The 72,089-nt window shown below is 46.5% G+C and overlaps 3 protein-coding genes across 3 annotated transcripts in view; 1 reads left to right on the top strand and 2 right to left on the bottom strand.

Annotated features, from left to right (window-relative positions):
- The window catches only part of LOC308150646 (uncharacterized protein), a gene marked incomplete at both ends in the record, with an annotated part of 13,249 nt that extends 10,798 nt beyond the window's left edge, over nucleotides 1-2,451 (bottom strand). The window contains one exon of the mRNA XM_080523455.1: nucleotides 2,380-2,451. Coding sequence (XP_080379581.1) covers nucleotides 2,380-2,451 — 72 coding nt within the window. The remainder of the gene's footprint in view (nucleotides 1-2,379) is intronic.
- A 12,130-nt stretch (nucleotides 2,452-14,581) lies between these two features.
- On the top strand, nucleotides 14,582-43,314 carry LOC308151570 (ubiquitin carboxyl-terminal hydrolase 7-like; the record flags this gene model as incomplete). Its single annotated transcript, XM_080524464.1, has 27 exons — nucleotides 14,582-14,635; nucleotides 14,755-14,863; nucleotides 15,144-15,274; nucleotides 15,994-16,048; nucleotides 16,303-16,383; nucleotides 17,985-18,075; nucleotides 19,553-19,635; nucleotides 19,791-19,900; nucleotides 20,349-20,505; nucleotides 21,442-21,586; nucleotides 26,122-26,252; nucleotides 26,897-27,031; nucleotides 27,858-27,959; nucleotides 28,090-28,195; nucleotides 29,079-29,171; nucleotides 29,297-29,364; nucleotides 29,495-29,595; nucleotides 33,521-33,674; nucleotides 33,836-33,903; nucleotides 34,088-34,190; nucleotides 34,350-34,418; nucleotides 36,138-36,238; nucleotides 37,607-37,706; nucleotides 40,388-40,507; nucleotides 40,670-40,741; nucleotides 42,530-42,620; nucleotides 43,208-43,314. The coding sequence occupies exons 2-27, from the start codon at nucleotides 14,816-14,818 to the stop codon at nucleotides 43,312-43,314; spliced, it is 2,622 nt and encodes an 873-aa protein (XP_080380590.1). The 5' UTR covers nucleotides 14,582-14,635; nucleotides 14,755-14,815.
- Nucleotides 43,315-62,084: 18,770 nt separating this feature from the next.
- On the bottom strand, nucleotides 62,085-67,654 carry LOC308150644 (uncharacterized protein; the record flags this gene model as incomplete). The annotated part of the gene is made up of 7 exons (XM_080523453.1): nucleotides 62,085-62,165; nucleotides 64,901-65,094; nucleotides 65,288-65,368; nucleotides 65,830-66,040; nucleotides 66,160-66,646; nucleotides 67,099-67,212; nucleotides 67,527-67,654. The coding sequence occupies 7 exons, from the start codon at nucleotides 67,652-67,654 to the stop codon at nucleotides 62,085-62,087; spliced, it is 1,296 nt and encodes a 431-aa protein (XP_080379579.1).
- Between the last annotated feature and the right edge of the window lie 4,435 nt (nucleotides 67,655-72,089).

The raw sequence follows: 72,089 nt of genomic DNA, 5'->3' as shown, positions 1-72,089 counted from the left end.
TTCACTAAATGGGTGATGTTGTTATCCCATTTTAGTTTGTTGGAGATGGTAGTGCCCAGAAACTTGAATTCATCCACTATCGTGACATGGGAGTTATTGATGACCAGTGGAGAGTGAGTTGGAGCCTTTTTCCGGAAGTCCATAATCACCTCCACTGTCTTGGTGTTGTCGAGTTCCGGGTTATTGGCTGCAGACAAGGACACCAGGCGGCCGACCTCCCTCCCTCCGGTACGCAGTCTCATCATTATTAGTGATGAGCCCAACCATGGTGGTGTCATCTGCATATTTGATGGTCTTGACAGATGTGTCACCAGAGGTACAGTCGTTGGTGTACAGGGAGTAGAGCAAGGGGGAGAGCACACAGCCCTGAGGAGCACCGGTGTTAACTGTGCGGGGCTGAGACAGATGAGGGCCCATCCTGACATACTGCCTCCTGTTGGTGAGGAGGTCAGTAATCCACTGACTGATGGAGGGGTGGATATTCAGCTGGGCCAGTTTATTGTGGAGGAGGTCAGGAATGATGGTATTGAAGGCTGAACTATAATCCACAAACAGGATTCTGGCATAGGTGTTCCGATTTTCCAGGTGTGGCAGAATATAGTGGAGCGCCAACTTGACTGCGTCGTCTGCTGAGCGGTTGGGTCTGTATGCAAATTGCAGGGAGACGCCTGCAACACCTGGTATCCGTTCCCAAACGTTGTTTGAGAAAGCTGATAAAGTAGTATGTTATCTATTTAAAATGTGACAAACAAAGTCAAAGGAAATGCAACATTGTGGAATCTAAATGGTAGACGAACTGCACGTCGCTGCCACTGAATAATAATGCGCCCATTGATACTTTGCGCTCCGTGCCAGATAGTGCTACTAATGTGTTTCTTTGTCTGGGACAAAATATCGATACAGCGATTATTGTGTCACGGCCTCTTGTGATACAATTAGCAGTTCACGTCGCCAAATATCGATATTTGAATTTTTTTTATTTTGAGGGGAGAAACAAGCTGCGCACGAGCGTTGTATAACGGAGATGAACCAACTACGTTGAAGATGATGAATGGCTGTAAGCGGGGAAAAACTAATACGAAAAGCACCTCTGACATACAAATCTAAAGTCTGGAACCATTATATTTTAAAGCAAGGCTTCCTTTTAACTCCCCGAGGGCTACGACTGTTCTATCGCTGGGTTTATCTGCAAAGACCTTCGTCCGTGCAGTGTAGTTGAAAATAAAGGTTTCCGCAGAATGATGCAAAGTAAAATGCATAGTTTAATATTATCAGTATGTATTTGTGTGATGTGACTTAGTTTGCTTTTGAATTATATCTTTTATGCAGCAGTGGTGTGCAGCTTGCTACCTTTTGCCTATTTTTGCTGTGTTTATTTGAGTTACAGAGATGCATCTCTTTATTGTGTGTTTTGTTGTGATTACGTTAGTGTGTTTTCTTGTTATGATTTGATTATCGTTGACAGCTGTGCTCCTTCAACCCCACGGAGTCAGAGGCTCGTCGAGCACAGACCAGAAAGGTGTTGGTGTTGGTAGTGAAAACTCAGCCATCCTCTTCGCCAATGTTATATTTCAGAGGCATGAAAGAATTGAGGTCCACACCGTTCCGTGGTGTGTTTGTAGTTTTACACCAAAACACAGTGTCCTACATAACAGTCGCATGCTCATTAACCTAAATGAGCCACTCTCCATGGAAAATGAGCTTTGATTGAATTCATATTATTTATTTAGTTTGCAATAATGCAAAGCGGTTCCAAGACATAATAAGGTCATTTTTGTTTCTTTTTTCCCAGCCTAGTAATAAATAAATAATGTGTTTATTTAATTCACTATTTGTATTCTTGAATTCATATTTCTTTAGACTACACCAGATGAATGTTAATGATGTGTTCATTAAAAACACAAATCTTCATTATTATTTTTTATTTTATTTTTGAATATCGGCAGATATTTCTCATAGATGATCGGTGGGGAAAAAAACGGTATCGGGGCATCCCTAGTATCAATAACATCTTATCAATTCCCCTCCCTATTCATCACCTCCACATTCAAGTCATGCATGGGCTAAACCAGTGGTTCTCAAACCTCTCCTCGGGCCCCCTAGCCGCTCCACATATTTGATCCGTTCCACCACCAGCACACCTGATTCAACTAATCAAGTACAAATCATAATTGCATTGTACTTGATTAGTTGAATCAGGTGTGCTGGTGGTGGAACAGATCAAATATGTGGAGTGGCTGGGGGGTCCCCGAGGAGAGGTTTGAGAACCACTGAAATGCAGGCATACTTTTACTAGAAACTACAAAATGTGTTTCTTATACCATGAAAATGTCTCCAGAACAGGTAGATGGAGAATGTGTGCAACAGTTCAGTCATTACCTGCCCTTCATGTATAGATGAAGGCTTTATCTTCTGCACATCCTGGTTGACCTCATGATAGAAGAGGTTCATCTTCACCTGCAGGTCTTCATACGCTTTTGGACTCTCTGGTTCGATCCCTGGTCCCTTCACGATCCGGCCCCAGAGACAGAACGGATTCTCAGCCTTCGATAGAGAGCATGTCAAGTCAACTATACAGGTTAGGTCTCAAAGATGCAAGGTAACAAATATGGTATGGGGGAGGCGGTAGTCTAGTGGTTAGAGAGGCCGGCTAGCAATCGGAAGGTCACTGGTTCGATCCCCGCCTCATGAGGGAGCTGCATGTGCTCTTGAGCAAGGCACTGAACCTACGGTGACCAGACGTCCCCGATTTCCGGGGACAATCCCCGGTTTGGGTGACCTGTCCCCGGCAACAAACTGTCCCCGGAAAAGTCCCAGTTTCAAGCATTTTTTTTTTTTAATCTTGGCTTGTATTGTCACCGAACCTGCTGCCAAGGGTCCTACCCATGGGGTCCTCCACCCCTTTATAACGTCAATGTATGCATATTACCCGTTAATGGACGATCGTTACATTCAATAGAAAGCATTTCAGCCCCGATTGTTCCCCATTAACGAGCTCATTATGATTGAATGGAGCAATAACAAGGTCATTCTTCACCACTCAGTGAATTACATCCAAGCGTGGGGAAAGCACGCAGACAGTCTCAATGATAATACAATGAAATATATGCAGTGGGTGTATAAAGTTGTTTTAAATTATTAATAAAAATACAATACAATATACAGAATGTTGACAACATCATTAGTCTTATGTTAGGCTTAAAGTATGAGTAGGGTAGTGGAGATAAAAATGGGCATAAAAAGCACAATAGTGTGTACAAATTCACCAGAATGCAGGAAATTAAGTGTTAAATCCTCCTTTTTTCTGGGGGAGGACCCCCAGACCCCCCGCTTGGTTGATGGTTGGCTCGTCAACCTGAACAGTTCTAAGAATTACTTTTAATACCACTTACAGTACACTGACACTAATGTTGAGAGGCACATTCCAGTATTTACACTTGAGTATTCTTGCTTGAATGTGTATACATTGGTCAAAATAAGGTCAAAATAAATGAAACAGCAATTGTCCCCGTTTCTGTATTTCATCATGATAAAATGTATACATTTTTCCTAAAAAGTTGGAAATGTCCCCAGATTGCATCTGAGAAATCTGGTCACCTTAACTTAACCCCTATTTGCTCCAGGGGAGCCGACTATTGCTGACCCTGTGCCTAGAGCAAAAAATACCAAATTCCAACAATTGATTGACAAGTTGATTGCATGGCAAATAAAACATTCATTCTTCTTTTAACAAGGTCAGAACTTGAACCGACATCAGCCACTATTAATACTACACATTTATGCAATGATGAAATAATTACCTTCAAAATGGATATGTAGTACATCGTTAAACCTCCAACAGCTTGGCCAACTGCAAGTTAAAACAAAGAATATCGCACGTGGCTGTATTCCATATCATTGAAACTTCAAACTCAGATTGGTGTGTTCTTCAAATCTATAAGCTATATAATAATTAAAATAGTTAGTTACAGTCGTGCATTTTATGATTTTTGCTCAATCAAATAAGCACCTGCGGTTAGCCTGCTTAGCTAATGACTTCACGAGAAACGCAGTCTGGTAATGAAATAATATGGTAAACGGAGATTTTCTTGGCTAATTATAATTTCAGCTAGCAGATATTCGCTTGCACATGCCTTTGAATCGTGATAGCTTAGCAATTTCACTAGTTTTGTACCTTCTTAAAGTTCGCTGAGGTAAAACAAGTTGAACGTTGGCGCTTTTATTTTGAATCGAGGAGGGAGGTGGACAGGCAGAGGTCTGTTGTCGTTCACGGAACACAGATGTACGGTGGCCGACAAGAGCAAACGCGCTGCAAAGACCACCGTACAGATGCAATTCTGGAGGCAAACTAATCCCAGGAAACTCGTCCTGTTCGTAATTCCAAATGGAGACAAAAAGGGCAGTGCTTGTAAATGCTGTCCCCCCTTATGGACACATCATTCTCCATATAACGACGTCGGGTGGGAGTTAGAATCGGTGCTCTATTATTCTACCTAGCCCAGAGTCCCCGGATGAGTGCCTCTAAAACTGAACTCGTATTTTGAGAAAAACTGAATTGTATTTTGAGAACTGAATTGTATTTTGAGTAAAACTGAATTGTATTTAGAGAACTGAATTGTATTTTGAGAAAAAACGAATTGTATTTAGAGAAACTGAATTTGAAAACTGAATGAAAATAATGAAAACTGAATTGAATACAATTCAATCTGTCGAATACAATTCAGTTTGTGCTCAGATTAAATTCAATCTGTCAAATACAATTCAGATCTGTGAAATACAATTCAATTTGTGGTCATATTCAATTCAATCTGTCAAATACAATTCAATTTCTGCAGGCACTAAAATAGCTCCATACAGGAGGTGCAAAGCATGTGGAGAGGCCGGGTGTCCAAAAACGGCTATTTTTTAATGTATGTATTTGTTTATTTGCAATAATGAGTGAGTCAACCAGCTAGTAATGTATTGCTGTGGATTTATCTCTTTCAGTCGTTAATGTGGAGAATGGAAGGACATTTCCTGGGGTGATGCTGTTTTTTGGACATGAGATTCTGAACGGTAAGTCAAGGTGATGCGGTTATACCCTGTCATACCCTGTCCCTGTCCATCATACCCTGGTTATACCCTGTCCATCATACCCTGTCATAACCCTGTCATACTGTGTGCATCATACCCTGTCATACACTGTCCATAATACCCTGTCATACCCTGTCCATCATACCCTGTCATACCTTATCCATCATACCCTGGTCATACCCTGCCCATCATACCCTGGTCATACCCTGTCCATCTTCTCAAATAATATTAAATAATATAACTAAACATCTGCTTTGCTGATATAACTTTGTCCAACTGTCTTTCAGTGGAATCTCCCAAAGAAAAAGCAAAGAGCGGGTAATTACCTCTTGATATTTGTATGGCATAGGCCTATTTCTTACTATAATCTTCCCATGGAATCAATGCATTATGTAGTAATTCCTTCAATTGCCTACAAAGCCTCCTCTGCAGTGCTGGGGGGTATTCCATCAATGTCACTAAAGGAAAATCTAGGCTTATTTTGATTTCTCGTTAAGTCTCGTCACACATATAAAAAAAATCGGGGTCTCTTGAAAACGTATCAAAAATAAGCCTGGATTTTCCTTTAGTGACATTGATGGAATACAATGGTTTGTATTTATTTCCCCTTGTAAACCTTTGTCTAATGTGTCACACAGAGACAACACTGAGGTAGACTACAGGGCAGAAGGACACCTGTCCGTGGCAGAGTTTCAGCCGCATCACACAGGGTGAGAGGTCACCTCAGGTTATGTTCACTATCATCGTCATGTTTTAAAAATAAATATCATGTTCTTATATCACTATTTGCACTTCTGGTTAGATGCTAAACTGCATTTCGTTGTCTGGTACTTGTACTCCGCAATGACAATAAAGTTGAATCTCTAATCTATTAGTTATAAATGAAAGCCATATTTTACCTCTTTGTTAATGGAGTTAACTCTCCTCCCTCCCCCTTTCCCCTTTTGTAGAAACAGAAAGATTTGTATGTTGCTGAACATATCCATGATGTACGCACGGCTAAATGGAATGTTGTCACATCTTTTCATATTACTCTGCATTTGTATATATTACCGTTATCAGTTACATTATTACCGTTGCTTGGCAACCGGTAAACAACTGTTCAGCGGATGAATATACTTACAATAAAACATAGTTCCATTAAAATACATTAATGAAAAGTTTGTCTTGTCTTTCTTCTGTAAAATATTGATAGATAAATGTGGTAACCGTTGTATATAAGCGTTGTAAAAAACGTTGTATAATGGCACTCCGCTTCGCATCGTGCCTAACCACCCTGCTAGCTGTGCCGATATCCACGACATACCACGGCTTCTCGTTCGATAACGCTTAAATATCCTATATCAGTTAGTAATAATGCACGCCGACGCTGACGCTTTGGTCCAAAGTGACTTACATACACTGCAGTGAGTGCATGCATCTTTTCAGCATACATGGTCCCAGCATAGCCCATGCTCTAGAAACGGAGACACTGTGCTTGACAATGCACAAATATACAACAAAGTTTTCGGAGGAGAAACAAAGGTGTTATCTGAGTCATCAAAGGTGTGTGTGTGTGTGTGTGTGTGTCCTTCAGCCTAAAACTGTACTAGTCACAGGGATGATCGAGAGAGAGAGAGAGAGAGAGAGAGAGAGAGAGAGAGAGAGAGAGAGAGAGAGAGAGAGAGAGAGAGAGAGGGGACAGGGACAGGGACAGGGACAGGGACAGGGACAGGGACAGGGACAGGGACAGAGAGAGAGAGAGGGGCAGAGAGAGAGAGACACAGAGAGGCAGAGAGAGAGAGATGGACAGAGAGAGGGACCGAGAGGGACACAGAGAGAGAGAGATGCAGAGAGAGAGGTGTCAAACCACCAATTCTCCTCAGTGGGTTCATAACCTCTCATTTCACACACAGTGGGTATTGAATCACACCATATTGGACCCAATCTTCCCTACACAGATCGCCACCAAGAACAAAGTGTATCTCTTTGGTGTGCTGCTGCTTGGGGCTAGAGCCTTTAAGAACGGCCTGTCTATGATCCTGGAAAACGACCACATATTAAAGGTGAGTTATGTACTCTATGGTATACAGACAATTGAAATGTTATGCATATTTATGTATGCATTATGCATTGCATGTTTCGCCTTTTCTTTTTTTTGTACAGCATAGTACTTGTGTCAAACATCAAAAAAGAATGAATAAATTGATTAAATAAATAAATAAATAAAATAAATAAATCTTAGACATTGGCTTCATCCACGTTTTAACAATTCTTTGTTTCACCTTTTCTGTTTCACCACTGTTGGTTCATCTCCTGTGCAGGTGACCCATGACTGCCGTGGCATCGCAGGGTGTCTGATGGCTCAGTTCGGAGTCAATCTCACCAACGTGTTTGATACACAGGTATTGTTACTGTGAAACAAAACGATTTCTATCTTCACTGCAGCTTCGGCCGCTTGTCTCTCTCTCCATGAGTGGTCTATAATCAGGGATGCAAACTAGTCACCTTTCGGTGACATTTTCCGTTTTTTAATCCAAAATTGGTCATCTGTTTTATTTATTTATTTATTTTTAAGGCATGGCAAGTTTATTTGTATAGCACATTTCATACAACAGGAGCAAGTCTGTTTCCCCACCTCACGTGTCCTTCTCACCTTCTCCACCCCTGAGCAGTTTGCCCCCCCTGATAATTGATGTGTAAGGCTCATACCCAGCGGTCTCTCCCCTGATGTGTGACCCTGACGATGTCCCCCCAGGTGGCAGACGTCATGTGCTTCTACAGAGAGACGGGCGGCTTCCTCCCAGACCGGGTCAGTACCCTCCATGAGGTGGTCAGCCTCCACCTGAAGATGGCCCTGTTGAGACTGTCCTCCCTGAAGATCAAGTCCCAGCTCACCAAGGTAGCCTACATCAATCCTGTTTGTCACAGTGTGAGGGGGGGGGGAGAGGTGGGAGAGAGAGAGGAGGGAGGGAGGGAGGGTGGGAGAGAGAGAGGGAAAGAGAGAGAGGAAGGAGGTGGGAGAGAGAGAGAGGAGGGAGGGCTCTGATGCTCGGTGAGACACATGTTTGATACTGTCTGTGTGTCTGTCTGTGTGTGTCTGTGTGTGTGGCAGGAGGACAGAGAGGTGTGGTACGTGCGGCCGTGCCCCGGCTCCCTACTGAAGGTGATGGCCCTGTCAGTGATCCACCTGCCCTCCCTCAGACTGGTGCTGCTGGACAACCTCATGGCCGACTACACAGGTGACGGATGACGGATGAACCTTTATGTATCTATAATAATAATAATAATAGCTTGGATTTAATATAGAGCATAAAACCCAAGGACGCTTTACATTTCTACAGGAAATGGTCAGACAGACAAAACAGAAAACAAACAAAACAAAACAGAAACAGTGACTAGGGGCCAAAGGCCTTGGTGAACAGATTAGTTTTGAGGGCTGATTTGAAGGAGTCCAGGGTGGGGGCATTGTGGATCACTATGGAGTTTTGAGATACGTTATTTCATTAAACACTGAATCGTATATGTTGTATAATGAGTAGTTATGATGTAAGTTAGCGTGTAAGAATCCTATAGCCTGGAACAGCAGTTCTTTGTCTGAAAACTATGTCAACTCACGTATGTGTCCTGTATACTTTGAAGACTGTACCGCGACCGGTCGACCATCACTTTTTATCCAATCCCTACGCAGGTCTGGTGGACTCGTACCTCAGCAGCAGCCGAGAGGAACCCGTCTACATACAGAACATCGGCACGGTGAGTTACTGAACAACAACAAAAAACCCGACAATATGTCGAGATTACATGAGACAATGGGGGTGACGCTCATTAGACTGTGACGCTCATTAGACTCATGAGTGAAAAAAAAAAACGAATAATGGAATATCCCCTTGGCAAAAACTGTCCCCGTGACATGATCTAGCTCAGAACATTCGATTCTGATGTGTTGTATCGTGTTGAGAGGTGGTGTGTGTGTGTGTGTGTGTGTGTGTGTGTGTGTGTGTGTCGGTGTGCGTGTGTGCGTGCGTGTGTGTGTGTGTGTGTGTGTGTGTGCGCGTGTCTGAGCAGCGCAGTGTGTTGGAGCTGCCCAAAGACCTCCGGGAGCTGGAGTACACACGCAGCAAGCGCCAGGAGTGGGCCGTGGAACGCTACCCCGTCACTGAGCAGGGCCTGCTGACGCGCTCCCATCCCCGCCCCGGCCCCCAGCCTACCCTTTCACCCGCAGACCCCCCCCCCGCCCGCCCTGGAGCTCCAGGCCCCAGCAAAGACCCCCCATCCCACCACCGCCCAGAGGTCTTCTAACCTCCCCACGGCCCTTACCCCAGCAGCCCTTACCCTAGCTGCCCTTACCCTAGCTGCCCTCACCCCACCTTCTCTTACCCCTCCTTCCCTTACCCCTCCTTCTCTTACCCCTCCTGCCCTTACCCCTCCTTCTCTTACCCCTCCTTCTCTTACCCCTCCTTCCCTTACCCCTCCTTCTCTTACCCCTCCTTCTCTTACCCCTCCTTCTCTTACCCCTCCTGCCCTTACCCCTCCTTCTCTTACCCCTCCTTCTCTTACCCCTCCTGCCCTAACCCCTCCTTCTCTTACCCCTCCTGCCCTAACCCCTCCTTCTCTTACCCCTCCTGCCCTAACCCCTCCTTCTCTTACCCCTCCTGCCCTTACCCCTCCTGCCCTTACCCCTCCTTCTCTTACCCCTCCTTCTCTTACCCCTCCTTCCCTTATCCCTCCTTCTCTTACCCCTCCTGCCCTAACCCCTCCTTCTCTTACCCCCCCTTCTCTTACCCCTCCTTCTCTTACCCCTCCTTCTCTTACCCCTCCTTCTCTTACCCCTCCTTCCCTTACCCTCCTTCTCTTACCCCTCCTTCTCTTACCCCTCCTTCTCTTACCCTTCCTTCTCTTACCCCTCCTTCTCTTACCCTTCCTTCTCTTACCCTCCTTCCCTTACCCCTCCTTCTCTTACCCCTCCTTCCCTTACCCCTCCTTCCCTTACCCTCCTTCCCTTACCCCTCCTTCCCTTACCCCTCCTTCTCTTACCCTTCCTTCTCTTACCCTCCTTCCCTTACCCCTCCTTCTCTTACCCCTCCTTCCCTTACCCTTCCTTCTCTTACCCTCCTTCCCTTACCCCTCCTTCCCTTACCCTCCTTCCCTTACCCCTCCTTCCCTTACCCCTCCTTCTCTTACCCCTCCTTCTCTTACCCCTCCTTCTCTTACCCCTCCTTCCCTTACCCCTCCTTCTCTTACCCCTCCTTCTCTTACCCCTCCTTCCCTTATCCCTCCTTCCCTTACCCCTCCTTCCCTTACCCCTCCTTCCCTTACCCTCCTTCCCTTACCCCTCCTTCCCTTACCCCTCCTTCCCTTACCCTCCTTCCCTTACCCCTCCTTCTCTTACCCCTCCTTCTCTTACCCCTCCTTCTCTTACCCTTCCTTCTCTTACCCCTCCTTCTCTTACCCTTCCTTCTCTTACCCTCCTTCCCTTACCCCTCCTTCCCTTACCCTCCTTCTCTTACCCCTCCTGCCCTTACCCCTCCTTCTCTTACCCCTCCTTCTCTTACCCCTCCTTCTCTTACCCCTCCTGCCCTTACCCCTCCTTCTCTTACCCCTCCTTCTCTTACCCCTCCTTCTCTTACCCCTCCTTCTCTTACCCCACCTTCTCTTACCCCTCCTTCTCTTACCCCACCTTCTCTTACCCCTCCTTCTCTTACCCCTCCTTCTCTTACCCCATCTTCTCTTACCCCTCCTTCTCTTACCCCTCCTTCCCTTATCCCTCCTGTCCTTACCCCCTGTCCTTACCCCTTCTGGAAGCTTCCCTCTGGGTGCAGCCCCGCGTCCCCTTCAGGAGGACCAGGACTGGTGGGGATGGTGAAGGACACCATGGGCAGAGGGAGGCCCCCGGCTAAAGACGCTTCGCCCTCCCCTCCCGCCTTCCCCTCCTTGGGGAGAGGGCTGTCTCTCCAGATAGCAGCCCAGCAGGGCCCCATGGAGAGTCCCCCCGGAGCCCCGAAGAGGGCTCGAAGAGGGAGGAAGGAGGTGGCCCCCCCAGGCCCCAGACCCAGCCCTGCTACCCCCTCCATACCCCCCCCCCAGGCCCCAGACCCAGCCCTGCTACCCCCTCCATACCCCCCCCAGGCCCCAGAGGGCCCAGACCCAGCCCTGCTACCCCCTCCATACCCCCCCCAGGCCCCAGAGGGCCCAGCCCCAGCCCTGCTACCCCCTCCATACCCCCCCCAGGCCCCAGACCCAGCCGTGCTACCCCCTCCATACCCCCCCCCCAGGCCCCAGACCCAGCCCTGCTACCCCCTCAATACCCCCCCCTGGCCCCAGCCCCAGCCGTGCTACCCCCTCCATACCCCCCCCAGGCCCCAGACCCAGCCCTGTAGGGGGAGCTCTGGTCCAGCCCCCTCCCTCTCCAGCCACGCCTGAGAACCTCCCTGCCATGGGGAGACACCTCGCCTCTCCTCTCAGTCTCTCCTTCAGTTCTTTCAGAAAGCCTTAAAAGAGCCATGTGTGATGTTTATGGTACAGACCAGCAGGTGGCAGTCAAGGGTCAATTTTGTTACTTCAACATACGGTGCCCTCCACAATTATTGGCACCAATCTTTTCTTGGTAAAGATGAGAAAAATGGGTTCCTTTTTCTCCTTGTTCCTTGTTCCTTTTGGTGAATCAGCTTAATGTCACGCTGGAAAATAATTTGAATCATCCAACCTATAAATGAAGTACATTTATTCTGAGAAGAAGAAAAAACATCTGTCATCAAGACATTATTATTTCTAACACAACCACGTGTGCCACAATTATTGGCACCCCTAGACATTCTTCTGAACAAAATGTACGTTTTGTATGTCTTTTTAAGTTGATCAGAGTGTTTAGGAGCTTTCAAGCATGTTTATTTTTACCTTGCTGTTCGGTACTTGTATCTTAACATTTAATTTAAAAAATATATAATTCTACCTCATTTTTTTGTACTGATTTGTCTGAGTAGTGGTGGTGAGCACTCTTGAATCTGTACTAAGTGCAGCCATTTCGCTTGGTAATGAGATTCCTAGCGTAGCGTGGATGTACTCTGCCAGATTACAGCCTGATGATCAAATCCATCCCTTTTATTAAGAGAGAACATACAGTACATCCATCAATGCATAGCCTACCACCCATTTATAATGGATTAGGTTATAATGTGTCCTGCTCTGGAGAGATTTCAGTTATATATGGATGCAAAAAATATATATATTTCCACATCATTTCCCCCTCCATAGTTACTGGCTGTGTTCGGAATAGCGTACTAGCATACTACTCATACTAGATATGACGTAGATTTTGAGTATGTAGTACGTTCGAACTGTACAGTATGCGAGATTTGAGTATGCGAGAAATTTAGTAGGCGAGCAGTTATTTCCAGCCATCTGGGACGCCATCTTGGAAATGGCGGCTTTCGGGGGGGTCGATTTTGGTCGACTTTTAGTATGTTATTTAGCACGCCCAATACTATCGGAATCCATCGAAAAACCTTTTGTATCAATTTTTTTTGGGTTAAGTGCTTTTTTTTCATAGATTGATTCACCTACCTACCGTGATCTAAGATATCTACAGAAGTAGAACAGTACAGTACATCGGATCACCACATGGTGGCAGTAGGATGCAACAAAGACAAAGCGTGTCTGTCCGTGCTTTAGTTCTGTAACAGAATGTGCGGCGCTCACACAAAATCCACTCCACTGCCTGTCCACGTAACAGACTTATCGACAAGTACGATTTGTCAATGGAAGTAGGATATGGCCGTAACCGCGATAGTGATGATACTGTCCAACTCCAAGAGGTAAATACAATACTCTCTGAAGTGAGCAGGTTTTGGATGTATGTAAAACCTAGTCCTCAGGTTATTGATAGAGGAGTTAATCAGGTGATTTTCCTCGAGTAAAGGAATTCTCTTGAGAATGATCGCCAGGTGTTTCTTGTTCAGGATAGCTGAGCCCTGTCGCTACACAGGTGACAGGGCTCATGATAGCCCTCCCCTCCCCTCCCTTCCCGTCTCTCTCTCTCTCTCTCCATCCCTCCATCCATCCCTCTCTTATCTGTTTGTCCACTACTCTCTCTCTTTGCAGGAGTTTGAGATCCTGTCTCAGATCCGGCAGCTCCAGGTGTCCTGCTCCCAGTACAACCTGCCTCATCACCCGAGGATCGCTGCCTGGCTGCAGGGGCAGAAGCTGTTCACTGACCAGGAGAGGTGAGACCCATCTCTTCAGGCTACACCTGTCTCTGCAGAGACATCTACTACCCCCATGCACTCTCCCTCCTGAGACATCTACTACCCCCATGCACTGTGTCTCCTGAGACATCTACTACCCCCATGCACTGTCCCTCCTGAGACATCTACTACCCCCATGCACTGTGTCTCCAGAGACATCTACTACCCCCCTGTACTGTCCCTCCAGAGACATCTACTTCCCCCATGCACTGTCCCTCCTGAGACATCTACTACCCCCATGCACTGTCCCTCCTGAGACATCTACTACCCCCATGCACTCTCCCTCCTGAGACATCTACTACCCCCATGCACTGTCTCTCCTGAGACATCTACTACCCCCATGCACTGTCCCTCCTGAGACATCTACTACCCCCCTGCACTGTCTCTCCTGAGACATCTACTACCCCCATGCACTCTCCCTCCAGAGACATCTACTACCCCCATGCACTGTCTCTCCTGAGACATCTACTACCCCCATGCACTCTCCCTCCTGAGACATCTACTACCCCCATGCACTCTCCCTCCTGAGACATCTACTACCCCCATGCACTGTCCCTCCTGAGATATCTACTACCCCCATGCACTGTCTCTCCTGAGACATCTACTACCCCCATGCACTGTGTCTCCAGAGACACCTACTACCCCCATGCACTGTCCCTCCTGAGACATCTACTACCCCCATGCACTGTCCCTCCTGAGACATCTACTACCCCCATGCACTGTGTCTCCTGAGACATCTACTACCCCCATGCACTCTCCGTCCTGAGACATCTACTACCCCCATGCACTGTGTCTCCAGAGACATCTACTACCCCCATGCACTGTGTCTCCAGAGACACCTACTCCCCCCCCCTATACTGTTTCTCCTGAGACATCTACTCCTTCTTCCAGCACGATGACTGCCAATGGCCCCTGGCCTGAGCATAGAGTACTTTTCCTGCTATGACTAGTGGATAGACGATTCACTTACTTAGTCAAGCATTGATTGTAAGTCACTTTGGAATAAGGCGTCTGCTAAAAGCCAAAAATGTAAATGTCAAAATGAGCCTTTCCCCTCAGTGGCTTTATGGGTAAAGCAATGAGGAGAGAGTGTCACTGAGGGGTGCAATCATCATGTCTTAAAATGGTGGCCCTGGTCTGCCAATAAACCCTTGTGTACACACGCAGGGAGCATAACCTGAAGGGCCTCTTTTGCTGTTTGATGTAAAGTGTTCCGTCGTCAATGGTACAAAGAGTTCATTCCAGTAATGAATAAAGGACACTCTGTCTTTATCGTTCGTGGAGGACGATAAAGTTTCCTTTGAAGTCTACGTGCAGGCGGACGCTCCACACGGAGTGGCGTAAGTGTTGTCATCTCTCTCTCTGTCTCGCTCTCTCGCTCTCTCTCTCTGTCTCTCTCTCTCTCGCTCAAGTTTAGCTGTGTGTGTTAACCCTTTGTGTCCTGCTCGTCTCTCTCCAGCTGGGACTCTAAGAAACACACAGGCTATGTGGGTCTGAAGAACCAGGGGGCCACCTGCTACATGAACAGCCTCCTGCAGACTCTGTTCTTCACCAACCAGCTGCGGCGGGTCAGTTAGGAAACCACATCCTCCTTTCTGCCAGAGCCCTATGTTGTTGCTCCAGTCAGAAGGAGTGCACTTCATTAAGACATCCATTCAGGGCGTGTGTGGGATTGTGACTAGAGAAGTGTGTGTGTGTGTGTGTGTGTGTGTGTGTGTGTGTGTGTGTGTGTGTGTGTGTGTTTTAGCACTTTGAGATTTCTTTAATATAAAGTGCTTTACAAATAAAATGTATTATTATTATTGTCCATTGAGTCTCTCCCTCCCTCTTGTCCCCCCCCTGTGCTAGGCGGTGTACATGATGCCCACCGAGGGCGATGACTCATCCAAGAGCGTGCCCCTTGCACTACAGAGGGTCTTCTACGAGCTGCAACACAGTGACAAGCCCGTTGGCACCAAGAAGCTCACCAAGTCCTTTGGGTAGGTGCCAGCTGAGTGGGCCTGGGTCAAATACAAATAGCTACAGCAGCTAGATAGCACCCCTTTCAAGTGTCCTTGAAATCTGTGGATGGGGATATCTCATTTCACCCAGGGACATTGTACAGTGGGCGTTGTACATTTCATCATGGTTCATTATGAATTAGGTAATAGTCAGTGAAAAATACTGTCCATTTTTGTCCCTGAAAAGCCATGGAAAACGGAAATGTTGTCTCAAGATCAGTTCCATGTTCGTTGACATTCAGGGTCTCAATGTTGTATGGTTGGTGTGGTCCCGAGTGTGAGACTGACTAGTTAGTTTGCCCAGGTATTCAAGAGAGGTTCAGGACTTGCTTCGTCACGTCGACATGTATTTTTCCAGGTCATGATTCTTTGACTTGCTGTCTCAGGTTTGCGAGAGGCAGTTGTGCTCCAAGGTTATTGTTGCCAGCTGCGTTATCCTAATCGTTACATAAAAGGAATGATACCTTCGGTAAACAGAACGTGTTGGTGGAGGTAGAAATCAGAGGGCAGGCAGGATCATTGTATTGCACGGAATGGAACGAGGACCAGTATCAAATGATATCAGACGTGGTTGATGGAGTTTCTTATTCCATTCTTGCATTAAAATGAGCCCCGTCCTCTGATTTCTGCCTCCCCTGATACATGTGTTGGGTGTTGTAACCGATGGTGATGTTGACCGTGCGTTCCGTGTTCCGTAGGTGGGAGACACTAGACAGCTTCATGCAGCATGACGTACAGGAGCTGTGCAGAGTGGTGAGTGAAGCATCCTATTGGCTACAGCCCTCTGTGGCGTCCTATTGGCTACAGCCCTCTGTGGCATCCTATTGGTATAGGTGTTGTCTGCCTAAGACCCGAGTCACACCCGTAACTTTAACAATATAAATTATTTGGGAAGGGTAAACTCATTTATTCAATTTATCATTTAACAATATAATACTTAACCTGAATGTTGACCAGACCTGAATGTTGACCAGAGCTTGAACCGTGTGCGTGTGTCTGTGTTCCAGCTCCTGGACAACGTGGAGAACAAAATGAAAGGCACCTGCGTTGAGGGGACCATCCCCAAGCTCTTCAGAGGAAAGATGGTGGTACGTTCCCTCTCTCCCTCTAGCCGGGTGTGGATGTGGATGTGTGTAGGATGTGTGTAGGATGTGTGTAGGATGTGTGTAGGATGTGTGTAGGATGTGGGGGTGGATGTGTGTAGGATGTGGGGGTGGATGTGTGTAGGATGTGTGTAGGATGTGTGTAGGATGTGTGTAGGATGTGTGTAGGATGTGTGTAGGATGTGTGTAGGATGTGGGGGTGGATGTGTGTAGGATGTGGGGGTGGATGTGTGTAGGATGTGTGTAGGATGTGTGGTGGATGTGTGTAGGATGTGTGTAGGATGTGTGTAGGATGTGTGGTGGATGTGTGTAGGATGTGTGTAGGATGTGTGGTGGATGTGTGTAGGATGTGTGTAGGATGTGTGTAGGATGTGTGTAGGATGTGTGTAGGATGTGTGTAGGATGTGTGTAGGATGTGTGGTGGATGTGTGTAGGATGTGTGTAGGATGTGGGGGTGGATGTGTGTAGGATGTGTGTAGGATGTGGGGGGGATGTGTGTAGGATGTGTGTAGGATGTGTGTGTGGATGTGTGTAGGATGTGGGGGTGGATGTGTGTAGGATGTGTGTGGATGTGTGTAGGATGTGTGTAGGATGTGTGTAGGATGTGTGTAGGATGTGTGTAGGATGTGTGTAGGATGTGTGTAGGATGTGTGTAGGATGTGTGTGTAGGATGTGTGTAGGATGTGTGTAGGATGTGGGGGTGGATGTGTGTGTAGGATGTGTGTAGGATGTGTGTAGGATGTGTGTAGGATGTGTGTAGGATGTGTGTAGGATGTGTGTAGGATGTGTGTGTAGGATGTGTGTAGGATGTGGGGGTGGATGTGTGTAGGATGTGGGGGTGGATGTGTGTAGGATGTGTGTAGGATGTGGGGGTGGATGTGTGGTGGATGTGTGTAGGATGTGGGGGTGGATGTGTGTGTAGGATGTGGGGGTGGATGTGTGTAGGATGTGTGTAGGATGTGTGTAGGATGTGTGTAGGATGTGGGGGTGGATGTGTGTAGGATGTGTGTAGGATGTGGGGGTGGATGTGTGTAGGATGTGTGTAGGATGTGTGTAAGATGTGGGGGTGGATGTGTGTAGGATGTGTGTAGGATGTGGGGGTGGATGTGTGTGTAGGATGTGTGTAGGATGTGTGTAGGATGTGTTTGGAATTTGGAAGGAAGGAGAGACTCGAGCACTGTTGTTCTTCCTGCTCTCAGAGTTCATTGGCGACAGTCGGCCCACCCTCGGTCTTTATCAGGCTGAGACCGTGGGGCAAAATATGATGCCTATCGGCTGAAGTGACAGTTGGTGATCCAGTGTTTCCCACAGGGTTTAGTGAGACTAGATGCAGTGCAAATCCCAAAGATGGTGTCGCTCGCGTGTACACATATTTTCGTTTCGTTATGAGACTATGGCGGGACAAATTAGACTATGGCGGGGTGCCACAGCCTAGGTAATTAATGGGAAACACTCCGATCAATTCACACGTGGTCATTAAGGTGTGTGTGTGTGTGTGTGTGTGTGTGTGTGTGTGTGTGAGAGAGAGAGAGAGAGAGTGTGTATGTGCACTAAAACAATGTGTGTGTGTTCCTGTTTCTGTGCAGTCCTATATCCAGTGCAAGCACGTAGACTACCGTTCCGAGCGGATAGAGGATTACTATGACATCCAGCTCAGTATAAAAGGAAAGAAGAACAGTGAGTATAAAGCCCTGTCCGGATGGCATATAAATTACCTGAGGACCTCGGTAATATTTGTTTTACCCTAGGACCCCAGTGATTTTAATGACCGATCCGGATGGAATAAAAAATCTCCATGCATGTTTGCGTTTCGCGTGCAAGCTGCCATTTAACATCACAGTAGAAGAAGCTGTTCCCGCCGGATGTTTTGTCAGACCCACAACACAACGCACATGTAGCAACAACAAGTCATTTGATTGGACAAGAGGCATTCCATGACTGCTGATCAGATTTCCAGAGCGAATTTACGAACGCAGCCGACACCACTCGCAGACTCGTTTTTTTCATAACACGAAACTTTACGTTTTAAAGTACCCACTCGATATAATAAACAGCAGTTTAACGATCACAAAATACTCATAATTTGTAAATACTTTCGTTTTGGGATGTGTTCGCGTTTGGGGCTGTGTGAGCATCTAATTATGTGTAGTTATGTGTTTCTAGCATGTCGATGTTCTATCATATGAAATATCAGTTAACAGATATTGGGATGTATCGTTGATGAATTTTCTCTTACAATGTATAGATTATCGGGGGGTAATATTGTACGGTTATCAATACGTCAGTTACCTTGCGATTCCCACCCCTAACTTCATCCCTGTGTGTTGTCAGACACCGTGATTTATAGAGTGCTAGATCCAGACCATACAAACTGCACAGTTTACAAGCTAATGTTAGGTAAATTCGCTAGAACTGGTTCAGAAGAAGAAATCAGTCCATCGTCACTTACATCGTCGTCGTCGATTAACTTTTTAGGTGGTTTGGTTATCCGATAGTGGAGATTCAAGGGAGTCAATAATGTCATCCACATCCATTGTTTGCACAGAGCTACCCCGGTCAAAACGGTAAATTCTAGTATTAATATCGCGCAAAATCATGCAATGCGTACCAATTACTGACATGTCAATCCGGACGGTAATATAATTATCAGAGGACCTCAGGGTTTGCTGAAAAACAGTAGGTAATTCCAGCCGGAATAATTACTGGGGTCCCCGGAGTAAATCACTGACATGGTCGGTCCGGACGGGATAAAAATTACCGAATTAAAACATAGGTCCTCAGGTAATTTATATGCCGTCCGGACAGGGCTTAAGACTGTTTTCCTCTCCTCCTCATCATCAGTAGCTAGCTAGCTTCCTCCCTTGGCATTACCTCTCACTGAAAAATGTGATTTGTGAAAAGGAAGGTAGTCTTTCGTGTGTGTGTGTGTAGGAAGGTAGTCTGTTGTGTGTGTGTGTGTGTGTGTGTGTGTGTGTGTGTGTGTGTGTGTGTGTGTGTGTGAGTGTGTGTGTGTGTGTGTGTGTGTGTGAAGGATGGTAGTCTTTCTGTGTGTGTAGGTAGGTAGGAAGTCTTTCATAAAGCGTTTGTGTGAAGGAAGGTATTTCATATAGTGTGTGTGTTGGCTCTGCCGAAATCTCCCTCTCCCTCCCTGCAGTCTTCGAGTCCTTCAAGGACTATGTTTCTGTGGAGCAGCTTGACGGAGACAACAAATACGACGCAGGAGAGCACGGCCTGCAGGTGAGGCTACGTACGGGCTCCATAAAGGCTTCATACATGCAGGGCTTAGAAGGCCTTATAGAGGGGGTCAGGACAGAGTGCATTCTGAGTCGTTGCAGTCTTTTTTTGTCCAGTCATGGAGGCTTTGACAGTCACTAACGGTGTGTTTTTTCCAGGAAGCGGAGAAGGGAGTCAAATTCCTGACATTCCCTCCCATCCTTCACCTGCAGCTCATGAGGTTCATGTACGACCCTCAGACTGACCAAAACATCAAGATCAACGACAGGTAACACACACACACACACACACTAATCATATGAAGAAGAATAGAAGCCCTCTGTAGTGATGTCCAGTTTGTTTGTCTAGAGAGCCAGGCAGAGGCAGGTTGACTTCACTGCTTTAAATGTCCCCCAGGCTCTGACTCATCATAGTGGCGTGCCTCCAGGCACTTGGCCTGGCCCCGCAGGGCGCGTGCACACACACACAGACACACACACACACACACACACACTCGCACACACACACACACACACACACACAGTCTGTAGATTTGATATGGTCGGTGAACAGACGTTGTGACTCAATTTTTTGGCTTTGCTGTGTAACAGCCTCTTCCCATCTCTCTCTCTCTCTCTCTCTCTTTCTCTCTCTCTCTCTCATATGCATTAACAAGCCTTTCCCATGTCTCCCCCCATTCCTCCCTCACCTCCCCTTCTCCCCCCTTTTCCCGACAGATTTGAGTTCCCGGAGCAGCTGCCCCTGGACGAGTTTCTCCAGAAGACGGACTCCAAGGACCCGGCCAACTACATCCTGCACGCGGTGCTGGTCCACAGCGGAGACAACCACGGGGGCCACTACGTCGTCTACCTCAACCCCAAAGGAGACGGCAAAGTCAGCGTGAAGGAACCAATAGTGAGGACAACGTTTATTACTATTATTACTGGGGGAATGTGTTGGGGTGTGTGTGGGGGGGGGAGCGGGAATCCAACAATGTCGCTAAAGGAAAATCCAGGCATATTTTGATATGTCTCGTGAGAGTTGTCAAAATAAGGCTGGATTTCTTTGTAAATCTCACGAGATTTATCAAAATAAGGCTGGATTGTCCTTTAGCGACGTTGATGGAATACCCCCCTGGTGGGTTTTGCGATTTTGGGGTTGTTTTGACATGATTAGGTGAGTTATGTGTTTGGGATTTCAGATCGATTTTCAGTCCTAGAGGTCTTTGTTTCCCGGTGTGGTGAAACTCATAACAGCTGATGGTTGCCTCTTATTTAAGCAATAATGCCCTGTGCTGAGAAATATATAGTTCCCAAAACTACAAACGTTGTCAAGGGAACGTGAGGCACATCTACTGTGGCTTACGAATACCATAACACAATGGTTGTTTTCATCAACCTGTTGTATATTGCTGGTCTCAGTCCGAGGTTTCAGGGTCTCCTTGACCATGAGCAGAGAAAGTGTGCGTCAACTCATTTAAAAAGTACAATAACTGCCGGAAAGACATGAAACCCAACTGGAATTGAATTCTGTCTCTTTTGGCTCTCTAACAAAAGCTGTTGACTAAGAAACACCATTTATGCTTCATCCGTTTGTTTATCTATAAAATAACTTCCTTTTTTTTTTTTTTATCCCGTGATGGAGGAGTGAACCAGGATGAATGGAAACAAACTGTTGTCTTAAGAGCTCTCTGTCTCTCTCTCTCTCTCTCTCTCTCTCTCTCTCTCTCTCTCTCTCTCTCTCTGTCTCTCTCTCTCTGTCTGTCTCTCTCCTCTCCTCTCCTCTCTCTCTCTTTTTCTCTTCCCCTCCCTCTCTCTCTCTCTCTCTCAGTGGTGTAAGTTCGACGATGACGTTGTGTCACGGTGCACCAAAGAGGAGGCCATTGAACACAACTATGGTGGCCATGACGACGACCTCTCGGTGCGCCACTGCACCAACGCCTACATGCTGGTGTACATCCGCGAGTCCAAACTCGGTGAGTCAGCGTGTCGGTGACGCATTATGACACCGTCTATCTAACCCGCCGCACCAACGCAACGTACATCTAACATCTTCCAGTCCAGAGACACTGCTACTACTCTGCTTCGCCTCCTTCCATAACGCTTCATTACAACACTTTGTTAGGATTATGAGCCCCCATGTATACCTGTTTACCTGGTGTGTACCTGTAACCCACGGGTGTGTGTGTGTTTCTATGGTCTTTAACCACCCCCCCCATCCTCCTCAGGTGTGTGTGTGTCTGTGGTCTTTAACCACCCCCCCCATCCTCCTCAGGTGTGTGTGTGTCTATGGTCTTTAACCACCCCCCCCATCCTCCTCAGGTGTGTGTGTGTCTGTGGTCTTTAACCACCCCCCCCCATCCTCCTCAGGTGTGTGTGTGTGTCTGTGGTCTTTAACCACCCCCCCCCATCCTCCTCAGGTGTGTGTGTCTATGGTCTTTAACTACCCCCCCCCATCCTCCTCAGGTGTGTGTGTGTCTATGGTCTTTAACCACCCCCCCCGATCTTCCTCAGGTGTGTGTGTGTGTGTGTCTATGGTCTTTAACCACCCCCCCCATCCTCCTCAGGTGTGTGTGTGTCTATGGTCTTTAACCACCCCCCCCGATCTTCCTCAGGTGTGTGTGTGTTTCTATGGTCTTTAACCACCCCCCCATCTTCCTCAGGTGTGTGTGTGTCTATGGTCTTTAACCACCCCCCCCATCCTCCTCAGGTGTGTGTGTGTCTGTGGTCTTTAACCACCCCCCCCCATCCTCCTCAGGTGTGTGTGTGTCTATGGTCTTTAACCACCCCCCCCATCTTCCTCAGGTGTGTGTGTGTGTGTGTCTATGGTCTTTAACCACCCCCCCCCATCCTCCTCAGGTGTGTGTGTGTGTGTGTCTATGGTCTTTAACCACCCCCCCCCATCCTCCTCAGGTGTGTGTGTGTGTCTGTGGTCTTTAACCACCCCCCCCATCCTCCTCAGGTGTGTGTGTGTCTATGGTCTTTAACCACCCCCCCCCCATCCTCCTCAGGTGTGTGTGTGTGTCTGTGGTCTTTAACCACCCCCCCCATCCTCCTCAGGTGTGTGTGTGTCTATGGTCTTTAACCACCCCCCCCCATCCTCCTCAGGTGTGTGTGTGTGTCTATGGTCTTTAACCACCCCCCCCATCCTCCTCAGGTGTGTGTGTGTCTATGGTCTTTAACCACCCCCCCCATCCTCCTCAGGTGTGTCTGTGTCTATGGTCTTTAACCACCCCCCCCATCCTCCTCAGGTGTGTGTGTGTGTCTATGGTCTTTAACCACCCCCCCCATCCTCCTCAGGTGTGTGTGTGTCTATGGTCTTTAACCACCCCCCCCATCCTCCTCAGGTGTGTCTGTGTCTATGGTCTTTAACCACCCCCCCCATCCTCCTCAGGTGTGTGTGTGTGTCTATGGTCTTTAACCACCCCCCCCATCCTCCTCAGGTGTGTGTGTGTCTGTGGTCTTTAACCACCCCCCCCATCCTCCTCAGGTGTGTGTGTGTCTATGGTCTTTAACCACCCCCCCCATCCTCCTCAGGTGTGTGTGTGTGTGTCTGTGGTCTTTAACATCCTCCCTTCTCAGTGAGGTGTGTCTCTTTGAGCTTTAACTCTACTTACCCCTCCTTCCTCCCCAGGTGACGTGTGTGTGTGTGTGTGTGTGTGTGTGTGGTGTGTGTGTGTGTCCTTCTCTCTATAGTCTTTAACCCTACCTCCCTCCCCCAGGTGACGTGTGTGTGTGTGTGTGTGTGTCCTTCTCTCTATAGTCTAACCCTACCTACCTCCCCCAGGTGAGGTGTGTGCCCTTCTCTCTAGTCTTTAACCCTACCTCCCTCCCCCAAGTGAGGTGTGTGTGTGTGTCTGTGGTCTTTAACATCCTCCCTTCTCAGTGAGGTGTGTCTCTTTGAGCTTTAACTCTACTTACCCCTCCTTCCTCCCCAGGTGACGTGTGTGTGTGTGTGTGTGTGTGTGTGTGGTGTGTGTGTGTGTCCTTCTCTCTATAGTCTTTAACCCTACCTCCCTCCCCCAGGTGACGTGTGTGTGTGTGTGTGTGTGTCCTTCTCTCTATAGTCTAACCCTACCTACCTCCCCCAGGTGAGGTGTGTGCCCTTCTCTCTAGTCTTTAACCCTACCTCCCTCCCCCAAGTGAGGTGTGTGTGTGTGCCCTTCTCTCTAGTCTTTAACCCTACCTCCCTCCCCCAAGTGAGGTGTGTGTGTGTCCGCCCTTCTCTCTAGTCTTTAACCCTACCTCCCTCCCCCAAGTGAGGTGTGTGTGTGTGTGTGTGTGTCCGTCCTTCTCTCTAGTCTTTAACCCTACCTCAGGGATTAAAGTTCTCCGTCGCTACGACGGATTTCCGTCGATTTTTTCCAAGTCGCGACGGATTTCCGTCAATTGGCTACATATGTCCAGTGTACTAGAACCACTCTACTACGGAGTGTTTGTCCGTGAATAACACCGGCTATGCCCCGGGGTAGAAACACAAGACTATGGCTGGATAAGGTCTACAGGTCTCCACGGTCATTTTAAGCCGTCAACCAGCCCGCTACGACCACGGGAAGTCATGTTAAAAGTGAAGTTACTTCTGTTAAACTGGCGCTAAGCTAACATCGCTAGTCGCTAACTCCCTCCTGGCCTTAAAGAGACAAGCGCCCTTTTCTCATCTCAATCTCAAAGAGCTTCATTAGCTCACCACATCTACACATTTGGTCCCACACACTCCAGATTTGAACCCAAGGTTCTACCCAGGGTTAGTTACCCCTGGTAGAAAGCCCTTTGCTCTCAGACCTTCAGAACCCATTGAAAGTAGTGGAGGTACTCCAGAAGTCCAAATGCATCTCTAACCCTAGGAAACCCTAGGAAGCCCTAACCCTAATGGCATGAAAATGCAACATGTTGTACTCCCTGTACCCCTGTACGTGTGAGAACATGTCTTTTTACACTAGGCACTTCACATCAAGCATTAGAGCTCCCTACAGGTTCCCGCTAGCTCGCGTGCAAGGCCTCCCAGGAATGGCCTAGGACTCTGAAAGTTGATTTGGTACAATGTAGGGATACAATCAAGGAGTGTGTAGAGTTTGGTGACTGTGACTCTTTCCATGCCCGTTCCCTGGGCCCAAACGTACGCCAGCAGCAGCCACCCACTTTAATGAAGGCTTTTCCGGCCTAGTGGTTAAAGGAAGGTTAAAGGACTTTAGCTCAGCAACCACAAGTGCCACAGACACGGTTCAGATATTTTACGAATCGGCTCGGCCCCACCGACAGGCCACACCCACTTTCATACAAGCCACTCCCCCTAATTGTCTAAGCCACACCCATTATCTGATTATTTGTATGTCAGAGTCAACCCTTGCAATAAGTATCAATTTTATTTCATGAATTGAAAACAGCATTGATATCACATAAATCAGAATCAGAATCAGAAGACTTTTATTGCCATGACATGTAAACATGTTAGGAATTTGGTTTGGAACAATGGAGCACGGTTTACAGCAGGACAGGTGCAAGACAGGACAAGACAGTGCAAACCAACATCGAAGTGCAAGAGTCATAATTAATATAAATATAAAGTGCAGAGATCAAGTGTTCAAGTGTTCATATCCAGACAGTCCAGTGGGGGTGGAGGGAGGGTAGATAGATAGATAGGGGGTCAGGTCAGGGGGGGGGGGGGCAGCGGCATTTAGGAGCCGGATGGCTGTGGGGAAAAAGCTGTTTGTATGTCGGGCCTTCACAGTTTTTAGGGACCGCACCCTCCTGCCTGAGGGGAGCGGGGCGAAGAGACCGTGTCCTGGGTGTGCGGGGTCAGCCATGATCTTCCTGGCCCTCCCCAAAGCCCTACTTTTAAACAGGGCCTCAAGGGGGGGCAAAGGGCAGCCAATCACCCTCTCCGCCAAGCGTATCACATAAAAGCAAACTGGCAATAGAAAAGCTGTTCAAAAGACTCTTCTTCCCTTAAAACGCTAACGTTATAAAATACAAACATATAGTGGAGGTTAAAATGAGAATATGACTTGGCTTGAACAAATTTTCAGTCAGGAGATTTTTTTTTGCTTTAATCCCTGCCCTACCTACCTCCCCCAGGTGAGGTGTGTGTCCTTCTCTCTATAGTCTAACCCTACCTCCCTCCCCCAGGTGAGGTGTGTGTCCTTCTCTCTATAGTCTAACCCTACCTCCCTCTCCCAGGTGAGGTGTGTGTGTGTGTGTGTGTCCTTCTCTCTATAGTCTAACCCTACCTCCCTCCCCCAGGTGAGGTGTGTGTCCTTCTCTCTATAGTCTAACCCTACCTCCCTCCCCCAGGTGAGGTGTGTGTGTGTGTGTCCTTCTCTCTATAGTCTAACCCTACCTACCTCCCCCAGGTGAGGTGTGTGTCCTTCTCTCTAGTCTTTAACCCTACCTCCCTCCCCCAGGTGAGGTGTGTGTGTGTGTGTCCTTCTCTCTATAGTCTAACCCTACCTCCCTCCCCCAGGTGAGGTGTGTGTCCTTCTCTCTATAGTCTAACCCTACCTCCCTCCCCCAGGTGAGGTGTTGCTGCCAGTGACAGATGCGGACATCCCCCTGCAGCTGGTGGAGAGGCTGCAGGAGGAGAAGAGGGTCGAGGCCCAGAAGAGGAAGGAGCGCCAGGAGGCCCACCTCTACATGCAGGTCCAGGTAGGAGACTGGAAACAGCCGCCATTATGGGTTATAGCTTTATTTACACCCTCGAGCAGATGAAGCCCTACCAGATGTCGTTTTCATTCATTTTGTTTGTTCTTTATCGTGTCATATCTCTGTCCCCCTCTATCTCTGTCATATCTCTGCCCCCCTCTATCTCTGTCATATCTCTGTCCCCCTCTATCTCTGTCATATCTCTGCCCCCCTCTATCTCTGTCATATCTCTGTCCCCCCTCTATCTCTGTCATATCTCTGTCCCTTCTATCTCTGTCATATCTCTGCCCCCCTCTATCTCTGTCATATCTCTGCCCCCTCTATCTCTGTCATATCTCTGTCCTCTCTATCTCTGTCATATCTCTGTCCCCCTCTATCTCTGTCATATCTCTGTCCCCTCTATCTCTGTCATATCTCTGTCCCCTCTATCTCTGTCATATCTCTGCCCCCCTCTATCTCTGTCATATCTCTGTCCCCTCTATCTCTGTCATATCTCTGCCCCCCTCTATCTCTGTCATATCTCTGTCCCCTCTATCTCTGTCATATCTCTGTCCCCCTCTATCTCTGTCATATCTCTGTCCCCCTCTATCTCTGTCATATCTCTGCCCCTCTATCTCTGTCATATCTCTGCCCCCTCTCCCCTCCAGATTGTGACAGAGGACCAGTTCTGTGGTCACCAGGGTAACGACATGTATGACGAGGAGAAGGTGAAGTACACAGTCTTCAAGGTTCTCAATAGCTCCACGCTCCAAGATTTCGTCCAGAACCTCTCCCAGACCATGGTGAGACGTGTGTGAGTGTGAGTGTGTGTGTGTGTGACCATGATGAGACCTATCTTCGGCTTCTCCTCTCCTCCTTCTTCCCCCCCCTACTTCCTCCTTCCCAGCACGACCGAAGCAGCCGCTCTCCATCCCATTGACTTGTGTCATGCCTTCCCCAAGTGTGTGTGTGTGTGTGTGTGTGTGTGTGTGTGGGTGGTGTGTACAGCAGTCCTGAGTGTGTGTGTGTGTGTGTGTGGTGTGTACAGCAGTCCTGAGTGAGTGTGTGTGTGGGTGGTGTGTACAGCAGTCCTGAGTGTGTGTGTGTGTGTGTGGGTGGTGTGTACAGCAGTCCTGAGTGTGTGTGTGTGTGTGTGGTGTGTACAGCAGTCCTGAGTGTGTGTGTGTGTGTGTGTGTGGTGTGTACAGCAGTCCTGAGTGTGTGTGTGTGCGTGTGGTGTGTACAGCAGTCCTGAGTGTGTGTGTGTGTGTGTGTGTGTGTGTGTGTGTGTGTGGTGTGTACAGCAGTCCTGAGTGTGTGTGTGTGTGTGTGGTGTGTACAGCAGTCCTGAGTGTGTGTGTGTGTGTGTGTGTGTGTGGTGTGTACAGCAGTCCTGAGTGTGTGTGTGTGTGTGGTGTGTACAGCAGTCCTGAGTGTGTGTGTGTGTGTGTGTGTGTGTGTGGTGTGTACAGCAGTCCTGAGTGTGTGTGTGTGTGTGTGTGTGGTGTGTACAGCAGTCCTGAGTGTGTGTGTGTGTGTGTGTGTGGTGTGTACAGCAGTCCTGAGTGTGTGTGTGTGTGTGTGTGGTGTGTACAGCAGTCCTGAGTGTGTGTTGTTGATGTGCTGCAGGGTTTCCCACAGGACCAGATGAGGCTGTGGCCCATGCAGGCTCGCAGCAATGGGACCAAGAGGCCCGCTATGCTGGACTATGAGGCCGACTGCAACAAGTCTGTAAGTACCTGTGTGTGTGTGTGTGTGTGTTTGTTTCATTAAAACCTTTATTTACCCAGGTTAGTCTTAAGATAACATCTCTTTTATAAGAGAGACCTGGTAAAAAGGTGTGTGTGTGTGTTCTGTGCAGATGATAGACTTGAGCGACAACGAGAACCCCTGGACAATATTCCTGGAGACGGTGGACCCAGAGATGGCCGCCAGCGGGGCCACGTTACCCAAGTTCGACAAAGACCGTGAGTCTCCGCCTGAACAGGATGTTATGATGAGGAACGGGACACGGACTTGGTCCTGTTCCAGTTGTCAATTAGCTCCTCTAGACAAAGAGGGAGGTTATTCACCGGGTTCATATGGAGGTCTGGAAATGTATGGATTAAAATATTGACAATTTCCAGACCACGGAAAAGTATGGAAAAAGCTCAAACGAAAAAACAATTGACACAGTCTGGAATTCCAAACCTATGCCATATGTGACAGTCTGGTCGTTTGAGCCTTTAGTCGGCAACTAAATCTAACTGTTCTGACTTTTATTATGAAACACGGAAATACATTTCAACGTTGTCGTAAATCACAACACACACTCGCTAGTCAAGCCAAGATACTGCAATGGAGTCGGTGAGTAATCCCCATTGCTACCTAGTTAACTAGAACAGTACTTTACATTGTTAGCAGGTTCACAAAACAAGCTGTGTTCGTTGACTAGCGAGTGCGTCATTGATTTTCAACAACCCTGAAATGTATTCACAATTTTCTAAAGAAAAGTCTGAACATTAAATCGGATGCCAACTTGCGGACCAATTGACCAGACAGGGTCACATAATACGTCCCAGAGGAGTTCAGAATTGTATTCAGCGTTTTCTTTTTGAGACTGATTATTTACACAGGTCCGTGTTGCTGCGTTGTGTACTGCAGTGTGAGCCTATTTTCTGTTTGACAACGGTCTTGAAGCACATATAATTCCACAACATACACGCACAGATTTCCAGAGCAGTTTGAGAAAATGTGTAGGAACCTTGTGTTAAATGCTTGCTTTAGATCTTCTTCATTGGGTTGTTAATCCTTGGTTGGTAAATTCATGTCTGACCTCTGTCTGACATCCATCTGTCTCCTGGCTTTCAGACGACGTCATGTTGTTCTTGAAGATGTACGATCCAAAAACCAGAAGCTTAAATTATTGTGGACATATCTACACACCTATATCCTGTAAAATACGTAAGTGTGTGTGTGTGCGTGCGTGCGTGTGTGTCTGCGCGTGTGTCGAGTAACATTAGCCCTGTTTTTAATGTGTTTAAAGTCTCGAGTGTAATGTTTTTTTTCTTTCATTTCTCTCAAAACAGGAGACCTGTTGCCCGTCATGTGCGAGAGAGCAGGGTTTCAACAGGAGACTAGCCTTATCCTCTATGAGGTGAGAATACACACACACACACACACACTCTCTCTCTTTAACTGCCCTAACTAAGATGAGGACACACTCCTCCTTTACTCATACCCTTCATGACAGCTGAGTCTACATTTCCCATGTCTCCCTGTTCCAGGAAGTGAAACCGAATTTAACGGAGCGGATACAGGACTACGACGTGTCTCTGGACAAAGCTCTGGACGAGCTCATGGACGGTGACATCATCGTGTTCCAGAAGTAAGGAATTCCCTGTCCTCCCCAACCCCCCCTCGAATTAATGGTTCTTATTCTTCCTTGTCTAATTTCGCTGTGAGAACTCAGTATGATGAGAGCCGTGCTAAGTTTAAAAAATAAAAATAAAATAATGCAGCTGCGACGACCAATGTAGCAACAGAGAGACAGACAACAAGGAGAGGAGAGCAACAGAGAGACAGACAACAGGAGAGGAGAGCAACAGAGAGACAGACAACAGGAGAGGAGAGCAACAGAGAGACAGACAACAGAAGAGGAGAGCAACAGAGAGACAGACAACAAGGAGAGGAGAGTGACAGAGAGACAGACAACAAGGAGAGGAGAGCAACGGAGAGACAGACAACAGGAGAGGAGGGCAATAGAGACAGAACTGAGGTGAGGTGAGCAACAGAGATAGTTCAGGATGATAACAAACAGTTCAGTATGACAGAGACAACTAATAGAAAGACAACTGTATGATTATAGAGTTTACATGTTCAAGGAAATATTGTATGATAATAGAAAGGTACACTTTAATTTAATTAAAGAAGTAACAAAGAACACATTTATTATCACAATTGCATTGTGTTCCATGTAGGGCTGCAACTAACGATTATTTGGATAATCGATTAATCTGCCGATTATTTTTTCGATTAATCAGATAAAAATGAAAAACAGATTTATTTTGCAAATTTTATTTTATGTTTTCGAAATCAGCCAGGCCTATACATATACATGTGCAAAATGAATAAGTATTAATAAAAAATAATCTTTAAAAAAAATGCTTTTAAAAAAGGCTTTGCTACATCAAATAGGTTTAACAACAGACCATGGACTATGGCGGTAGATTGTTTCAATAAAGTAGTTGAACTCTAGCTCAATACATGCATTGTTTTAGGTAATAACTTTGCTTAATGTAAAGGTCAGTAACCCAAAGTGCAATATAGGCTACAGACAAGACACTAATGTTTTTATATAACAGATATGCTCCAAAACAATGTAATGCGTCCTCTCACTCCATACAATAGGCTAGGCTACAGTCAGTGCCTCACTCTAAAGGCCCTTGCACACCAATGCGTTTTTTACGTCCATAAAAAAAAAAAAATAGAACTCATGTTGTGTCAACCACGCTTGCACACCAATCCGTAATATTGGTCCGTCCAAAAAAATAAAACGCAACAGGTTCGATTTTCTGTGTTTTTCGCATCCGTCAAAAGCGTTTTGAGAGTAGTTTTTTTTTAACTCTGGCCAACTCTGGCCACCGTACGAATGTACACTGAGGTAAACAGTGAGAGACACCACTGAGGTAAAGTAAAGTGAGACTAGATAAGAGAAAGAGATGGCCTCCGAGAAGCTAATCCTACTTGTGTCAGAGCACAAAGCTCTTTATGAAAAACAGAGTCGTGATTACAAAGATTCAGAGTATAAAGACAGAATATGGCAGAGTATTGGAGAGCAGACTGGAATCGGGAATGGTATGTATTGATTACGAAAGATTAGACGGTCATTATTATAGTGGTCATTATTAGTTTTTCGTTTTTATTTTGTTATTTTTAAATCATGTTCGAAATAAAAGATTCATTCATTCATATATTCATTCATTCATTCGAATCAAAATGGACCACCGACATCCTGAGGTAAACCTGGAAACGATCTGGATAATTCCTCAGATCTTTTATTAGCAGGTGAAACTCCCCTTGCTGCCGACGAGTTCTGAGGGTGGGGTGGATCCAATATTTCCTTTTCCTTTTCCTATTTTCAAGAAGTGAGAGGAGCACAAAATCATCCTCACTGCTTGAAGACTCCATGTTGCGTATTGCGAAAGGGTTAGGAGAGGAGAGGAGAGTAGGAGTGTCAACAGACCCTGAAAGTTCGCAACGTAAAAAAACGCAACGGACTCCGCAACGGACCGGTGTGCAAGGTCTCTGTGCGTAACGTTTTTTTCGGATGACGGATTCAAAAATACGCATGGGTAAACGCACGCATTGGTGTGCAAGGGCCTTTACTCACGGGTAGCTTGGTAGGCTACCACTAGCTAGCCTTTAGCTTATCACCTCTGCTCTACCACTGACGTTAGCCAGCTAGCTAAATACACTTGTCATGCAATATTGAATTCATGAATGCGAGCAAACACTCACTGGCTATCGCATTACATTACAGCCATTTAGCTGACGCTTCGCCAGAACTCACAAGTGCATCTCCTTACTAATACAAGTGACTATGAGCATACTCCGGTGCTGAAGGCATAGAATGCGAATAGCAAGCTAAAAATACAATAGGTCATTAAGAGGGAGAATCTATTAGATAAACGAGAAGAACTAACTTAGGCCTACAGCTGTGCCAGTGAAACGAATGATCCTCACTTCAAAACGCAACCTATGGCATGGGTACAGCCAACGTTAAACTCGTATAACTTACCCTGCTGAGGCTGAGCCATCTTCATCCATCACTGTCACATGCTTTCTTTTAAGTTGTTCTCCCATCACCGTTGTGCTCCCGTGCCATGCAAGATCGGTTTTGCATAGGTTGCAGCAAACATAGCTTTTAATGTGAAGTGCTCCCATACCTTGGACGATTTCGGTCGAGTCGTTTTCTCCGCCTCCGCCATGATTTAAATGTAGTGTTGGGTTTTTATCCTTTTAGTTGACCTTGTATGTAATATGTACTTTCATGTACCTACTTCTGCAAATCTTCTAATAAAGTTTTCAATCAATCAATCAAGCCGCCGCGCCGGCTCCGCAAGACAGCGTGGCGTGCGTCAACAGGAAGTAGGTTTGTTATGGAACAAGACCCGACGAATCGGTAATGGAATTTGTCGCCAACGAATTTCATTATCGATTTTTATCGATTTCATCGATTCGTTGTTGCAGCCCTAGTTCCATGTCTTTCTCCATTGAATAAATAATGCCTAGTTGAATGGCTAAACAAGACAACTGTCTGGACAGTACTGCTAGAATTATTCACCTTACCGCTGCACAGATAGACAAAGGGTATAAGTCCATTCTGTTAACATTAGGTCTACTCTGCTAACAAAGACTATTCCAGTTGATTTGTCAGTTGTTGTGCATTATATTTTTGTTGTGTTTGCAGTTTGCCCTTTAATAAGTTATATATATATATTCTTATGCTAAAATCGACTGTAAATCCAGATTTTAAAGTTGATATTCTTCCCCGTGGAGCATGCCCCCATAACCTGTGCCCCACCCAACATTTTTATCACCAGCCGCCACTTTGTCTAACCCTAAACCCCCTGTATTCCTCCCTCCCTCCTCCCTCCCTCCTCTCCCCTCCCCTCCCCTCCTCTCCCCTCCCCTCCTCTCCTCTCCTCCCCCTCTTCTCCTCTCCTCCTCCTCTCCTCCCCCTCTCCTCTCCTCCCCCTCTTCTCTTCTCTTCTCCTCTCCTCCCCCTCCTCTTCTCTTCTCCTCTCCTCCCCCTCTTCTCTTCTCCTCCTCTCCTCCCCCTCTTCTCCTCCTCTCCTCCCCCTCTTCTCCTCCTCTCCTCCCCCTCTTCTCTTCTCCTCCTCTCCTCCCCCTCTCCTCTCCTCCCCCTCTTCTCTTCTCTTCTCCTCTCCTCCCCCTCCTCTTCTCTTCTCCTCCTCTCCTCCCCCTCTTCTCCTCCTCTCCTCCCCCTCTTCTCCTCCTCTCCTCCCCCTCTTCTCTTCTCCTCCTCTCCTCCCCCTCTTCTCTTCTCTTCTCCTCTCCTCCCCCTCCTCTTCTCTTCTCCTCCTCTCCTCCCCCTCTTCTCCTCCTCTCCTCCCCCTCTTCTCTTCTCCTCCTCTCCTCCCCCTCTTCTCTTCTCCTCCTCTCCTCCCCCTCTTCTCTTCTCCTCCTCTCCTTCTCCTCCTCTTCTCTTCTCCTCCTCTCCTTCTCCTCCTCTCCTCCCCCTCTTCTCTTCTCCTCCTCTCCTCCCCCTCTTCTCCTCTCCTCTCCAGGGACGACCCAGAGAACGACAGCAGTGAGCTGCCCACAGCCAAGGACTACTTCAGAGACCTGTACCACAGAGTGGACGTCATCTTCTGTGACAAGACCATCCACAACGACCCCGGCTTCGTGGTCACACTTTCCAACCGCATGAACTACTTCCAGGTCAGGAGGAGGAGGAGGAGGAGGTCAAACCGGCCTGATTGCGTACTAAACTAAAAAGGCCGGAGAGCATGTTGTTGTTATTCCGATGTACATTGTTAATTGTGAACGTACCTGTAGTGTAGGTGAGTGTACCTGTAATGTTGTTGTGGTTTCTCTGTCAGGTGGCGAAGACAGTGGCCCAGAGGTTGAACACAGACCCCATGCTCCTCCAGTTCTTCAAGTCCCAGGGGTAGGAAACACTCGCCCTTGTTGACATCTTGAGTAACCTGTCCCCCTCTCTCCTATCTCCCCCTTCCTCTCTCGCCTCTACTTTACCCTCCTCCCCTGCCTCTCCTCTGTCCAACCCACCCTCTCTCCTTTCTCCTCCCTCTCTTCTCTCCTCCCCCTCTCCTGTCCTCTCTGGGCAGGTACAGAGACGGGCCAGGGAACCCTCTCAGACACAACTATGAAGGCACTCTCAGAGACCTGCTGCAGTTCTTCAAACCACGCCAGCCCAAGAAACTCTACTACCAACAGGTGTGTGTGTGTGTGTGTGTGTGTGTGTGTGTGTGTGTGTGTGTCTGTCTGGATAATTGTTGGGACCCTGCGTGGGGATGGTTGTTGGGGAAACTGAATGTGTGCTCAGGCTTTTTAGTGTTTTCTGATCATTGCTTCTTTCTCTCCACCCACCTGCAGCTGAAGATGAAGATCACAGACTTTGAGAACAGGAGGAGTTTCAAGTCCATATGGCTCAACAGCAGTGGTGTGCCGTCAGGGCCAGCAAGGCCTTCTCTGCTGGCCTAAACATCATCAGAATATACATTTTATTTAATATATTTTTTCCACAAATATGTATTAATGATTCCCCATAGTCTATTCTCTTCATTTCATAGCTTTCCTCTTGGTTGCGCTGCTTCCAGTCTCCAATTGAGATTTGGAGGGCTGGCCTTTATGTTAGAGCTTTTATCCAATCAAAATGTGTTGCTAGGGGGCTCCCAAATCTGCCCGCCTTCACAACAGACGGTGCCGCGAATTCGACCTGTAACTTAACGTTGGAACGAGAAAACCAGTGGCGTTCCTAGTAAACCTACGTAGATGCGCGCAAAATCAACAACGGCGCCTGCTGGAAGGCTCAATCTGATGTCAGCACCCAGCACGTCTTTTGATTGGATACGCACTATTGAGATGCGTAGCAAGGTAATTTGCGTATCTTTATACCGTCTGCAATCAGCTACAATGGCGGAAGGGGGAGAAGAGGCAGATGTGATGGCAGATCTTAAAACAACGCCATTTTCTAGAAGAACTTTCCAGGAAAAGATAGACATTATCAGAGAACGGCCAACCCCGACTCTTGCGAGCCTTTCTCAGCGGGGAAAAGGGTTTGTCCGGCACTTTCAGATCGCTAACTATGAGCGGTACCCCAGCATTAGCTTCCATGTCAATTGAAAAGCACTTATTGATGGAGCTGAAGCGTACAGATAAACTCTACACCAGAGTAATTGAAGTATTCCTGAGGAAAGAAAGGAGGATGGATTTTGTTTTCAAATGAAGTTGTTTTGGTGAGTACAAAGCATTTAATTTTTTATTTTATTTGTATATATTTTTGTCATTTTATTTCGTTATTTCATTTTATTTTCGTTTCAATATTAACGAATTAATATATAGGTTTCAATATTAACGAATTAATATATAGGTAATTAAAACGACAAATATAGGCTGATAAAATAAATGTTTGATGCGTCTGTTGCAGGTTGCAAGAGATGTGGAGATTACGTGGGTGGCGCACGTGAATCAGCTGTGCAGTAAAAGTACTCAAGACTTGTTGAATTGTTTTGTCACGTTTCTTGACGATAAAAGTGCCTTTTATTTAAAAGTTTTGACAGTATCCAAGCGAAGCGATCTTAAAGATCACACTCTTCATTGTAAATGCGGATTTATTGATTAAAAATGCTTCGGAAATATTAATATAACTCTGTTGTACTTGTCTGATTATGTTAAGGTGATGCAACGCCCGGTTATACTGTGTTTCTGTCTAGTTTCTAGAGCCATGGCGTCATAATGATGGTATTAAGAGGTAGAATAATTCAGGTAGGACTGTGTCGGACATCACTGAAGGCCTAGGTGTGAAATGCACCGCCCGCCACTGCTCAACAGCCAGTTTAGAGAGGAGGTAATATACACGCACAATAAACTAATGCTAAGTGTTCATTGCTAGCTATGTCTCAAATGTCGGATAGGCTGGTGGAGGTAGTAATCGGAGGACACGGTCATTGTATCATCGCACTTTGGTTTGATACCGTCCTTCATTCCGTTCCATGCATTACAATGAGCCCGTCCTCCGACCTCTACCCCCACCAGCCTTCCCTTGCTCAAACGGTCCCCTAGCCCCTAGTCCTGGTCAGAGCCATGTATAGAGACTGGCTACGTGCGGCGACGGTGTTTGGTTTGGGACAGAGCCACCAACCATGTTTCCTCCCCTCCTAGGAGATCACACTCTACCCAGACAAGCATGGCTGTGTGCGCGACCTGCTGGACGAATGTAAAAAAGCTGTGGAGCTCTCCGACAAAGGCTCAGAGAAGCTCCGGTAAGGCGTGTGTGTGTGTGTGTGTGTGTGTGTGTGTGTGTGTCTCTGTGTATGTATCCACGCATGCGTCTGTCTGTCTCTCTTACCTGATAAGATATCATTTTCCTGTGTATGTGTCTAGTGGTAAACACAGAGACGGGAGGAGCCAGAGAGCATTTCTGTGGGAAAATAAGGCCTGGTGGCCTGCTCCTCTGGGCTGTGGACATGTTGTGCTTTACTCATTGCGAACCTTATTGGTTGTAGCTTCAGCTGTGTAATGGCTGGGGTCTCAATCGCTGCACAGGAAAAGTGTGTGTGTGTGTGTGTGTGTGTGTGTGTGTGTGTGTGTGTGTGAATAATAATGAGGATGTCTGCAGTGGGTACGTTGCTAGTTTCCACGGTGGACAGCTGGCTACCGCTGGACTTGGAGCCACTCGATCATCTTCTAATTCTAACGATCTTTGTCATAAACCCCTGAGAGACGTGAAATCCCCCGCCCCTTGTGGGCTTATTAGACACATGCAGTAGCATAGCAAATATATAATAATTATTATTATTATTATAACTTTTATTCGTATAGTGCTTTTCCTGCAAACATTGCATATACAACATACGACAACGCTGCCTTCCAGTACTACTTCTAGGGCGACATTTTCCGTAACAATAAAAAGGGAATGAATACTTTGAAAGCCACTAGGGGCAAGTAATTGCATTTCTGTCTACATACAGATTTACATTTCAAACATATTTAATGTGGAAGAGAAAAAAAGATTATGCCACACACTAATTAGATTCACTCCTCTCTCTCTCTCCCCCCCCTCTCTTTCTCTCTCCTCTCTCTCTCTTCCCTCTCTCTCCATCCCCCTCTCTCTCTCTCTCTCTTCCCTCTCCCTCTCTCTCCCCCCCCTCTCTTTCTCTCTCCTCTCTCTCTCTTCCCTCTCTCTCCATCCCCCTCTCTCTCTCTCTCTTCCCTCTCCCTCTCTCTCCCCCCCCCCCTCTTTCCCTCTCCCTCTCTCTCCCCCCCCTCTCTTTCTCTCTCCTCTCTCTCTTCCCTCTCCCTCTCTCTCTCTTCCCTCTCCCTCTCTCTCCCCCCCCCTCTTTCTCTCTCCTCTCTCTCTTCCCTCTCCCTCTCTCTCTCCTCTCTCTCTCTTCCCTCTCCCTCTCTCTCCCCCCCCTCTCTCTCTCTCTCCCCCCCTCTCTTTCTCTCTCCTCTCCCTCTCTCTCCATCCCCCTCCCTCTCTCCCCCCCTCTCTTTCCCTCTCCTCTCTCTCTTCCCTCTCTCTCCCCCCCCTCTCTCCCCCCCCCCTCTCTTTCTCTCTCCTCTCTCCCCCCCCCTCTCTTTCTCTCTCCTCTCTCTTCCCTCTCTCTCCATCCCCCTCTCTCTCTCAGGCTGTTAGAAATAGTAAGCTATAAAATCATCGGAGTGCACCAGGAAGATGAGCTGCTAGAATGTTTATCTCCTGCCGCCAGCCGGACGTTCAGAATAGAGGTAACACACACACACACCTCTCACACCACACACACACACCTCTCACACCACACACACACACCTCTCACACCACACACACACCTCTCACACCACACACACACACCTCTCACACCACACACACACCTCTCACACCACACACACACACCTCTCACACCACACACACACACCTCTCACACCACACACACACACCTCTCACACCACACACACACACCTCTCACACCACACACACACACCTCTCACACCACACACACACACCTCTCACACCACACACACACACCTCTCACACCACACACACACACCTCTCACACCACACACACACACCTCTCACACCACACACACACACCTCTCACACCACACACACACACCTCTCACACCACACACACACACCTCTCACACCACACACACACCTCTCACACCACACACACACCTCTCACACCACACACACACACCTCTCACACCACACACACACACCTCTCACACCACACACACACCTCTCACACCACACACACACACCACACACACACCTCTCACACCACACACACACACCTCTCACACCACACACACACACCTCTCACACCACACACACACACCTCTCACACCACACACACACCTCTCACACCACACACACACACCACACACACACCTCTCACACCACACACACACACCTCTCACACCACACACACACACCTCTCACACCACACACACACACCTCTCACACCACACACACACACCTCTCACACCACACACACACACCTCTCACACCACACACACACCTCTCACACCACACACACACCTCTCACACCACACACACACCTCTCACACCACACACACACCTCTCACACCACACACACACACACCTCTCACACCACACACACACACCTCTCACACCACACACACACCTCTCACACCACACACACACCTCTCACACCACACACACACCTCTCACACCACACACACACACCTCTCACACCACACACACACACCTCTCACACCACACACACACACCTCTCACACCACACACACACCTCTCACACCACACACACACACCTCTCACACCACACACACACACCTCTCACACCACACACACACCTCTCACACCACACACACACACCTCTCACACCACACACACACACCTCTCACACCACACACACACACCTCTCACACCACACACACACACCTCTCACACCACACACACACACCTCTCACACCACACACACACACCTCTCACACCACACACACACACCTCTCACACCACACACACACCTCTCACACCACACACACACACCTCTCACACCACACACACACACCTCTCACACCACACACACACCTCTCACACCACACACACACCTCTCACACCACACACACACACCTCTCACACCACACACACACCTCTCACACCACACACACACACCTCTCACACCACACACACAACTCTCACACCACACACACACCTCTCACACCACACACACACCTCTCTCACACCACACACACACACCTCTCACACACACACCTCTCACACCACACACACACACCTCTCACACCACACACACACCTCTCACACCACACACACCTCTCTCACACCACACACACACCTCTCTCACACCACACACACACCTCTCACACCACACACACACACCTCTCACACCACACACACACACCTCTCACACCACACACACACACCTCTCACACCACACACACACACCTCTCACACCACACACACACCTCTCACACCACACACACACCTCTCACACCACACACACACCTCTCACACCACACACACACCTCTCACACCACACACACACCTCTCACACCACACACACACCTCTCACACCACACACACACCTCTCACACCACACACACACCTCTCACACCACACACACACCTCTCACACCACACACACACCTCTCACACCACTCACACCACACACACCTCTCACACCACACACACACCTCTCACACCACACACACACCTCTCACACACACACACACCTCTCACACCACTCACACCACACACACCTCTCACACCACACACACCTCTCACACCACACACACACCTCTCACACACACACACACCTCTCTCACACACCACACACCTCTCTCACACACCTCTCTCACACCACACTCACCTCTCTCACACCACACACACCTCTCTCACACCACACACACACCTCTCTCACACCACACACACACCTCTCTCACACCACACACACCTCTCTCACACCACACACACACACACCTCTCACACCACACACACCTCTCTCACACTCAACTCTCACACCACACACACCTCTCTCACACCACACACACCTCTCACACCACATACACCACACACACCTCTCACACCACACACACCTCTCACACCACACACACACCTCTCACACCACACACACCTCTCACACCACACACACCTCTCTCACACCACACACACACCTCTCACACCACACACACCTCTCACACCACACACACACACACCTCATACTCTTGTCTCACCCTTCCTCTTTCCCTCCTTTCACTTTCCCTTCCTCTTTCCTCCTTGCCCCCCCCCCCCCCCGCTTTTCTATCCATGTCTAAAAGCCAGCGCTACTATCTGTCTCTCTAAGTATAGACTAACCCTCCCTCTCCCTCCCTGTAGGAGGTGCCCCTGGACCAGTATAGACTAACCCTCCCTCTCCCTCCCTGTAGGAGGTGCCCCTGGACCAGGTGGATCTGGACAAAGACAACGAGATGCTGATTCCTGTCGCACATTTCCACATAGAGGTCTTCGGGACCTTCGGAATCCCCTTCCTGCTGAAGATCAGACAGGTGTGTGTGTGTCTGTGTCTCTGTGTCTCTGTGTCTGTGTGTGTGTGTGTGTGTGTGTGTGTGTGTGAGAGAAGGGAGAATGTGTTTGACGCATGTTCTTTAAATGACAGTGTTCGATGTCTGCATCACTCATTTCTCGTTCGTTTCTCGTCTGTGTCTCAGGGCGAGCCCTTCCGAGACGTGATGAGGAGGATCCAGAGCATGTTAGACATCCAGGAGAAGGAGTTTGAGAAGGTCAGCGTCTCATAATAATCTATTTTTAAAAGTTTTTCCTTCTATCACAGAGACTGCCAATGGCCCTGGGCCTGAGCTAGATGACTCTTCCTGTAACGACTGGTGGATTGATGATTCACTTGCTTAGTCAAATGTATTGATTGTAAGCCGCTTTGGAATAAGGCGTCTGCTAAACGCCTCAAATGAAAATGTCTCTCACACCTCATAAAAACACCCGTACAGACTCTCGCTTTTATTGGTGCACGTATTAGATATTTGTGAATATGTGATGTTATTTTTTATTTTTTATTATTTGACCTCCTCCTCCTTGTATGCGAGTCTCTATATTGCTGTGGCGCTGTCCTAATGGGAGTTGGTGTGTGTGCTGTTGATGGTGTGTACGTGTGTGCTGTTGATGGTGGTTGAAGTATGCGGTTGTTGTTGTTGTGTGTTGGTGATTGTTGTGGGTCTGTGATTGTTCTAGGTGTGTGTTGCTGATGTGTGTGTGGCTGATGTGTGTGTGTGTGTGTGTGTGTGTGTGTGTGTGTGCTATTGGTGTTTGTTGGTGATGAGTTTTGGTGTGTGTTGGTGATTAGGGGTGGGAATCGCAAGGTAACTCACGTATCGATAACCGTACCATATTTTGCCCTCCATACCGATAGTACATTAATTCTGTGATAATTGATACATTGTTAGACAATTCCTCAAGGACATGATGATATCTGTGTTAACTGGTATTTCATAACGTGGTTCAAGTGTTAGAAGCATTCGACAGAAACCTTTGTTTTCCACAACACTGTACAGGCGAAGGTCCTTGCAAATAAACCCAGCGATAGAATTGGTAATAGTCGTAGCCCTCGGGGAGTTAAAGGGAGGCCTTGTTTTGAAATATAATCGTTCCAGATGACTGCATGGGAATACGACACGTGTGGATGAGAGTTGAGATGAGTTGGGATGAGATGAGAAGAAAAAAACCTTGCACACTTATTGCTCGCGTGCCATTGGTTAAGCTGCCGGCCCAAAAAATATATTTTGCCATGTGAAACGATAATCGTATCGCAAGAGTCCACGATACGATAATCACTGTATCGCTATTTTGTCTATTGGTGATGGGTGTTGGTGTTTGTTGCTGGTGGGTTTTGGTGTTGCTGTGAGTTGCTGATGGTGGTGGGTGTGTTGGTGATGGATGGTGGTGGGTGTTGGTGATGGATGGTGGTGGGTGTGTTGGTGATGGATGGTGGTGGGTGTTGGTGATGGATGGTGGTGGGTGTGTTGGTGATGGATGGTGGTGGGTGTGTTGGTGGTGGGTGTTGGTGATGGATGTTGATGTGTGTTGGTGATGGATGGTGGTGGGTGTTGGTGATGGATGGTGGTGGGTGTTGGTGATGGATGTTGATGTGTGTTGGTGATGGATGGTGGTGGTGGGTGTTGGTGGTGTGTGTTGCTGTGTGTTGGTGATGGATGGTGGTGGGTGTGTTGGTGATGGATGGTGGTGTGTCTTGGTGATGGATGTTGATGTGTGTTGGTGATGGATGTTGATGTGTGTTGGTGATGGATGGTGGTGGTGGTGGTGGGTGTTGGTGGTGTGTGTTGCTGTGTGTTGGTGATGGATGTTGCTGTGTGTTGGTGATGGATGGTGGTGGGTGTTGCTGTGTGTTGCTCATGGGTGTTGGTGGTGTGTGTTGGTGGGTGTTGGTGTTGGTGGTTGGGTGTTGGTGGTGGGTGTTGGTGTGTATTGCTGGTGGGTGTTGCTGATGGCTGTTGGTGTGTGTCGCTGATGGCTGTTGGTGTGTGTTGGTTCTCCTCCAGTTCAAGTTTGCGATCGTGATGATGGGCCGGCATCAGTACATCACTGAGGACGAGTATGAGGTCAACCTGAAAGACTTCGAGCCACAGCCAGGTACGTCTCTCTCTCTTTCCATCCTTCCCTTTCCCATTAGTCTTTCCTCCTGTTCCCTCTCTTTCTCGTGCTCGGAATGTTCGATGGTCGTTGGTAAAAAAACAACTAAAATACAGGGTTAAAGTTAATTTATGCTTTGTCGATCGACACTGCCCTCATCTGACAACTGACAGAAATGACGTCTTGTCAGCCTTTGTGTCGCGTGCCTCCTGATCGGAAGATGTGCGATCCTTCTTTTTGTTGAGTGACGATATGTCCAAAAACACCCTTTTACACACTCCCTTACCAAACCAGGGCTCCCCTTAAAGCACTTTAGATGGCTTTAAGATGGTACCATGGCTACCTTTGCACATTTGGCAACTCGGTTCTCCCTCTCTCCAAATCAAACAGGCCCAAACACTTATTATTTTTTAATATATAATATAATATATATATTCTAATCTTTTTCTAATTATTTAAATGTTTTAATCTGTGTACTATTCTCCTCTTGATGTATTTTTTTTTATGCTGTATTTAAAGCACTTTGAATTGTTGTTGAATTGTGTTGTATGAAATGTGCTATACAAATAAACTTGCCTTGCCTCCAGGTAACATGTCCCACCCGAGGCCCTGGTTAGGGCTGGACCACTTCAACAAAGCTCCAAAGAGAGGCCGCTACACGTACCTGGAGAAGGCCATCAAGATCCACAACTGAGCAGCCCCCTCACTCACACCCAACCACCCTTCCTCCTCCTCCTCTTTCTCCTCCTCTTCTCTAACCGACCATAACCACGGACTGTAACCAACCCTGTGTGTGTGTGAGCGTGAGTGTGAGTGTGAGTGTGCGTGAGTGTGAGTGTGTGTGTGTGCACCACCTTTAAACACCCCGGCTAGTCTGGCTACACAGGCACCATGTATCGTCAGCACCCCGGATCTGCTGCTGATGGAGACGCTAGTCCCCCCTCCTCCCACTCCCCCCCCAACCCCCACTCCCCACCCCCTACTATTTGAGGCTGTTCGGTTTTTTGGCTTCTCTAACTGTTGACTGCCTATTGTTTTTGTTTTTTTTCGTCTGGAAGATTTTAACAAAATGCGAGGACGAACGAGTATGAACTTCTAGACTTTTTTTTTCACTTTTTTGGCGGGTTTGTTTTTAATAACACTTTCAGCCCTTTTATTATGTTTTTTTTTTCAAGCACAAAAGGAATGCTCCCCATATAGCTCATAGTTGGCTTTGTAAAGACAACATTTGAAATTGTATATTTAAAAATATGAACATGTAAAATTAAAAACACACAGACATGTTGTTGGGTTCAGAAGGATACTGGTGTTCATATTCCTTGTGTGTAGTTTTTATTTTTGGGGGTTCCTGACTTTCCATCTAGATTGTTCTGTTTATTATTTGTTTTTCTCTTGTTTTTCCTTTTAACTAATTGCATCGGTTTTTGTCTTGTTAAGTGCAGCGAAGATGATCTGCAGAAATCACACCTTAATTTGATCTTTTCCAGTCTAAAAAATTCCTCCGTGTAGCAGCAGTGTACGACAACTATTCCTGTATATTGCCTTTTTGCTGGAAAATGTATGTTGAATAAATGTTTCTATAAAAACACCGTCGCAGCTAATCCATCTGAGTAGCCTCATAGCAACACTAGAGGGCGCCCTCCCCTAAAATAATTATCATCTCTATGGTAGACTTCTAGAGGGGGAGGACGGAACTGTATATCACAGTGTGTATATTTCGTTTCCTTTTGATATGTATATAGTGTGTACATATAGCTATAACTAGCTGTAGAATTCTCAGCAAGTTAAGGTTAGTTTTCGGTTTTGACCCAGTCGTGTTGTCAATGGTGTTCGGGTCAGAAAGGTCCTTTTAAACCGGGGTCAGACGACACAATATTTTTTGTCTTTCACGATTGTCATCAACTCAGATTAGGCAATCATAGTGCCATAAATTCTTGCCGTGTCTTGGCCGGGAGTGTGGCAAGTATGGCCTAACCAATCATCTTATGCTGTCTTTCACGACCTTGCTCGACCTCATAGGTTGTCGGGGAGGGGAACATTTAGTACATTCTTAATCATGGCTAAGGAAACGCTGTGTCATTCTGGTGGTCTTGTGTTCCGAAACCCCTCCAAATGTGGACTCATTCCTGGGTGTCACGAAGAAGACAGTAGCCTACGGGTTGTCTCTCTTTCAAAGAGAACTTGAGGTGACGCTGTTGCACCTGACAGCAGCATCCCTTTTTCTCTTCGCCATGTCCAGTGTGCACCAGAGAGCACTCGGCATCCTATTATTAGTCACCTTCAAGGAACACAGAAGTTGTCAAACTAGGCGAGAAAATACAAACAATTCTCACATGCTAGACTTTTCATCTGCGTGTTGTGGGAAGTCCCAGTCCGTAAGGTCGCGGATATTGATTGTCACACTACAACGGGTAAAGACGCCCGTTCGTCGTGCCCGACGTTCATATTCTCACACAACGCTGGAAATGTGTCAGCGACGACAAAATCGTGTCAAAATCTGGATGAATTTGTGTAGTCTGATCCCGTGTGTCTCACCCAATCAGTAGTCCAGTTAGTATAGTAATATTATAGCCGAAGGATTCTCAGCTGCTTTATGTCGGTGACAGGACCTACTGAAAACCAATCAATCAAACTAGCACATACACCGAATGCAACTAGTAAGGGTGTGTTCTCACTAGAACATTTGCTTCACTTGGAATCGGAGTTCAGGATAAAATTCGCTTTGCTCTGCGTCGTTTGGAGCTGTGAGAACTCTCATTCGAAGGCACTCCCGGAGCAAACAGCCGACGGATGCTCCGCTTGAAAAGGGTGGTTTCGCTCCGATTAGAAACGACGCATCGAGGCCGTCCATAGGAAAACAACAACAGCGCATGCGTGTTGATCTGGCAATTTAAAACATTTCTGACCAATCAACTACCACGTCTGTTGCTTCGATTGCGTATGTTACTTCTTGGAAAAGGGCTGTGAGAACGCAAATCAGAGAAATAAGTTATGCAACAATGTTGCAATCTCATCCACTTGCTCCTGGTCATGATTCAGACTTTTCATTGGGACACGGACACCCCTACCCTACACGTGAACGAGCAAAAGGGGTATGGCTAAAATGGAGGGCCAAAGTGTGAATGGGATTGGGCCTATAACTATATAACCCTTACATAACACTAATCATAACCTAACTGTAACTCTTACCTCAACCATTTTAAATCTCAACTTCAATGAAGTCAAAGTCGGGACATCCCAACCATCCAACTAAGCGTTGCCCCTGTTGGTGTGGTCCTAGGAACAGGTGTAGTGCTTACCTATGTTTACCTGGTCCTGAGAGACAGGCACATCCTCGATGGTGGTGGAGGAAGGGCTGGAGGGCGGGTGCACATTCATGTATACATTAACATCCGCACCTGTCCCCTCCACTGGAGAAAGAGGGAGATGGGGAGAAAGAGAGGAGAAAGGAGAGAATGAGAGAAAGGGAAAGAGCAATGGTAGTAGATGGGTTCACTACACTCAGATACTAAACACTAAATGTGGCTGTTTAGGGCCAGTAAAAGCAGTAAAGAGTAGACAGACACATTTATGGTAACTATCTATGGTACAGGTATGATGGGAAGCTGGTGGAAGTAGAAGGTATCAAAGGACGATCTCATTGTGTGTTTGATACCATTCCTCATCCCATTACAATGCGCCCGTCCTCCCATTTCTACCTCCGTCAGCCTCCCCAGGCTATAGATAAAGACAGATAGGGACTCACCTGGTATGAGGTAGAGGGGAGGGTCTTCTGTTTGGCTTCCTGGGGAGAGAGGGGTCAGGAGTCAAGACGACGACGACGACGACGACGATGATGTGAGGTGAGTACTACCAACTATACAGTATACACTGTCACACACAATGACATTGAGATTGACTGTTTGCCATTGAGGATAGTGGGGATGTAGGATGGATGTGCCATAGGCTGACCTAGTGCTTTTTTTCAACCACTAGATGGCAGTATAGCCATATATAAGGTCTAATGAAGGCCCGACACCAACAGACTTCTACATATAGATGATGGTGAAAATGAGACCATTTCTGCATACCAATTCTCTATTTTTTTCTACCACTTACCACTTGCTAAACCCCTCACTCCCCTACATGGATTTAATAGCATAGGAATGGTGTATGCGTGGGTTCCTACACCAATCATATGCCTTTAAATCTTATGTGAATGTGGGCAATGAGTTTCGGGCTAGCATGATTCCATCTAAACCCAATTGTCAGAAATATCTGACATTTTTATTGTTTGTAGATGTGTTATTATTGCCTGACAAGGGTTGGACCTCACAAAAGCCTATGGCTCCATACCCCACAAGCTGGTGGTGGTGGTTCTGAACCACATTTCCATTGCCCCTGTGTAAGAAAGTAGACAGTGTCAGATTCATCAGTTTATTTGTAGTCAATTGTGTCTTGTACGATAACTATCACCGCTCTATATGGTCACCTACTTTAACAGGAGAGAGAAAGTGAGACATCAGAATGAAGTGAAGTGTGTGTTTCTGTCTTTGTCTGTGTCTCTGTCTGTGTCTCTGTGAATTGACCATAGCGTTAGTTCAGGCGGACACTCTAAGGCTCATTTTAGGTGGACTGCGAGAGCTTGCAAAGAATGTAATTAACTTGTAATACAGTTCTATGCTGCTTTACAGAAGGCAAGGCAGTCTATGCGGTTGCTTGCGGCAACAACTAGAGGGGGCTACACTGTTGTGATGTAGGTTGATTTAACTCAAGCTGCCTTCCATCAATCAAAAACTTTGCTACCCGCATCGACGGAACACGCGTCAATGTAAAAATCTGAATCTGACCAGAAACAGGCTTTAACGATAATAATAATAATACATTATACTTATATAGTCCTTTTCTAGACACTCAAATACGCTTTACAAACTGAGAAGATCGAGTAGTAATCATAAAAAGAAACAAAAAATAAATAAAAGGCCTAATTAAGGTAGTGCTGGGGACACATGGGGAGGGGGAGAGGGTTAACTTGGTTAACTGATGAAGGCAAGCTTGAAGAGGTGGATTTTGAGGGCTTGTTTAAATGTTGGGAGGGTGTTGGCCTGTCTGATGTGGTTGGGGAGGGCGTTCCAGAGGGACAGGGCTGCGGCTGAAAACATCATGAAAATGTCAACAATGTCAGCTTGTCAAGAACACTATCTCAGACTGAGTCAGGTAGCTCGCATGAATTCTGATGACACAGCTGGCTAAAGAAGCACACCGTTATCTGATGTTGTCATTAGCTGTTGACGAAAGCACTGACAATACTGTGCCATACCATACAGAAATATGGTGCCTGTATGGTATGGAGATTTTTTTAGCTTTGGGAAGAGATTGCTCTTTTCGTGCAAAGTAAAGGAAAACAAGAAAAGCTACAATGTAATATGCATCCATTCTAATGTTGTGTTTGTTATGTGCATTGATCCATGGATTAGGATGGTGTGTGATATGGTGTCTCAGGGTGAGATGTACTTGGTGTGTACAGGGCCAACATGTCTGAGTAACCTCAACCAGAACCTGACCAGTATAGTAATGAACTGAAACAACCCTTATTTTTATTCAGACTATTACGTATACTACTTTGTATATGTACTCTGTGCGTGCGTGTGTGTGTGTGTGTGTGCGTGTGTGTGTGTGTGTTCATGCAGCCACATGTTTATTATAATCAAAGCCATTCCTCTTTAGTTGTTTTCTGTCACACATGAACTCAGAAAATAATCTGTTGGAACACAAACAATTTATATGCCACAGACTGGACATTAGATCAGAGCACATTTATTTGTTGTACCATAGTTCTGCCCCTCTCAACTGCGACCAAAAGATTTGTGTGTTGGTCTGATGGTAAAAAAAAAAAAAAAACTTTATTATTCACTTCACAAAAATGTTGATGTTTGATGGATAAGTAATAATGAGGGTTTCTTAATCTCATAAATTCATGGGATGTATGTTATAACACAGAGAAATGTGAACGTGTGTGACCACATACAGAATGTTTGTGTCTACGTACGTGTATATATATATCGACGTACAAGCATGTGTTTTTGTTACCAAACTCTTTTCTTTTTTTTCTTTTTTTATAAATTGTACAACAGTTGGACACTTGAATGTCTGCTTGACATTATTTTTCCTAGACATCTGCTTTCAGAGCCTGTTATTAATTACATTATTACTAAAACCAATAATAATCAAATGCAGAGGCAATTGTGTAATATGATAAAGAGTAGATAAATTTCTATAGTCATACAGTTACAACCGGCCCTTTGAGGGCAACCATAATGCTGATGTGGCCCGGGATGAAGTTGAGTTTGACACCACTGCTCTAAGTCAACATGACAGAAGACTTCAGGTATCAAGTCAGGTGATTTCTGCTCAGTCAAGTCTGTCTCCAGATGGCTATGCAGCCCCTCTATTATGCTTGGGGGTGCTCTATGGTGTTTATATTGTACTACTGTAACAGTCAATACTTGCTTAATTTGACAGTGCATCGTTGGTCTCTTCCATTATGGAGTTGATAAGTTTCTCTTGAACTCTGTGTTCAGTCATTGTATTCTGTAGACCCCAGAGATGTTGTTACATCTGGTAAATATCATAGTATTTACTCTGCAACGTTGCTTGTTACACGCATTTCATTGTACGGTAAACATTTGTATGCTCTGCATATGATGAATACACTTTTACTGATTTACCTTTATTCCAGATCAACTACTTCCAGTAACATTCCCTGAGAGGGACGCCTACTGGTCAATTAGTAGAGCTACACCAAAGACACTAACAATGGGGCTTTTAGTATCGCAAAAGTATCTCGCCTGATCTGCATTCTTGAAGTGTTCCTGTTTCGTACACTTTTACAAACCCTTCTGGATCAATACTATAATACAATATCTTATTTGTAAAAATAAATAAACAACATCAATTATTAATATAATTTGCATATTGTTTGTGGTTTCTTGATTCCTATTTATCATATTTAAAAGCTAAATAAAGTTTAACTTTGGCGGTCTTATTTCGAAGAAGTCCTCATTTACAAAGATACATTTACTTGAGAAACGTGCGACAACGTGTTCATCGCGTCTTGTTTTGATTCAAGCGCATAGTTACTGTTGTACATGTGTACGTAGCTTGTTGGAATTATCTTTTGTTTCTGGAGTGATCAGACGTCCTACAACCCAGGTATCGCTGAACATCTCTAAATGTGAGTCAAATGTTTCCTGGTGACCCTGAGTAGACACGATTGCATACAACCGGGCGTGGGACATCGTGGATGTTGACCTTGATTGATTGGTTTTGATTGGAAACTTTATTAGAAGGTTTGCAGAAGTAGGTACATGAAAGTACATATTACATACAAGGTCAACTAAAAGGATAAAAACCCAAGAAAGCCACTGGCTTTTTTCCATTGGGGTCCTTGATTTTCAATTCATCGTTACATGTAAGACAGACATAAGAAAAGAACTAGTACTATCTACAAGATAATACAGACAAATAACTATTACTATCTACAAGATAAACGTACATCCATCATGGGAAGAACAATACAACAAAACATAAGGTATGTACAGCGGGTAGGACAGGTGGGGACATACACCACAGGTGGGGGCGGGGGACAAAACACAAAGTATGTACAGTGGGTAGTTCGGGTCTTTTAATCTGATTTTTGTTTTAGAGGGTCCAGTTACGGATTGCAGCCTCCTGTAAATGTTTTTTGAGAGTGGTTTTGAAGGTGGGCAGTGTTTTGCACTCCTTTAAGATTATAGGAAGGGCGTTCCACATCTTTACTGCATAGTTTGCAAACGAGTTTAACCCCTTGTTTGTGGTGCAACGCGGTTGAACGTGGTTCGTGGAGCTTCCTCTGGTGTTGTATGTGTGGACGTTGTTCACTTTTTGGAAGTATGTTGACAGGTACTTGGGTGTCTTTGTGGTGTAGCGTATCTTGAAGACCAGGCCCAGTGCAAGCTGCTGCACTCTGTCAACTACTCGTAGCCAATCAAGGCTCAAAAAATGAGCAGCGGTTAGATGTGTCCTAGGGTTGAGGCCTAGCAGAAGCCTAACCAGTTTATTTTGGGCTGTCTGGAGTCTTGTTTTATGGGCCTTTGTGGTTCTATAGTACCATGATGTTACGGCATAGTCGAAGTGACATTGAATGAGAGCTCCTGATAGGGTCCTCAGTGTGTTTTTACTGACAAGTGAGGATATCCTGTACAAGAATCTAGTTCTATGGTTCACTTTTTTGATTACTTTTGCTGCCATTTTATCTCCGGAAAGATTTGCCTCTAAGATGGAGCCCAGGTATGTAATATCCTCTTTTCTTGTGATATTAATGTTACCCACTTTTATTTTAAAATGTTCAGCCTTTCTGAGTTTAGATGGGGATCCGTATAGGATGGTTTCAGTTTTACCTAGGTGTATTGATAGTTTATTGTCAGCTAGCCAGATGCAGATTCTACTCAGTTCAGTGCTTAGCGCTTTTTCCACCTGCAATATGTCCCTGTCAGAGACCAGCAGAGCCGAGTCATCCGCGAACAGGAACAAATTGCAATTACATGCTGATGACATGTCATTCACATATATTAGGAACAGTAAAGGTCCCAATATGCTTCCTTGTGGAACGCCGCAGGTCACTGGGAGGGGGGGGGACAGTGTTCCGTTCACACTAACCACCTGTTCCCTCCCCTCTAAGTAGGATTGCATCCAGCTCACCGATGTTCTATCGAACCCAATTGCTTTCAGTTTATCTAACAATATGTGGTGATCTACTGTGTCGAAGGCTTTCTGGAGGTCCAGCATGACCATGCCGCAGTACTTGCCCGAGTCCACCTCATGGTTGATGTGGTCGTTCAAATAGAGAAGGCATGTGTCAGTGGAATGGGATGTTCTGAATCCTGATTGAAATTCATACATCAGATTTTTTTCGGTAAGGTACCTATCAACCTGTTCATAAACTATTTTTTCCATAAGTTTCGAGATGGAATTAAGAAGACCAGGGGCCGTATTACAGAAACGTCCTAAGTTGCATATCATATCTTAACTGTTTGGTAACCATGGTAATTAGGGTTAGGACCGAAAAGCCATTACAGATCACAGTTCCTTAAGCACACATAAGGATTTTCTGGCCGATTTTGGCCCGATTTTCGGATGGCTGAAAACGACAGAAAACGCCCGATTATCAGATGGCTCTTAACATTTTCCTATAACAAAATCCTGTGGTGTGAGGTGTGTTAAGAGTCAATCAATTGTCAATTGTCAATTGTCTCTCCTGACAACCTGCTCGGAAAATGGGCGTGGCCGGCAATCGTAAATGTCAAATGTGTTCAATATTTACGACCAGAAATCATAGGGTTGCCAGATTTTGGGTGGAATTCGCGGTTTTAGACTGTGGTTAGGGTGGAAAATGTCATTTCCATCTGGCAACCCTGCTCGCGAGTCCAACTATAACGTAGCCAATCAAGAAGCGAGCTGACTTCTTCTTTTCGTTATTCAGCACTTTATTTGCCCTGTCGCACATGGTTGTCTTGTACAGGTCAGTCAGGGTACTACGTTAGATAATAATAATAATAACTTTATTTGTATAGCGCTTTTCCTGCAAACGTTGCGGCTCAAAGTGCTTTAATCATTATATAATCTTAATGTAATTATTTTGTAATTTAAAGGCAATATTAAAAGGATGGGTTCACGTGAGATTTCTGGCTTGGGGAACGAGACTCTAGAGAGTCTGGAGTCTGTCGTAACGAAAATCTTTATGTCTGTGGGGTGCTGAAATGGGAAAATCGGCGCACACCACACACAATACGATCAAGGCTGTTCAATCCAAGATTTTTATCTTCATGTGTGGGGTCTGTCTCAGATAAGATTTCGGTTAAGATTTTGAAAATCCTTGTGTCCTGTTGTCTGTCTCTCTGTTGCTCTCCTCTCCTGTTGTCTGTCCGAATATCGGTTGTTAAGTCGCGACGTGTTTCCGGGTCCAAAGTTGGCTGAGGCGCTGTCTTCGAAATGCCTCAGTAATAATAATAATTAATTATATTTGTATAGCGCTTTTCCGAGGCTCAAAGACGCTGACAAATATGGGGAAAACGGGAAAGTGCTGTGTCCCTTGTTGTATGAATAGATCTGAGTCTAAAAAACGATTGAACTGTCATTCTACCGCTGTAGTACACTGGTATTCTGGTGCGGAGAATTTCTGGTTTGGATCCGGAAATTGCAAAACGTCACGTTTGACGTCAGACTTAACAACCGGATATTCAGGGCTCTCAAATCTCACGCATTTTTAAATTTGTACTACCCCTAGTGGTAGTGGCCCTAGGCTGCAGCCTAGGTAAGCCTATAATATGTGCATGCTCGGGGCGCACTTTTCTGTGCCCCGGCCATAGGAGACAGCCAATTGGAGCGCTGCTACAGCTCACGTGTAAGCCAAAAGTATTTGCAGTGCCATAGACAGCCATTCGGAGTGACCACTCCGCCTTGCAGTGGCTCATGACCTTCAGAGAGCCAGAGGGCCAGCTGGCACGCTGGATCGAGGAGCTACAGGCGTACGACTTCAACGTGATCCACCGTGCGGGTAGACAGCATGGAAACGCGGACGCGCTTTCCCGCCGGCCCTGCGCCACTGACGGCTGTACCTACTGCGAAAGAAGAGAGGTGCGGGAGGAGGAGCAGCTGCGACAAGGGGTGAGATGCGCCGCAGCGGCCCTAACAGCTATCGACGCGGGAGAGTGGAGCCGCAAACAGGAAGAGGATGCTGACATCGGGCCCGTGCTCACGTGGGTAGCGGCGCAACACCAACCCCAGTTGGAAGAGATCGGCCTGTGTTCAAGGGCTACAAAGGGGCTGTGGAGTATGTTTACCAACCTGCGCCTGTGTGACGGGGTACTGCAGAGGGGGTGGAAAGACGCGGCCACAGGAGAGACGCTGTGGCAGGTGGTCGTACCCAGGACCCTGCGGGAAACAATGCTACAATCAGTCCACGGAGCCCCTGGATCTGGTCATTTCGGGGTCAGCAAAACGCTCCGCCGCCTTCGTCAGGGGTTCTACTGGGGCCAACATGGGCGGGACGTGGGGGACTACTGCCGCCGCTGTGACAGCTGCACAGCACGTAAAGGCCCCACGGGCACATCTCACGCCCAACTCCAGCAGTTTCCCACAGGCTGTCCCATGGAGAGAGTGGGGATTGACGTGCTAGGGCCGTTTCCTCGCTCAGACAAAGGAAACCGCTACATCCTCACTGCCATGGATTATTTCACAAAGTGGCCGGAGGCGTACTGCCTGCCGGACCAAGAAGCAGAGACAATAGTGGATGCACTGGTGGAGGGGATGTTCAGCAGACTGGGGGTCCCTGAGGTCATTCACACCGACCAAGGCAGGAACTTTGAATCTCGCGTGTTTGCGGCCATGTGCGAAAAGCTTGGCTCCCACAAGACCCGCACCACACCCCTCCACCCACAAAGCGACGGACTAGTTGAAAGATTTAACCGCACGCTGGGACAGCAACTGGCCATAGTGACGGCTAAACACCAGCGAGACTGGGACGCGCATGTCCCCCTGGTGTTGATGGCGTACCGGTCTGCGACGCAAGACTCCACCTCCTGCTCCCCCGCACTTCTCATGCTGGGCAGGGAGATTAGGACCCCGGCTGAGATGATGTTGGGCAGACCGCCCGACCCCCCGGCGGACCCCCCGGGGCTGGAATATGCCCGAAAGCTGCAGGATCGACTGGAGTGCGCCCACGAGTTCGCCAGAAAACAACTGCGGAGTGCAGGGGCGAGACAGAAGAGGAACTACGACGTGCACACCAAAGGGCAGCATTTCACGGCCGGGGAGCTGGTCTGGGTTTACAACCCCCAGAGAAAGAAAGGCAGGTGCCCCAAACTAGACAGCAAGTGGATGGGGCCCTGCAGGGTCCTCGAGAGACTGAGCGAAGTCGTGTACAGGGTCCAGCTGCCGCCAAGAGGTAGGAGAGTCGCCCTGCATCGAGATAGACTGGCCCCCTACCGTGGCACGGGCACCCCCCCAGGAGAAGGGGGTGAACGGCGCGGTAACCGGGTTGAGCACCAGACCCCCCCCCGCCCCGCCCAACCCCCCCCCAATGGACTATCACCCCCCCTCCCCGCCCCACCAAATCCCCCCCCTGATGGAGTTTCGCCCCCCCGCCCCGGCCAACCCCCCCCCCAATGGACTACCACCCCCCCTCCCCGCCCCGCCAAATCCCCCCCCCATGGAGTGTCGTACCCCCGCCCCTCCCCAACCCATTTCCCCCCCGATGAACGGTCGCCCACCCACCCCCCCACCCCCAGGTGGCCCCAGAGGAGAGTAAGGCCCCCAAGGTACCTGAGAGACTATGAGTGGTCACTCGGGGCGAGTGACTTTGTGGGGGGGAGGTAGTGTAACGGACTGAGTTCTAGTGGGTTAACATTACTGTGGCTTTAAGAGTTGTTGTTGTTGGATGACGTTCATCCGGGGGAGGGAGGGTTCTGGGGCTGGGAGCGGAAGAGGAGGGACTTGGGAGAGAGAGTGGGAGAGTGAGACGAGAGGATTGAGTGCTGGGTGTTAGATAAGTTTGAGTGTGAATTAAGAGAGTTATAACTTGTAAGAACTGAGAATAAAGCTGGAAATCAAGAACCCTCCGTCTGGTTTGTGACAACGCTACATTACATTAGAACATTAACATGAATATATGCTGTTGTCAATAAAGACGTTATCGAAGCGTATCAACTTGTGGTTATGGACGTATTCTACTGTGTGCGTAAATTCAATGTGGTACACATAAACCAGTAGACGATTTCGAGTTCGTAATGATACAATACAATAAAAAAAAACTTAAGATTGTTCTTTTTCTTTTCCATTTGATCCAATATTTCCATGTTGACTTTTCATTTGATTGATAGCCCATAGCGAGATACTGGGCAACAAGTGGCTGAACTAAACTATCCATTTGTGTTCTGTTCTCTGAGAGCATTTCATTGCGTATTTGGTTCAGTGTGCGTTCGTAAATTCGCTCTAAGAGCGACGGAGCGCACACTGGGTTCAACGTCATAAAGGGATCAAGTAATTTGATTGGACAAGAGGCGTTCCATGAGTGCTGATCAGATTTCCAGAACGAGTTTACGAACGCAGCCTCCGTGTGTGGCTGTGCGCCGGCGGTGAGCTCAGCATTGTTCTGACTTGTCAAACGAGGATGATGACACAAATGAAGATGCATCGTGCTGCTGTCGGCGTGGGCGGAAACACACTTGAACAAAAGTTGTTTTGGGTGATGCGCCCAAGTACTGTTCGGATAATTTATGCGCAAGAGCTCAAAAAATGAAAATGAAAATCTCTTTATTGTTTCCATTGTTTTGTCGTCATGCAGCATAGTGCCAGCACCGTCAAATTCTGTAGAATAAACCAAATCTTTACCAGAAAAAAAGTATATAGATAGCCTCAAATGACATTTAAATGAGGATGATTGAGGCTCAAATTAAACCATTTTAGTTTTAAAGGAATAAACTTAATTCCAGCTGTTGGTTTTGTGACAGCTGTGCTTAACGGTGGGCATGTTCATTCTCATAGTGCCTCTCATACACAGTATGCAAATTCCATGACTAGTGCACTTCAGGTTCCTTGGGACCAGTCATTACCATCAGCCCCAGTATCCTGAGCCCCCTAGAACAGGAAAGGTGTGTCCTTCCCTTACAGCCGTATGTTCTCTCTAGTATAGACTACAGGTCCTGGGAGGATGTCTCTATTGGCCTGTTGGATTCCCCTAGGAGATCTAGCGGGGGATTATCACAGTCCTCCAGACAGAGGAGGCACGAAACGTGTGTGATAACCCCGTCTCTACGGAGTAGACATCCAACAAGACACTCTCTGGTGAGCTGGTGAGGCTGTGGAAATGCCTCCAGGGCATTAGTGAAATGTACAAATGAAAAGGGTTCCCAGGACCATCAAAAACTACAGAGAGTAAGATTGTCTTCAAGGTAGACAAGTTTCCTAGAAACTGCTCAGTTTATGATCTGATGATCCAGATTTTAAAAAGCTATAACAAGCTGTAATCCCACTTCACAAGAGGGAGTTTAACAATAGTTAACTACCTTAACTGTTACATAGCTCATAACTGTATCTCCCTCTAAACTACAGTACTTGCCTTCCTGTAGGCTACCTATCACTATCATTGTCATGTTTTTTAATATCATGTTCTTATATCACTATTTGCACATCTGGTTAGATGCTAAACTCTATTTTGCGTTGTATAGTAGCCTACTTGCGCAGTGCAATGACAATCAAGTTTAATCTAATCTGATAGTAGGATAGTGTAAAACCTGTATCACAAAGCATTGACTCAAACATAACACTGCATATAACTACTATTGTATAGCCTTCCCTACATAACACTCTATATAACTACTGCTTATATAGTAACTTACCTTCCCTGCAGTATAAACGACCAGAGTATGTAGGCTATAATATACAATGTTGTATTGGTTTCACAGCTCTGAGTACAGGTTATGTAGCTTTTTTGTTTTCTATTATCATGGAAGAGGCAGTGATTGGATAGACTCTGGAGGAGCGGTCACACATGAAACAAGACAGTCCTCATGTTGACAGAGGCACAATCAGGCAAAGACTGTGAGAACAACTATGAAAGCATTGCCATTTGCACTCCCTGGCCTACTCCCTTCGATAAGACGTTATGTTTCCCCCTCCTTTCCATAATGTTCTGATAAGGTTGGAAAAAGACAACGCTTTCATTGCCTTCGAAAGCCCCAAACAATTTCAATGTTAATGAGGTGGGTCTGGTATCAGATGCTGAAGGGACAGCACACAGTTTTACAATCAGTGCTCTTTAAACTCGCTAAGCAACCTAGTCAAAACAAACAGCCACGTTATACGACTGCATGGTAACTTGCCTTCTCAACTCACCCATCAACTTTGAACTGTTGATGTTCAATCAATTGATTCTCAATTGACATCTGGTTAAAGAAAATAAATAAAACTTCCCCCTGCAGTTCGGAGTAACGCAGACCAACCAATCAAGGTGATGAAAAACACCTCAAATGATGTCCTTTTGATCCAAGTTAAACTGATGAGTGAGTTGGGAAGGTTGTCTGACTCGGTGGTAAAGTGCCATGGAGTCTGATAAGACAACAACTGTCTGATCTGTGGGTAGACAACACTACTCATTTGTTGAAGCACTTTTTTTAGCCTTTACATTTTTTTGGGGGGGAGGACACAAATGACCCTGACAACACAAACGATAGAATAAGCCTTTATGGTGTAGCATGTATTGCAGGCTACACTTCTTCCTGTAGAATTGTACCTTTCATTGACTTTTTGACTCTAGGAAGTGTGAAAATCATCTTCGAGAATGAGCTTGGCGTGGTTGACTTTCATCTGTCCAATAAAAGCTGGAGGGATGGGGATGCAGACTTTGTCTGTCCCCTTGCATGAAATTGAGCTTTACTCTGATCTGGTCCAGGGGGTAGTAACTATTGGTGTTCGACCCTCTCTGCCTGTGGTGGGTGTGGCAGTCATTTTAGGAAATAACCTGGCTGGAGGAAGAGTGTGGAGTGATGTGCCCCCACCTCTGGTTGTTAGTTCTGGGTTTACACGGCCAACAGGACCCGACCTAAGTGTGAAGGAGTTTCCTGAGGTTTTTACTGCCTGCGCCATGACTCGTGCTATGAGTTGCATGGACCCTAAAATTGATGATGGTAAAGAGTCTGATAAGTTCACTCCTGACAATTCTGTTTTTCAGTTTCCTGATCTGCCGCCGTCTTTGTCTCGGAGTGAGTTGATTTTAGCCCAACAGGAGGATCCTGAGCTGAAGCTACTGCTCAGTGGGATTCAGCCTAAGGATGAGCTGGAGAGCTCTGAAAGTGGTTGTTTTCTCTTGGAGGATGTGTTGGTTCGTCAATGGCTTCCTCATAATGATTGTTCTGTGAGTGACCCAGTTTTCCAGGCAAAATTTACTGGTCCCTACTCTGTTGTACGACAGGTGTCCGAACAGAATTATTTGATCGATGCCCCTAGCCGTAGAGGGTCTACACAGACCACAGTGCATGGGGTGTCTCCATCTCCGTCCACTCCTGTGGTGGCAGCAGGAGGGGAGGAGGATGTGAGTGGGCCTGGAGACGGTGTTTTGCGTCCTCGGCTTAAGACCATGAGACATTGGCTGATTTATGTGTTATTGTTTGAGTACTGTTTGGTTTCTGTTTGGCACTGGTTTGGGCTCTGCAGCACTTTGATGTTTATGTGGGAGGGGGGGGTCCCATCCAGTGGTCGTTTGTTCAGATCATAACCCCCTGACCTTTTTGCATACTTTGCAGAGTCCGAGCCAGCGCCTTACCAGGTGAATCAATGCTGCCGGTCTAAAACTCTTGTCCTTAATCTCTCTTTCTCTTGCTCCTCCCTCCTTAAATAGAGCTTTTCCAGGTACCAGGAATTGCTGGAGGGTGGGCAGGTTGTAGGGGAGGTTGGGATTTGACGATTAGGCTGTGTGGCAGAGATCACTGTTTTCTTTGCCATAAACTATTGTTATTATTTGTATTATTTGTAATCTGGGAAACAAATTTGCAGAGACCTTTTTAGTAGGCCTCTGTTTTAAGGGGGGGGATGTGACGATCCACACTGGTACCACCAGTGGGCGCCAATCATCTGTTGTCTTGTTGACCTTCTCTTTTGGTTCCAGATGGGCACAGGTGGGGGTGATCATCCTGATTGTCCCAGGAACTTTAAGAGGGGGTCAAATTGATGGACTCGCTCTCTTCCTGGTCGACCAGCAGCCTTTTTGGTTGTTGTTACTATTTGTTGTTACTATTTACTTTAACATTATTTCCATTTAACATATTATTCTTTAATAAATCTCCTATTATTGTTCTCCATGTGTCGTCTCCCTTTTTGTCACCTTGTCCTGAGCCAGGCAAGCGTAACAAGTGATAATGAATGACTTTCAGTGGCTGAATAATTGGTGATTTTTGGTTACTTCCGCGGGTGTTTTCTGCAGGTGCATGGAGAGAGTAAAGAGAACCCGTTCCGCAGGAAGAGTGTGTCTCGGTTGTTGGACCCTGTGGTCCTGGCCCTGGTACAGCAGATCCCGGGGGTGGGGAAGGTCAAAGCCATGGCTCTGCTCCAGAACTTCTCCAACGTCCACCAGCTGTGCAACGCTGGGACCCGTGAACTAGAGCCCCTGGTGGGCCAGGCTGCAGCCCAGCACATCCATAACTTCTTCCACAATCCGTTGGTTTGATTTACGGTACAGCCGAGTGTCAATGCTGTTAAAGGGGACCCAAAAGTTGGGAGTTGTTGAAGGTCTGAAAGGAATAGCGATTGTGATATTTTAAATGTTAAATTAAACAAGTTGTGTTTAAGCTCTTCCTAAATATATATGCCGTTTAGCTGACGCTTTTATCCAAAGCGACTTACATTGCGGTGAGTGCATACATTTTCAGTATATATGGTCCCAAAGGGGAATTGAACCCACAACATAAGCGTTGTTAGCGCCATTCTCTACCAACTGAGCTACAGAGGGCCACGAATGAGATGTACAAAGATTACATGCTGTTCATGAGTTGGAAGAAATCCAATAGATCCATATCATGGCCTATAAGTCTGTCTAGTGTAGACTTAGGAGAGGTACACAGGATCAGTTGCTAACCACTAGATAGAGTAGAAGAGGCTTTTCCTGGTAAAGGACTATTAAGTACACTTTCACTGCCTGGGATTCAAACAGCAGATCCTTCTAAATCCATTCCATTTGCACTAAAGCATTTTGTCAGTGAAGGAACACTTTCTTGGCAGCCTGTTGGAAGTCCCTTTTCCCCCAACCACAGTCAGGACTGCCTTTTATACCAGTGTGTACCATGTGACCTGGCTGCATGGAGTTTACCCTGGTAGTGACCTGTCTCTGCCATCCCCTCCCCTCCACACTCAACACAACAGACAGTGATAATGGCATGCTGGCCGAGTATGAATTGACTACATGAACTCTCATGGGGTGAGGGAATGTTAAGACATCATTCTCACCTTGCCTATTGTTACAAACTGTAGGGTGAACGGGATGAGACCTCAGACGTGCTGACATGACTCCTCTGGGATTAGTGTTTACATTTGAGGGGACAGTCTTCCCTGCTGTTGTCGTTTGTTTTCATGTTGGAGGTACAGCGCATCGAAACCTTTGACCCTTGTGTGAACTTTCGCACTTGCCCCATGATCTAATGGCTTCTTTGCAGTGAAAAGACACCGGATGGAGTTTTCTCTCGGCCTCTGACACTGTCCAGTGTCCACCTTCCCCTCACCCAGAGTGGCTCCTCCTGTGATGTATTGGTTTTCTGCTCTGCTTCCTCCTTTAAAGTGTTGCACACTGCTGGCAGTGTTCAGCTTTCCTGCCCGCAGGACAAAGCAGCTCCCCGTTTTATTGGCCTTCTAACAGGATCAGCTGAATCCAGGCCCTTTATTGTGTAGTCTGGCATTAGCGAGAGAGGGGAAGAAAAGCCCTGGTGCGACTGCACAACTTGACTTCCTAAATTCCACACTAGGGTCCTTTAGAGGGGAAGGGAAGCATGAAGAAGGCCCTCTTTTGGATGCATGCACGGAGCACTCCTCTCTTTCGGATCCCGTCCCAACAGTTCAACTGCGGCCTCTCCTCAGGAGGCTGTAGAGGTGTATCAATATAACATGACTGCCTGGGGCTTATTTATTTTAGATACAAGAGGGGTCAGAGGGCAGTGTTGTGTGATTGTGTGTATCTGACATGAAATATATGGTGAACCAAGAAAATATTTGCTAAACTGTTCTCACGTAAATTACTTTTTCCTTGTAAAGGAAATATATGTATTGTGTTGTTCAATGAAAAGTCTAAGCAATAAACTTTATTTCACACAATTTAAAGACCGCTCTTATCAGTTTGAATCGTTTTTTATTTAAGTTGTGAAATGTCATGGGCTGCAAACTACCTGCCGTTCAGGACATTTACTCGAGGTGCAAGAGGAAGGTGGTAAGATCATCAGAGACCCCAGCCACTCCCTGTTCTCTGTTGCCTTCTGGCGAAAGGTACCGGAGCATCCAGACCCGGTCCAACAGGCTCCGGAACAGTTTCTATGCGCAGGCCATTAGAAATCGCAACTGATTCACCTCAACCGCCACTACCTCAACAATAGGTAAATGTGATTTGGTTTGATATGTATATGATATATGTTTATACTGTAGGCCTTACCCTATACAGCATGATGAAGCGAAAAAAGACGCACTTCGAACAAATCCGATTGAGGGGGGTCTCCGACAGTGGGTCTTCGAAAGCAGTGATGCTCAAGTAGTTGATGGCACGAGAGCAGGGTAGTTAGCAGTCTACCCTGGACAGCGACAGATTGTTGCGCGTGCGCACGCTATTCAGCGTGCATGAGTTAAAGAGAGGGATTCGAGAGAGCCTTTGATATGGTCGCAGACATGGATGGAGAAAAGCGGAAAAGAAGTATCTGGTCACGGCAAGAGCAGGTGGCCGGAGAGAAGTCCTTGAAAGACGGGAACAACACGCGTGACGATATCCCCGATAGAGTGACACTGAAAAAAGAAATAGGACTTTTAAGCGCTTGCACAATTATCATAGGTAAGGTTGAAGAAGTGGTAGCTATTGCATTTATTAGAATCAATTGTGAGGTTGTTTTTCCATTGCAGTGCTTTCTTTTAAGATACAACTTTTTTTTTTTTTTTTTACTTCAGAGGCATGCACTTGGTGAATTTAAATTATTAGAATTAATGGTGGACTGTCAAGCCTAAGTAAAAGTTAGCTACATGCTTTTCAAGCACAATTCGGATGAGAAATGTTTACCTTGATTTTTATTTTATCTTATTAAGGGCTCAAAAACAAAAGTGTCGGTTGTTGATACTGAAATCATGTTTGTAGTCTTTAGTCAGATACAACACTATCATGTCATGAACAAAGAAAAAAATAGGGATGAAATCACATTTTGCCATACACTGTACAATGTGTGTGCTACAAATATTATATCACCAACTTCAATGATCCTTCTTTGCAAGTGTGATTTAGACCTGTGCTTTATCTGTGTCAGTGTGACATGTATGATGTTTGAAATGAGCAGTTATGGCTCTGTGATAACCCTGGCCCTGTGATAACCCTGCCCTGTGATAACCCTGGCCCTGTGATAACCCTGCTCTGTCTCTGTGATAACCCTGCTCTGTGATAACCCTGCCCTGTGATAACCCTGTCTCTGTGATAACCCTGCTCTGTCTCTGTGATAACCCTGCTCTGTCCCTGTGATAACCCTGCTCTGTGATAACCCTGCTCTGTGATAACCCTGCTCTGTCTCTGTGATAACCCTGCTCTGTGATAACCCTGCTCTGTCTCTGTGATAACCCTGCTCTGTGATAACCCTGCTCTGTCTCTGTGATAACCCTGCTCTGTCTCTGTGATAACCCTGCTCTGTCTCTGTGGTAACCCTGCTCTGTCTCTGTGATAACCCTGCTCTGTCTCTGTGATAACCCTGCTCTGTGATAACCCTGCTCTGTCTCTGTGATAACCCTGCTCTGTGATAACCCTGCTCTGTCTCTGTGATAACCCTGCTCTGTGGTAACCCTGCTCTGTGATAACCCTGCCCTGTGATAACCCTGGCCTGTGATAACCCTGCTCTGTGATAACCCTGCTCTGTGATAACCCTGCTCTGTCTCTGTGATAACCCTGCTCTGTCTCTGTGATAACCCTGCTCTGTGGTAACCCTGCTCTGTGATAACCCTGCCCTGTGATAACCCTGGCCTGTGATAACCCTGCTCTGTGATAACCCTGCTCTGTGATAACCCTGCTCTGTCTCTGTGATAACCCTGCTCTGTCTCTGTGATAACCCTGCCCTGTGATAACCCTGCCCTGTGATAACCCTGCTCTGTGATAACCCTGCTCTGTCTCTGTGATAACCCTGCCCTGTTATAACCCTGCTCTGTGATAACCCTGCTCTGTCTCTGTGATAACCCTGCCCTGTGATAACCCTGGTCTGTGGTAACCCTGTCTCTGTGATAACCCTGCTCTGTGGTAACCCTGCTCTGTGGTAACCCTGCTCTGTCTCTGTGATAACCCTGCCCTGTGATAACCCTGCTCTGTGGTAACCCTGCTCTGTGGTAACCCTGCTCTATGATAACCCTGCTCTGTCTCTGTGATAACCCTGCCCTGTGAAACCAAAATAATAATGTTTTGACCCTCTAATATACTATACAAGTAACATAGTCTCTGATAACATTGTCTCTGCTGCCCCCCTGTGGACGTTAGATGATGTACTTTAAGGGCTCAAAAACAAAAGTGTAGGTTGTAGATACTGAAATCATGTTTGTAGTCTTTAGTCAGATACAACACTATCATGCTTATAATGATGAAAAATGCGTATGGATCTTCCACCTGCTACTGAGGCTCCTGACGGTGTATTAAATGAATAAAGTGTCAAATTGACCATATATCTTGTTTGTTCCTTGTACTGAGAGAGAGTTCAATCATCCAATCCACCAAACAACTCAAAACAAGAGTCAATACCAACAGGAGAATACACTGTTTAGCATTGGCAGAGGATTTTGGCCATCCCACAAATGCATGATCCTTACAAGTTGGACATCATTGTAAAGGTAAATAAACAGGCTTTCCAACGTTATAAAATACAATGCCAATTAGCATTGTAACAACAGAGAATTTAGTTTATCTTGGTATTCTAATAAGGTAAGACCCTTTAAGCTAAAGATATGCAGACCAAAGCATTAGAACGTAACACAATTTCCCTTATTTAGAAATCCCAATGTTGACAGGTATGGTACAGTAACAATGGGCATTGTTCTACTTCTCTCAATAGTGCAGAGCACCCATGTCTCTCTCTCTCTCGCTGGCTGGCTACCTCTTTTCCCTTCTCTGTCTGAGTTACTATTCCTCCATCCTCTCTCTCTCTCTCTCTCTCTCTCTCTCTCTCTCTCTCTCTCTCTCTCTCTCTCTCTCTCTCTCTCTCTCTCTCTCGTCTGTCAGATGCTAGCCCTGGCAGTACTGGACAGGATCCAGTCATCCTTGACTCCACCCTCTCCTTCCAATCTCACATCAAGTCCATCACCAGATCCGCCTTCTTCCACCTAAGAAACATTGCCATACTCTGATCATCACTCTGGACTCACCTCCCGCCTGGACTACATTAGAGGGTCCATGCACATTCATCCTACTGAAGTGTACATTGTTTGACCTGTATACGTTTACCCGACTCGGCTGTCTCCTCTTCATGTCTTCTTCTACGGTGTGTTTTGAGGAGTAGGGTAGTTACCGGGTAGTGGTGCGGTGGATTGTTCAGAGACTTTGCAGCTCCTCCCACCTCCACCAGTCCAGACAGGAAGCTGGCTCTGGTTGGCTGATCCAGTCGCAGTGCTTTGAAACAGTTGTTCTGATAGGGTACATCTATTATCACCTGGGCCTCAGTAAGGGTGGATGGCAGGGATGTTTTACCATTGATCATAGTATCTGAGTCCCACAAGGAGGCTGAGGGTAACAGATAATATGGGATATTCATTATAATAGAATCCCAAGAGGCATCAGTCATAGAATTCACTTACTGTACATTTGAAAAATAAATTGATTAAAAAAGTGTATGCACACACAGTGAATATAAAGGCAGTATGTCTGCATGAATAAAGCAGCTTCCTCTTCCTCTCACCTGTACTGAAGGACTCGCTGCGACGGTCATACAGCATTCCAGGGTGAATGGGCCGACCCAGTGCCGGTACCTCAACCCAGCCTGAGAGAGAACACATGGGAGAGACACAAGAGGAATCATGACTCATCATGTTTAATGAGACTAAAACTAATCTCTTACAAAACGTCATCATGATTATCATCAATGACACTGATCAACATCCACAATCCCACAACCAATAAACGCATAACAATACAGCCACAAAGAAAGTAAGACACAAACAATACAGAAACAAAGTAAGACTCAGTAACAACCTGGGAGTCACAGCTGTCTGTCAGTGGAGTGGAGTGATACCAGTATGAGAACCACAATGGAAATAAGTCCAAAACTTTATTGTGTAATATCCTCAATGGTTTTATTTCTTTACATGCTATGTTTAAAATGGTTAAATAAACTAAGATACTGACCTGCTCTCTTCATCTCCTCCAGGGGTCCTCTCAAAGTCTCTCTCTGCTGCTGAAGGTAAGACGTTGCATTTTGTTTTGGCATGGAATTCTCTTTACTGATCACTTGGTTGTCATGTTTGAGTTGAGAGATCTCGTCTTCCAGGTCAGAGTTCAACTTAGAGACGTTCTTCAGCTCAGAGTTCTCCTGTTCCAGCTCACTGATTCTCTTCTTCAGCTCAGAATATTCCTCCTCTTTAACTTCTTCTATCTTCCTCTTTTTACAGACGCTCTCCCTCTCCTCCTCAGTCTCACTCTCCATACTCTTCTCCTAGGCAGAAAACATGACACACATACAGTCAGTTCAGTTATTCTTAATATTCTTAATGTAGTCAATCACTACTGTACAACTGAGTTTCATTCAAAATAGAGCATTGTTAATCACATCACCTCTTTGACACTCTCAGTCTTCACAGTGTTGCCATGGTAACCTTTGTGTCCCCCGTCTCCAGTGAGCTGGGCCAGGGTGTGTCTCTGCAGAGCTGGGGCGGTGTAGTGCTGCCTGACGTGGCTCTCACAGTAGGAGGCAGCGCAGGTCAGACAGGTCTTCACCGCTCGTAGCTTCTGGCCGGAGCAGACATCACAGGCCACGTCCCCAGGCCCAGCGTAGCCCAGAGCAGGGAGGGCAGGACTGAAGCCTGCCTGCTGGAGAGCCTGGAGCACCCTGGCCAAGGCTGCGTTAGTGGAGAGCTCAGGCCGGGCTCTGGAGCTCCTACTGCACTGGGGGCACACATAGTCTCCTGCAGGGTCGGGCTGGGCCCAGTATGTACTGATGCACTGCCGGCAGTAACTGTGTCCACAGGGAATGGAGACCGGGTCCCTCAGCACCTCTGAACACACAGAGCATCTGAACTGATCCTCAGTCAGCAGACTGGCACTGAACTCACTACACACACACACACACACACACACACAGAGAGAGAGAGAGAGAGAGAGAGAGAGAGAGAGAGAGAGAGAGAGAGAGAGAGAGAGAGAGAGAGAGAGAGAGAGAGAGAGAGAGAGAGAGAGAGAGAGAGAGAGAGAGAGAGAGAGAGAGAGAGAGAGAGAGAGAGAGAGAGAGAGAGAGAGAGAGAGAGAGAGAGAGAGAGAGAGAGAGAGAGAGAGAGAGAGAGAGAGAGAGAGAGAGAGAGAGAGAGAGAGAGAGAGAGAGAGAGAGAGAGAGAGAGAGAGAGAGAGAGAGAGAGAGAGAGAGAGAGAGAGAGAGAGAGAGAGAGAGAGAGAGAGAGAGAGAGAGAGAGAGAGAGGGGAAAATTAGAAGGTCTTATCTGTGTATAGAATCCCTCCAATAGCTGGCTGCAGTCTGCCACAGCTTCTAATTTCAACTATTACCTAAGATCAGGAGACCAGACTTCTCTTTTGAAGTTAAAGGGTGGCTGCATAGACCTGTCACTCTTCATAGACAGACAGCTGGGAGCAGGTGACTCCACTCTCTCCTGCAAGATCCTGCAATTCATACAGAAATACTGTTATCCTAAACAGTAATGTGTTTGGTCATTTGGTCAACCATTTCAGCAACCATTTCAGCAAAAATGTAATAAAAAATGATTTGAGGTTGAATAATTGATCATACAACGATATACAATGTGTTTGCAGCCATAGACAGCTGTCTTGCCAGCGGAGAAGGTATATGCAAGCTAGTGATTTTTACGTAGGTGACTGGTGCTATCTTGTCCAGGCACTTTTTAATTGATTATGAGTCCCAAGAGTACTTGTGTACTCAAGCACGTCTGACAAAGCTGCTTCACCAACTCTCTCACCTTTTATCAGGGGGACAGACTCCTTCTTTGAATTCTATGAGGGGGTGCTCCATAGACCTGTCACTCTTCATAGACAGACAGCTGGGAGCAGGAGACTCCACTCTCTCCTGCTTGGTCCTGTAATTCATACAGAAATACTGTTATCCTAAACAGTAATGTGTTTGGTTTTAAAGTCATGTTAGATTAACCTTTTTCCAGTGTCCATTGCTTTTTGGCCGGTCTGTTTTCCATATCATTTGGTTCAAAAAGACCCTCCCTGACAGACAGTGGCCTGCTCAGTGGCCTACTCATTGTTGGGGGTGGGGTGGGGCATTGGGGGGTGGTACCCATTTCATTTCCTATGGCGGTCATTTTAGACCCGGAACCCTACAGTGTGACCAAGTTGACTAAACCACTCAAAATTATATGAAAGTGGTGATCAGCAATTGTACATGTTCAAATGCCTAGTGTGGAGGAGACAATCAGATGAAAAACACAATATATTTATGACCTGAACACTGGAACAAGGTTAAAAAAATGAATAATATTCTCAACAGTGAATATTAGTGATATGAAAACTTTATCTTGTCCCAAGGCTGTTGCCAAGGGAAAGTAATTAACAGGGCACATTAGAGTACTTATGTACTCAAGCACATGTTCACACACACAAAGGAACAAAACAAAACGACCCACAACAAATTAGAAACATAGTAACAGAATTCTATACAGAATTATACACTGAAAAAGACACAAACAGAGAGCTGATAGAAGAGCTCCTTCGGGACACGGAGAGAGTGGCTGGAAAAGTAATAGAAGGGGAAGAGGTGCCCATTACAACAGAGGAGATCAAAAAAGCAATAGACAGCCTAACTGAAGGCAAAACCCCAGGTCAAGATGGACTTCCTGTTGAGTTTTACAAAGCCTTCTGGGATCCAATAAAAGCTGGCATGACAAAAGTCTTTAATTACATGTATAACACAAGAGAGATGTGCCCAACCATGACAAAAGGAATCATAACACTACTATACAAGAAAGGAGACCCAGAAGACCTTCAAAATTGGCGCCCCATAACTTTACTCTGCACAGACTACAAAATTCTCACCAAAATACTCATGTACAGACTACAAAAAGAAATACCAGATGTTATTGAGCAAGACCAAACCTGTGGAGCACCAGGACGCTCTACTACAGACAATCTCACCATCATTAGGGACATCTTCTCCCATGCAGAAGAAAGGTCAATCCCCTTCTGTATTTTCAATTTAGACCAGGAGAAAGCCTTCGACAGGGTCAATCATGCTTACCTACTAGAAGTATTAAAAACAGCAAACATCAACAAAACAATACAGAACTGGGTAAAAATAATTTACAATAATATCACGAGCACAGTATTGGTCAATGGCACACAAACAAATGAAATAAAACTTAAGTAAAATCTGGAGTTAGACAGGGATGCCCTTTGTCAGCCATCCTCTACTCCCTTGCAATAGAGCCATTACTCAACAACATCCGTAAAAACAAGAACATAGAAGGCTATACATTACCAGGCTCAAACAACAAACAGATAAAGACACAAGCATATATGGACGACGTCACACTCATCTGCACAAACGTCCAATCTGCCAAACACATAGAAAAAACTTTGGACAAATACTGCAAAGCAACAGGAGCAGTCATCAATAAAAAGAAAAGTGAAATATATACGTCTAGAAACTGGCCAAAACACTCGGACATACAAAGCATTTTCCCAGTAAGAACAAAAATAAAAATTCTGGGGATCATCTTTGATGAAAGAAACCAAGGGCAAGAAAGCTGGGATGACACAATCAACAAAATGAAAAAGAAAATAGGAGGATGGCAACAAAGGACGTTGTCCACAAAGGGGAAAATTGTACTACTAAATGCTATACTATACCCAATTCTTGCATACATAGGAAAAATATTCCCACCAAACAGAGAACAAGAAAAAACAATAAACCTTGAAACATTCAGATTTATATGGGGAGGGAAACAGGAACTGGTGAAGAGAGAGGTCATGGTGAAGGAAACAATGAAAGGAGGGAGAGGGGTGCCAAATATACCACTACTAATAAAAACCCAAGCTCTAGTATACACTATCCAAAATTGTAAAAAAATGGAAAGGAAGGCAAGCTACCTCAACAGATTCTATTTCAAGACGAGCCTAAGAGGCATCGGCATCAAAGACATCGACCACACAATACCATATTCATGGGATCCACCAGTACACTATAGAAGACTGAGGAAAACATTAAGGGAAACGTTTAAACTACACAAAGACAGGGAATGTCCCAAGACCATGAAAAAGACAATTTCTCAAAATATAACACCAGAAAAATCAGAACACACAAACACAATAACAAAAGAACAACTATGGACAAATATAAACAATAAATGCCTCATGAACAGACAAATTGACATAGCCTGGGCCATAACAACTAACAATCTCCCCACCCGTGTTAGAATGTACAAAAGAGGGATAGCAAGAACAGAACTCTGTACCTATGGTTGCCAAGCCAAAGAAACAGAAAAACACATCGTCTGGGACTGCAGGATTGCAAAGAGAATATGGACCATCTGTCAACCCCTCATTGGAAATCTAACAGACACAAACACCATCACTTTCCTAGGAATTGTCTGTGGCCCACCAGGGGGAACAAGAACAGGCCAGGAGGAAAATGCTTGGCGGGTCACAAACACAATAAAAGAAGTACTTTTATGGCAAACAAGAAACATCAGCTTATATCAGAAACAAGAAACACACCCACTCATCATCATAAGAATGATCAATAAAACAATTAGAGACTATTACTTACTAGACACACATCAACAGGGAAAGGAAAAAACACATAACAACTGGAAAATAACAAACATTCAACAGCTAAACATCCAGATACCCCAAACTACGAACCCCCCGCCACCACCCCCAACCAGACAAACAACGACCGCACCAACGACTCAGACACTTGTAACTAGCAGACACCTGACAAATATTTCAACATCCACGACAGCACAGGCAAAAAAGAGACAGCAATTCTGGACTTCCAACACACAAACATGACCATTGCTCAACATCTGTTAGCCCCAACTGAACCTCTGACCAAGCAGTGGTCAGAGGCTAGGGAGGTGGCCCTCTGTCTTCTTTTTCCAAGAACAGGTGGAGTCCAGAACAGACCTGACGTGGCAACACCAGGAGGGGACCAGCCAGGCCCAGACCCCCTCGGCCCAGAGGGAGGAGACCCAAGTGATGAGTGGAGCATGCGGGACACAGGGGAGTGTCTGGAAACTATTCAAACTCCAGATACCCAGTGTACCTGCATGCTCTCAGGTTTTCTTCCATCCGCTAGGTCCAGACCCTGCAGTAGACACGAAGGGCAACAGCCAGAGCCTAAGAGACCAGGGGACCGGCCGGGCCAGGAAACAACGCAGGGAGGCGAGAGCAGAGGATCTGCACACGGAGTGGAGCAGCACAGCACAGACCTCCTCGACCCAGAGGAAAGGAACCGAGAAAAGGAGTGGAGCATGTGGGACACAGGAGAGTGGCTGGCAGACGTAAAATCTCCAGCGGCCCTGTGTACCCGCATGCTCTCAGGTTTCCCTTTTTCCCCTAGATCTGGACTCTGTGACGTGGACCAAGGCCAGCAGCCCAAGGTGACCAGATCCAGAAAAGGAGGTAGTGTACACGATTCAGGGAGTGCAGTGGCGGCAACCGACACATCCCTTGTGCGCGCAGAAGCAAGCCTGCCCACACCCCTGCAGAAGGACATACCCCTGGCCCAAGAAAAAAAGTATCTGGTGGAACCCAAAAAAGATGGACGCTGCCCCCGCCCCCCCCACCACGCCCCCCCCCCGTTCACACAGACACTTGGAAGAGGCCCCTCTCCAACCTCCAATCCCCCCCCCTCACCAGTTCCAAACCTGCCCGACTTACCAGAACTTTCAAAACGTTAAAAACACTGACTGAATTGATGTGATTGTGAAATGTGACAGATGATATAATAGGATCATGTAAAGTAAATAATGTATGGTGAGATGATGATGATAATGTATGACCTACTGTTTGCCTGTAACCTGCACTGAAAATGTAAAATCTAAATAAAATAGAATTGAATTCTATGAGGGGGTGGTCCATAGACCTGTCACTCTTCATAGACAGACAGCTGGGAGCAGGAGACTCCACTCTCTCCTGCTTGTTCCTGTAATTCATACAGAAATACTGTTATCCTAAACAGTAATGTGTACAGTTGGTCATGTTAGATTAACCTTTTTGCAGTGTTCTGTTCAGTGTTCTGTTTTAACTGGTCTTAAAAACTACTAACATAAAAACCATACATCATCACCAAATGCTGTTATTGAGACATCCTCCTCAATTTGGTTCAATTTCAAACCCCTCTCCATCATCATTTGGTTCAAAAAGAGCCATGAAGTGTAAGGTTCTGGTGTAAGTTGTGGACCCAAGTAAGTAAGTAAGTAAGTAAGTAAGTAAAGCTTTATTTATACAGCACCTTTCATACAAGAAATGCAGCTCAAAGTGCTTTGCAGTGCGGTGCAGGGCAGAGAGTAGAC

This window comes from Nansenia antarctica (genome assembly GCF_963989245.1).
Source record: "Nansenia antarctica genome assembly, chromosome: 2".
In the NCBI taxonomy this organism is placed as follows: Eukaryota; Metazoa; Chordata; class Actinopteri; order Argentiniformes; family Microstomatidae; genus Nansenia; species Nansenia antarctica.
The sequence above is the reverse complement of the archived record's forward strand: the minus strand, read 5'-3'. Positions and strand labels throughout refer to the sequence as shown.